Below are 67,724 nucleotides of genomic sequence, written 5' to 3'. Positions count from 1 at the left end.
TCCAGGTGACACTCCAACTCACACGTGCACACTCAATGTGCACAGACACCAACACAGAACCACCTACCACTTACCCACCCTTCACACTACACCACTCAGCCTGGGTGTTTGGGCTCTGGGGGTGCCCAGGCCCAGCCTGTCCTGGACTCTCTGCCCTTTGCTTTGAGTGTCAGCTCCCTGACAAGGTGGGGCCTTGGCCTCCTCCTTCCACAGCAAAAGGTCTGGCTTTCGGCTGAGTTTTAAAATCAGTTAAGCTGATTAAAACCCAGAGGCTGAGACCCAGTCAAAGGGGAAGTGGGGGAGCCCAGAGGTGGGCAGGAGGCATTTCCAAGTGCAGGGGAGCAGGGAGGGCCTGGCATGGCTGCTCCACCATGGGCCTCCTCGGTCAGCCCAGGGGCTTGTTAGGAAAGCTTGTTCTCTGTTTCTTAAAAAGCATGAGTATTCAACAGCTTGGGGTTGGGAGATGCTCTCTGTGAGCCGAGACAGGGCCTGGAGCAGCTACCCCACCACCACCCTTTCCCCAACAATAATGGACCAGACCTTTCCCAAGGTGCCCAAACAGCTGGTAGGCAGGGTGACAGGGCTATGTCATTTTAGAAATCATCACATCTCAGCCTGGTCTCCATGGGGCTTCTGCTTTAGTGAAGCTGATGTGGTTTCAGGGGTGAGCAGGATCCTCTGGCAACCCAGGGATGACCTGTGTCAGGGTAAACTCCTCTGTGCAGTGAAAAGGCCTCTGCTCACTGCTGAGTGGCACAGCATTAAGAAAACATCAAATTCAAAGTCCATGGGTGTTGAAATGCACAGAAGTTGTTTACTGCAGAAACTGGAGTTGGGAGGGAGATGGATTGGTTTTACTTTTTTATTCATATTTTTATTGTAGAATATAACACACATACATAGAAGTGATAACTTTCGAAGTGTAATTTATCAAGTAGTTACAGAGCAAATTTCAAAGCATGTTATGGGTTACAATTCCACAATCGCAGTTTTTTCCCCTATTGTGAAATATAGCATATATGCAAAAAGGTAGTATGTTTCAAAGTATGATTTAACAAGTAGTTATATAGGAAATTTCCAAAATTGTTATGAGTTACAGTACCATGGTGTTCCAGTTTGCTAATGCTGCTGAATTGCAAAATACCAGAAATGGTCTGGCTTTTGTAAAGGTGGTTTATTTGGTTACAAAGTTACGGTCTTAAGGCCATAAAGTGTCCATGGTAATGCATTGATAATCATGCACCTTCACTGCAGGATGGCCAATGGTGTCCAGAAAACCTCTGTTAGCTGGGAAGTCACATGGCTGGCATCCACTTGCTCCCAGGTTGTGGTTCAAAATGGCATTCTCCAAAATGTCTGTATCAGCTTTTAACAGCTGTCTTCAAAATGTGTGTCTCAGCTCCTGTGCACTCTTCAAAGTGTCCCTCTTGGCTGTAGCAAGCTCTCTCCTCTGTCTGAGCTAATATAGTGCTCTAATAAACTAATCAAGGCCCATGCAGGGCCATGCCTCATGGAAAATTATCTAATCAGAGTTATCCCCTACAGTTGGGTGTGTCGCATCTCCATGGAAACACTCAAAGAATTAGAATCTAATCAACACTAATAGGTCTGCCCACAGAAGATTGCATCAAAGATAATGGCATTTTGGGGGACATAATACATCCAAACTGGCATACATGGTTATTTCCTTATTGTGGAATATAACATATATACAGAAGGTGATAACTTTCAAATTATAATTTTACAAGTAGCTATAAAACAAATTTCAAAGGATGCTTTGGTTACCATTGTGCCATTTCAATTCTTACCTTCTAGCTCTTCTAATATCCTAGAAACTATGAAGTAGAAGATTATATAGAGATTCAGTATTCATAATCCTTTGTTAAATTCCATCTGTCTCTTACTAGCCCTTCCTCTAGTTTAATCACTTTCCCAATTTTCTAGATGTCTAGGCAGTAAGCACCCTAATTTTTTCATGTTGGAAAGGGGTTTCATCGTTATGGAAAAGGGGACACATCTGGTTGATGTTCTTGAAGAGGCTATTGCCTCTGGAGTGTGGGACTTAGCTGGCATAGGAGTTCTCTGGAGGATTTAAGTTTCTGAAGAATGAACTTAGTGAGTGAAACTTTTATAGGGTCTCAGATAGGGAACCAGGTATTCTTTAGGGTTTTTGAGACTACTGTTGACTTGGGCTTATCATACTGTGGTCATATGGCATATCTAGCTGAAGCTTGCATAGGAGTAACATCCAGGACAGCCTCTTGGCTCTCTTTGAATTGTGTTAGCCACTGAAACCTTTTTTGTTGCCCTTCTTTTCCTACTTTTGGTCAAAAAAAGCATTGTCAACCCCTAATGTCAGGGTCAGGCTCAGTCCCAGAATCCATGTCCACATTGCCAGGGAAACTCATTCATCTGAGGAATCCTGTCTGTGTTGAGAGGAGGCTGATGAATTTATCTGCAAAGTTAGGATTAGAGAAAGTCCACATTTGAGAGATAAGAGAGGTTCTCTTGAGATGACTCCTAGGCATAAATATAGGTGGGCTTGGCCTCCCCATTACAGCCATAAATTTTACCAGAGGACGGGGGCCCAAGATGGTGGATTAGGAGAGAGCACACAATTTTCCTCTATGAAAAGCACTAGACAAGGACAGCAAGAGCTGCAAAACAGCATTTCCAGAGTTTCACCAGCTAGGCTGAGACTTCTACACCTATAGTTAGTGTGTACTTGGAGAAAGTGAGAGGCTGCTACACCCAAGGACTCAGAGTTGGAAGCTCATGTTCACTATAATCATGTGTTCAAAGACCACCTGAAGAGCTCCACCAGGGGACTTAGTCTCTGGGTATCATTCCAACAAACAAATGGACTTGATTTTCTTCATTTATGTTTTAATTCTCTTAATGACATGCTGTGGAGTCAGTGATGCAGTGTGTAACCGTGGGTTAGTGGGGTGAGTATTTTGGCTTTGTATTTCTGAGTTTGCATTTCTGAAGACATACCCACAGTTCAAATGGCATGGATGGCACCGAAATAATTTATGATGTGTATTTGTTATCCATTTGTTCTAATCTCAGACACTGCAGGCAACTCAACTGTAATACAAAACTATTTCCTACAGCAATATGCTCTAATTTTTTTAACACATTAAATAATTGGAGTGAAAAAAACATGGGCAAATGATGTGAAAAGCTATTTTTCCAAAGAGGAAATACCAGTGGCTAAAAAATACATACAAATGTATTCATCTTCACTAGTTATTAGGGAAAGGGAAATCAAAACCACAGTGAGATACCATCTCACACTAATAATGGCTGCCACTAAACAAACAGGAAACAGTAAATGCTGGAGAGGATGTGGAGAAATTGGAACTCTTATTCATTGCTGGTGGGAATGTATAATGGAACAGCCACTGTGGAAGAAAGTTTGGCAGCTTTTCAGAAAACTAGATATCGAATTACCCTATGATCTGGCAATTCCACTTCTCAGTATATACCCAGAAGATTTGAAAGCAGTGACATGAACAGACATTTGTACACTGATGTTCATAGCAGTATTATTCACAATTGCCAAGAGATGGAAAGAATCCAAGAGTCCTTCAACAGATGAGTGGATAAAGATAATGTTGTATATACATATCATGGAATACTATGCAGCAGTAAGAGGTAACAAAGTCCTGAAACATATGGCAACACGGATGAAACTTGAAGATATAATTCTGAGTAAAATAAGTCAGACACAAAAAGAGATATTGTAAGTTAGTACTTATGTGAACTCTCTGAACAATGTAAATTCAATGTCTTTCTTATAATGTAGAATATTAGGGACCTAGTGATAGAAACTTGTGAGGGGGAATGAAAATATAACATGTTCAGATATGTTAATGATAGAGAATTCAAAGTTATGGGAATGGATAGGGATGATGGTGGTCTGTTACTGGGATTGTAAATATCAGAGCTTTATTGAAGGCAAATCAGATTGAAAGGGGTTATTTAAAGGCATGAATCCTACCGATAAGTACTACAAATGTAGATACATGCTTGCATGATATACTTCTAAGGTATGAGACTGGTACAGAGAGTTGACAACAGAAAGATATATGGGAAAAATCTACCTATTGTATACTATGGATTATAATTCATAGGAATACTATACTAGTACCACACAAATATTAGGGACAAATAATTCAGGGCTGAAAAGAACTATGCAGTGTTTGGGGTTATGAGAATTGTTTAAAATGGAGAGTAATGAGGGTTCTACAACTAAGTGATGATAATGTAAGATATGGATGGATTATCATGGACAGAACATATGCTCTGTTAAGAAATCCCTATTTTATAAGTCATGCCCTTGATGTTGAGGCTTTCTCAGGTGAAACTTATGGTTGTAAAAGGGAGGCTAAGTCCACCTATAATTATGCCCAGGATTCACCTCAAGAGAACATCTTTTGTTGTTCAAATGTGGACTTTCCCTCTCTAATCCTAACTCTGCAAATGAATTCATCACCTCCCCCTCATGATGTAGGACAGGACCCCGAAGATGAATGAGCCTTCCTGGCAATATGGGATATCTGTTCCTGGAATGAGCCTGAACCTGGTGTTGAGGGATTGGAATGTCTTTTTGACCAAAACTGGGAAAAGAAAGGAAAAAAAACAAGGTTTTAGTGGTCAAGATAATTCAAGTAGAGACAAGAGGCTGTCCTGGAGGTTACTCCTATGCAAGCTTCACCTTGATATGCCAATGACCACAGTATAAGCCCAAGTCAACAGTAGTCCCCCAAACCTTAAAGAATACCTGGATCCCTATCTGAGACTCCATTATAAAGTTTCACTCACTATGTTTATTCTTCAGAAACTTAAATCTTTTAGGGAACTCCTATGCCAGCTAAGTCCCAAAACCCAGAGGCAATAACCTCAGTAGGAACATCAACTAGATCTGTCCCATTTTCTCATAAAGTTGACACCCCTTTTCAGCATGAACAAGTTAAGTTGGTCACTGCCTAGATATCCCTGAAGATTGGGAAAGTGATTAAATGAGAGGAACAAATAGCAACAGACAAGACAGAATTTAACAAAGGATTATGAATTCTGAAACTCTATATAATTTTCTTTATATTAGTTTGCTTGGTATTAGAATAGCTAGAAGGAAAGGATGGGAATGGTGGAACTGTCACACATAGCACCCTTTGAAATTTGTCCTATAGCTACCTGTTAAAGTGTAATTTGAAAGCTATACCTTTTTGTGTATATGATATATTTCACATTAAGGAAATAACAGAAACTATGGTGCTATAACTCATAACATCTTTGGAAATTTCCTATATATCTACTTGTTGAATCATACCTTGAAATATATTACCTTTTTGTATATGTGTTATATTTCATAATGAGGAAATAACTGAAACTCTGGAAGTGTATCTCATAATATTCTTTGAAATTTGTCCTCTAACTACTTGTTAAATCACACTTGGAAACTGATCACTTCTAAGTATATATGTTATATTCCGCAATAAATAAACATGATTAAAAAATTCCAACAGCCTACTTTGCAGAAATGGGAAAGATGATTGCCAATTTTATTTAGAAGTTGTGCCAGTTTAAATATATTATGTCCCCAGAAAAACCAGGATCTTTTAACACAATCCTGTTGGGTAGAGAGATTTGATTGAATGTTCGCATGGAGATGTGAACCAGTCAACTGTGGGTGAGAATTCTGAATTATTTCCATGGTGATGTGGACCCTGCCGATTCAGGGTGTGTCTTGATTAGTTCACTGGACTACTTAAGAGAGCTCCAGAGCCAACACAGATGCTGATGCTTGGACATGCTTAGAGATGCAGACAGAAGTATGTTTGGAGATGCTAAGCTAAAGGATGAAGTTCAGAGTTTGCCCCAGAGAAGTTATGAGAGGACCCCCAGATGCTTTGACAGAAACACACTGGGAGAAGGAAGGAAGGATGCACAGGAGCTGAGAGAGATGAGTGAAGACAGAAGCCCAGAGACATTTTGGAGAAAGCTGTTTTGAAACACAACCCAGGAGCAAAGGAACAGAAGACACCAGCCATGTGCCTTCCCAGCTGACAGAGGTATTCTGGACAACATCAGTCATTCTTCAGTGAAGTTATCCTCTTGTTAATACCTTAGTCTGGACACTTATATGGCCTTAGAACTGAAAATTTGTAACCTAATAAATCCCCTTTGTAAAAGCCAATCCATTTCTGGGATTTTGTATAACAGCAGCTCTAGGAAACTGGAACAGAAGGGTAAGGGGCCTGAATAGCCGAAACCATCTTGAAAAAGAAGATTGAAGTGGGTAGACTCATGCTTCCCAACTTTAAAGCATGTTTCAATGTGGACTGAACAGCATGGTTCTGGTTGAAAGATAAACATAGTGATCGATGGAATCAAATAGTTTAGAAATAGATCCTCAGATCTATGGTCAATTGCTTTTTTTAAGGTGGAAAAATTAGCATTATTATGAGTTCTTCCAAAGGTTCTTTTTACAAGATAAAAAAACATATGCAATTCTTTAACACCAGGCATGATGCTTTTGTTGGACTATTCTATGAATTACTTTTTTAAAAAATTGTGTATTATGGGTTACAGTACCTTAGTTTTAGTTATTTCCTTATTGTGAAATATAACACATATAGTAAAACATTATAAGTTTCAAACTAGAATTTCAGAAGTACCTATGTAGCAAATTTCATAGAATGTTTTAGGTTTTGTCAACTGATTTTTGACAAGGCTCCTAAGCCCACTCAACTGGGACAGAGCAGTCTCTTCAATAAATGGTGTTGGGAGAACTGGATATACATAATCAAAAGAATGAGAGGACCCTGTCTCACACCTTATTAATAGCTAACTCAAATGGATCAAAAACCTCAATATAAGAACCAACACCATAAAACTTCTAGAAGAAAATACAGGGAAAGAGCTTCAAGATCTAGTGATAGGGGGTAGTTTCTTAGACTTTACAGCCAAAGCAAACAAGCAATGAAAGAAAAAATAGATAAATGGGAACAGCTCAAAATTGAATACTTCTGTGGTATTAAGGACTTTGTTAAAAGAGTGAAAAAATTGACTCAGTGGGAGAAAATATTTGGAAAACACATATCTCATAAGAGTTTGATATCTTCTATATACAAAGAAACCCTACAACTGAACAATGAAAGGACAAATAACCAAATTTAAAAATGGGCAAAATACATGAATAAGCATTTGTCCAAAGAGGAAATACAGTAGCCTAAAAAGCACATGAAAAGATTATTAGTTTCATTAACTATTGGGAAATGCGAATTGAAACCACAATGAGATATCATCTCACACCTACTAGAATAGCCACTATTAAACAAACAGGAAACTAGGAGTTTTGGAGAGGATGTGGAGAAAGTGGAGCACCTATTCATTGCTGGTGAGAATGTAAAATGGTACAGCCACTGTGAAGGACAGTTTGGTGGTTCTTCAGGAAGCTTTGTTTAGAGTTGCCTTATGACCCAGTAATACCACTGCTCAGGTTATACACAGAAGATCTGAAAGCAGGTACACAAACAGACATTTGCACACTAATGTTCATAGTGGCATTATCCGCAATTGCCAAAGATGGAAACAACCCAAGTTCCCATGAACAGATGATGGAAAAATGAAGTTGGTATATACATACAATGGAATATTATTCAGCAGTAATGACTGAAGCCCTGAGGCATGCGACAACATGGATGAAACTTAAGGACATAAGTGTGTGTCTTCCACACTTGGGTCCTTAGGGAGGTCATGATAGTCAGCAGGACCCTGGGCAGCAGGAGACAGAGAATGAGGTCCTCCAGGTGACCCTCCAACTCGCATGTGCACACTCAATGTGCACAGATACCAACACACAAAAGCACCCACCACTCACCCACCCCTCATACTACACCACTCAGCCTGGGTGCGTGCACTCTGGGGGAGGCCCAGGCCCCACCTTTCCTGGCCTCTCTGCCCTTTGCTTTGAGCGTCACCTCCCTGACAAGGTGGGGCCTTGGCCTCCTCCTTCCATAGCAAAAGGGCCGGGCTTTGGGCTGAGTTTTAAAATCAGTCAAGCTGACTAAAATCCAGAGGTTGACATCCAGTCAAAGGGGAAGGTGGGGGAGCCCAGAGGTGGGGCAGAGGCATTTCCAAGTGCAGAGGAGCAGGGAGTGCCTGGCATGGCTGCTCCACCATGGGCCCCCTCGGCCAGCCCAGGGGCTTGTGAGGAAAGCTTGTTCTCTGTTTCAGAAACAGCAGGAGTATTCAAAAGCTTGGGGTTGGGAGATGCTCTCTGTGAGCCGAGGCAGGGCCTGGAGCAGCTACCCCCACCACACATTCCCCAATAATAATGGACCAGACCTTTCCCAAGGTGCCCAAACAGCTGGTAGGCAGGTGACAGGGCTATGTCATTTTAGAAAATCATCACATCTCAGCCTGGTCTCCATGGGGCTTCTGCTTTAGTGAAGCTGATGTGGTTTCAGGGGTGAGCAGGATCCTCTGGCAACCCAGGGATGACCTGTGTCAGGGTAAACTCTTCTGTGTAGTGAAAGGGCCTCTGCTCACTGCTGAGTGGGCACAGCATTTAAAAAAACATCAAATTCAGAGGCCATAGGTGTTGAAATGCACAGAAGTTTACTGCAGAAGCTGGAGTTGGGAGGGAGATGGATTGGTTTTACTTTTTTATTCATATTTTTTATTGTAGAATATAACATGCATACATAGAAGTGATAACTTTCCAAGTGTAATTTATCAAGTAGTTACAGAGCAAATTTCAAAGCATACTATGGGTTACAGTTCCAGAATTGCAGTTTTTTCCTTATTGTGACATACAACATATATGCAAAAAGATAATATGTTTCAAAGTATGATTTAACAAGTAGTTATATAGGAAATTTCCAAAATTGTTATGAGTTACAGTACCATGGTGTTCCAGTTTGCTACTGCTGCTGGAATGCAAAATACCAGAAATGGAATGGCTTTTATAAAGGGGGTTTATTTGGTTACAAAGTTACAGTCTTAAGGCCATAAAGTATCCAAGGTAATACATCAACAATTGGATACCTTCACTGCAAGATGGCCAGTGGTGTCCGGAAAATCTCTGTTAGCTGGGAAGGCATGTGGCTGATGTCTGCTCCAAGTTCTGGTTTCAAAATGGCTTTCTCCTAAGATGTTTCTTTCTAGATGGCAGCTCCTCCTCAAAATGTCATTCTCAGTTGCTCTGTGAAGGTGTTGAAAACACTGTCACCCAGAGCCTTGCTTCGTAGAAGAGTATGATATGGGTTTGCCTTCCCTGCATGACATGCTTCTGCCAAAACTACCATATGTGGACCAACAGAATGCCTCATCCACTGTCATGGAATTCCACAAAACATTGCTTCTGACCAAGGTACCCCCTTCACAGCAATTGAAGTGAGGGAATGGGCACATGCTCATGGAATTCTGTGGTCTTACCATGTTTCCCAGCATCCAGAGGCAGCTGGGTTGATAGAACAGTGGAATGGCCTGTGTAAGACTCAATTATGGTGCCAACTATGTGGCAATACCTTGTGGGGCTGGGGCAGTGTTCTCCAGGAGGCTGTGTATGCTCAGAATCAGCATTCACTCTATGGTGCTATTTCTCCCATAGCCAGGATTCATGGGTCCAGGAATCAAGGGTGGAAGCAGGAGTGGCACCACTCACTATTATTCTTAGTGATCTACTATTAAAACTTTTGCTTCCTGTCTCTGCAGGCTTAAGCTCTGCTGGTCTACAAGTCTTTGTTCCAAAAGGTGGAGCGATTTCACCAGGAAACACAACAATAATTCAATTGAACTGGAAGTTAAGACTGGCACCTGGCTACTTTGGGCTTCTCATGTCTCTGAATCAACAGGCAAGGAAGGGGATTACTGTACTGGCTGGGGTGATTGATTCTGACTATCAAGGGGAAATAGTACTGTGACTACTCAATGGAGGTAAAGAAGAGTTTTCCTGGCATATAGGAGATCTCCTAGGGTGTCTATTAGTACTACCATGCCCTGTGATTAAAGTCAATGGAAAACTGCAACAACCCAATCCATGCAGGATTACCAATGGCCAAGAAACTGCAGGAATGAAGGTTTGGGTCACCCCACCAGGTGAATGACCATGGCCAACTGAACTGCTTGCTGAGGTTAAAGAGAACATGGAATGGGTAGTGGAAGAAGGTAGTGATAAATATGAACTATGGCTGTGTGACCAGCTACAGAAATGAGGACTATGGTGCCATGAATATTTCCTTCTTGTTTTGTTAAGATTATGTATTTGTCTGTAAAGCAAATATTTTTGCCTTCTTTTTTGTCTTATTCCCTTATCATATGACATAAGCTGTATTGTTCACTTTGCAGTATTTAAGTTAAAGGAAATCATTTTTAAGGGTTAATGTCACCCAAGGACTTGCTCCCTATTCTGGAGAGATTTAGTGTGTTTCTGGTTGTAAGTAGGACAGTGGAATATTGTTAGGTGAAATATATGTCTGTTACTGTTCTCCACCTTGAGATAATGTATGGTTTAAGGTGATGTGTATAACTGCCAAGTTGGCAAGGGGTGGACTGTGATGGTTAGGTTCATGTGTCAACTTGGCCAGGTGATAGTACCCAGCTGTCTGATCAAGTAAGCACTGGCCTAAATTGCTGCAAGGACATTTGTGGCTGGTTAATAAACCAACAGTCTGTTTTATTAAATTATCAGTCAGTTGGCTGCAGCTGTGACTGATGACTCATCAAAGAGTGTGTCTTCCACAATGAGAGAATGCAGTTGGCTGGATTTAATCCAATTAATCAGTTGAAGACTTATAAGTGAGACAGATAGAGGACCTTCACTTCTTCTTTGGCTGACCAGTGAAGTGTTTCCTCATGAGTTCATCAAAGTTGCCAGTTCATTGTCTGAGGAGTTCATCAAACATCTTCATTGGTGTTGCCAGTCTGCTGCCTGCCTTACAGAATTTGGACTCATGCATACCACAGTTGCATGAGACACTTTCGTAAATCTTATATTTATAGATATCTCTTATTGATTCTGTTTCCCTAGAGAACCCTAATAGAGGCCTCTACAGAGAAAATTACATAACTTTACTAAAAGAAATATAAGGGAATGTAAAGAGATAGAAAAATATTCCATGTTTATGGATAGGAAGAATAAGTGTTGTGCAGATGTCAATCATACCCAAATTGATCTAAAGATTCAATGCAATTCCAATCAAAATTCCAACAACCTACTTTGCAGACTTGGAAAAGCTAGTTATCAAATTTATTTGGGAGGGAAAGATGCCTTGAATTGTTAAAAGCATTCTAAAAAAGAAAAATGAAGTTGGAGGACTAACACTTCCTGACTTTGAGGCTTATTATAAAGCCACAGTAGTCAAAACAGCATGGTACTGGCACAAAGATAGACATATTGATCAATGGAATTGTATTGAAAATCCAGATATAGACCTCCATATCTACAGTTGACTGATTTTTTAAAAAAAATTATTTTGAAATAAATTCAAACTTACAGGAACAGTTGCAAAAACAGTACAAACCCCATACACAGAACTCCAGCATACCCTGATACCCTGATCCACCAACTTTAACATCCACTCACACTACCATTTCTTTCTTTCCCTCCCTCCCTCCCTATCATCCATCATCTATTGCTCTGTCTTCTAAACAGATGGGAGCAAGCTGCACACATCCTTGAACAAACAATATAATTCTCATATACATTTCCTATGAACAAGAACATTCTTCTATGCAATCACATTAAGCACAGCTAAGAAGTTCAAGAAATTCAACATTGATACAAAGCTTACATTCTATATTTCCTTTTTTTTTTCTTATGTCCCAACGGTGTCCCTTTGAGACTCCTGTCCTCTATCCTCAGATCCCATCCAGGATCATCCTTGACTTTTAATAGTCATTATCTATTTAGACTGTCTTTTATTTTTTTTCACTTGTGGAAACATATATACAGCCTAAATCTTCCCATTCTAACCTCTCCCTAGCATTCCATTAGTGAGATTAATCACATTCAGAATGTTGCAATGCCATCACCTTCCCACCATCCATTACTAGAAATTTCCCTTCAACCCAAACAGAAATCCTACCCTCATTTCTTAACTCCCCATTGCCCCTTCCCCCACTTCTCATAACCCATACTCTACTTTTCATCTTTATGATCATATTCTTTGATACTTTCTTTGTGTTTACCATGGCACAGGAATTTAACATCTTAAATCTATAACAGTCTTGTTTTTCTTTGATACCAACTTAACTTCAATAGGACACATAAACTATGTTCCTATACTCCTACATTCTCCCACCTTTATGTAGTTCTTGTTAAAAATTACATATTTTACAGAGTCAAAAAACACTGATTTATCATTACAGTTTATGTATTTTAGATCCTATAGGATGTGAATAGTAGAGTTACAAATGAAAAATACAGTAGTATTGGTATTTATATTTACAATGTGATCTTTACTGGAAACCTTTGTTTCTTTATGTGGTTGCAGTCAATTGTTTAGTGTCTCTTTCAGCCTGCACAATTCCCTTTAGCATTTCTTATAGGACTGATCTACTGGTGATGAAGTCCCTCAGCTTTTGATTATCTTGGATTGGTTTCATCACTACCTCATTTTTAACCTCCAGGTATTTGTGAATTTTCTAAGTCTCTGATGGTTATTGACTTCTATTTGTATTCCATTGTGGTCAGAGAATGTGCTTTGAATAAATTCACTTTTTTAAAATTTATTGCAGCTTGTTTTATGTCCCAGCATATGGTCTATTCTGGAGAAAGATCCATGATCACTAGAGAAGAATGTGTGTCCTGGTAATTTGGGATGTAATGTTATATATATGTCTGTTAAATTTCTCTATCTCTCTCTCTCCTTTCTTTGTTTTTCTATCAGTAGGGCTCCCTTTAGTATCTGAAGTAGGGCAGGTCTTTTATTAGCAAAATCTCTCTGCATTTTTTTGTGAAAAAGTTAAGCTCTCCCACAAATTTGAAGGAGAGTTTTGCTGGATAAAGTATTCTTGGTTGGAAATTTTTCTCTCTCACAATTTTAAATATGTCATGCCACTGCTTTCTCACCTCCATGGCGGCCACTGAGTAGTCATTACTTAGTCTTATGTTGTTTCCTTTGTATGTGGTGAATTGCTTTTCTGTTGCTGCTTTCAGAACTTGCTCCTTCTCTTCATTATTTGACAGTATGATCAGAATATGTCTTGGAGTGTGTTTATTTGGATTTATTCTATTTGGAGTTCACTGGGCATTTATGCTTTGTATATTTATATTGTATAGAAGGTTTGGGAAGCTTTCCCCAACAATTTCTTTGAATACTCTTTCTAGATCTTTACCCTTCTCTTCCCTTCTGGGACACCAATGAGTCTTAAATTTGGATGTTTTATTTTATCTATAATATCCCTGAGATCCATTTTGATTTTTCCAATTTTTCCCCCATTCTTTGTTTTGTTCTTTCATTTTCCATTCTGTGGTTCTTTAGGATGCTGAGTCATTGTTCAGCTTCCTCTAGTCTTGTACTATGAGTATCAAGAATCTTTTTAATTTGGTCAACAGTTTCTTTTATTTCCATAAGATTGTCTATTTTTATTTTTACTCTTGCAGTGTCTTCTTTATGCCCTTCTAGGGTCTTCTTCATGTCTTTTATATCCTGTGCCATGCTCTCATTGTTTGACTTTAGTTGTTTGATTAATTGCTCCAAGTACTGTGTCTCCTCTGATCTTTTGATTTAGGTGTTTGGGTTTGGGTTCTCCATATCATCTGGTTTTATCATATGCTTTAAAATTTTCTGTTGTTTTTGGCCTCTTGGCATTTGCTTTACTTGATAGGGTTCTTTCAGGATGTGAAAAACACCAATCTCTAATTTGTCAGATCTACAGCTTGGTGGTGTACATTTTCTCTAACCAGCAGACGGTGTCCACAAGTCACCTATTCCACTCAAGTCAGTTCTCCCCAACTTTGTCTTTGTGGTGTGTGGGGGTCTGAATCTTGTGGGGTTCAATTGGTGCACAAAGTTTGAGTGTGTTCTTGGTGCTGTCTGCCCTGAATGTGGGGCTTGTGTCTGAGTGGTTAGGGAGGCAGGGCAGCTTTAATAATCAAACCTCCCAGGTGTCCCTGGAGATTTACAGCTGTTGCAAGAGTCTAAACCTTCATTTCAGTCTTGCCACAGATTGTCTCTGCCACTGATCCACAAGTCCTTGGTATTGACATAGGGTCCCTGGGATTTCTGAGTGGGTCCCCCTTCCCAGCCATGCTCTTCCAGGACCTCTGCTGAGGGAAGGCTGTGCCATGTCAGAAGTGCACACCAGCCCTCCAGAGAAGCCCTGGGCTGCTGGGCCATGCAGGGGCATTCCCAGCCTTCTGTAAAGATGGCTGAATGGGGCATGTTAATTTCCCCCTTTTCACATAGCTCCACCTTTCCAGCTCTGGGACAATTAGCTGTGAGTGCACTAAGGGCCACTGTCCATGGCCAATATTGTGGCATGTGCATGTGTTGTGGGAAACACTCCCCATCACACTGGGACCCTTGGCACAGCTCTGGGCTGTGGCTCTGGCCCTGGGCTGGAGTGTCCCCAGCCCACCAGGAAGATGGCTGCAAGGGGCAAAATTTCTTTCTCCTTTTAGATCCCCTCTGCCCTCCTGGCTCTGAGACAATTAGGAGTGGGTGTGGGAAGGGCTATCTTCCACATGAGATTTTGAGGTGTTCACAAGGCCCACTCCTGCCATGCTTCACTGCGTGGTTCTCACTGCCATATCTGCAGCCTCTCCTGGGTTTTTTTTTTTTTAAAGAACTAGTCAATCTCCAAATGCCAACCCATGGTTTCCCTACACTGCAGTGTGGTCACCAGACTTTCAGCTGGCTCACTCACTTGTTTCAGAATGCAGACTCCTGGTTTCACCAAATGCACAGTCCCTGTGGATTTAGCAGACCTTGTCCAACTGGTGCTTCACTGGAACTGGTGTTCTGGTCACGTTCTGGCTTTTATCTAGTATTTTTCATGGAGGTGTTTTTTTGCCCTGTCTCATCTAGCTGCCATCTTAGGTTCTCCTCTGACTTATTTTTGATAAGGTACCCAAATCCATTGAACTGGGACATAACAATCTCTTCAACAAATGGGGCTGGGATAGCTGGATATCCATATCCAAAAGAATGGAAGAGGACCCCTACCTCATACGCTACATAAAAATTAACCCAAAGTGGATTAAAGACCTCAATATAAGAAACAGCACAATAAAACTCCTTGAAGATAATGTAGAGAAACAACTTCAAGACCAATATTAGGAGGCAGATTCTTAGACCTTGCACCCAAAGCATAAGCAATGAAAGAAAAAATAAATGGGAACTCCTCAAACTTAAAACCTTCTGTACCTCAAAGGAATTTGTCAAAATGGTAAAGAGGCAGCCAACTCAATGGGAAAAGATATTTGGAACCCATGTATCTGATAAGAGACTGATATCTTGTATATATAAATAAATCCTGCAACTCAATGACAATAGTACAACCAGCCCAATTATAAAATGGGCAACAGATATGAAAAGACATTTCTCCAAAGAGGAAATAGAAATGGCTAAAAAACACATGAAAAAATGTTCATCTTCAGTAGCTATTAGGGAGATGTAAATCAAGACCACAGTGAGATATTATCTCACACCAATTAGAATGGTTTCCTTTTATCTTGGGATAGAATACATATTAAGTCAAGTTAGGAACCCACTGCTTAATAAATCAAGCCCTTGACTTGAGACTTGCTCTTGTGAAATTTAAGATTGTAAGTAGGAGGCTGAGCCCTCCTATAATTATGCTTAAGAGGCACCTCCAGGCAACTCATTTGTTGCTCAGATGTGGCCTTTATTTTTCCAAGCCCAACTCAGCAAATAAATTCATTAACCTCCCCTCCCATGAGGAACATGACTCCCAGGGGAATGAGTATCCCTGGCAATGTGGGAAATGATTCCTAGGCATGAGCCTTGCCCTGGCAGTGAGAGACTGAAAATCCCTACTTGACCAAAAGGAGGAAAAAGAAAGGTAACAAGCTGAGGTCATAGTGGCTGAGAGATCCCAAATAGAGTTGAGGGGCTATCCTGGAAATTTCTCTCATGCAAGCTCCAGCTAGGCATTCTAAATGGCCACAGTATACCATGCCCTTACCAAAAGTGGTCCCCAAATACCTAGGTCCCTACTTGAGATTTTATAAAATATATGCTCACTACATTTTATCTTTCAGAAACTTAAATCCACCAGAGTGTTCCTATACCAGACAAGTCCTAAAACCCGGAGGCAATAGCCTCTTTAAGATCAATTATCAGATGTCACCCCCTCCTCATACTATCAACACCCCCTTTCAATATGAACAAGTTAGGGGTGCCTAGACACCCCTGAAGATGGAGAAAGAGATTAAATTAGAGGAAGGGATAGCAACAAACAAGACAAGATTTAATAAAGATCTATGAATACTGAAACTTTATATAATTATATCATGTTATAATAAATGTTTAAAGTTGGGAGTGATGATGATTTTACAATTAAGTGAAGATAATGTAAGAAACTTGCCTTTTATCTTGGGATAGAATATATATTAAGCCAGATTAGAAACCCACTGCTTAATAAATCCAGCCCTTGAATTGAGACCTGCTCTTGTGAAATTTAGGGTTGTAAATAGGAGGCTGAGCCCTCCTATAATTATACTTAAGAGGCATCTCCAGGCAAGCCTTTTGTTGCTCAGATGTGGCCAAATTTATATATTTGGATGCTAGGGTTTTGGAAGGGCTGAAAGGAGGTAAGTAACAATAGTGGAACTGCATGCAGCCTATAGCATCCTTTGGTATTTGCTGTATAGATGGTTATTGAATTGAGCCATGAAGGACTTCACCTTTCTATAAATACCTTGCATTGCATAATAAGGAAAGAACTGAAACTGTGGAACTATAACCCATAACACTGTTTGAAATTACCTATATGGCTACTTGTTGAGTTGTACGTCAAGAGATGATACCTATATGCATGTATGTTATTTTTTACAATAATGGAAATGGTTGAAGTGGTGGAACTGTGACCCTGACATTCTTTAAAATTTGTTCTCCAACTGCTTGTGAAATCATACTTAGAAAGTTATCACTGTAATGTATATATGTGAGAGTTAACAATAAGAAAAAATTAAAAAAATTTTCAACAGAGCAAGCCTCAAGATTGCTTGACTTATAAAATAGGGGGTTCCTAAATTCACATAGCATATGCTATGTCCACAATAATTCATCCATATCTCACAATATCATCACTAAGTTTTAGAAACCTCATTACTCTCCATTTTAAACAATTCTCACAACCCCAAACACCTCATAGCTCTTTTCAGCCCTGAATTATTTGTCCCTAGAATTTGTGTGGTACTATATGGCATTCCTATTAATTATAGTCCCTAGTATGCAATAGGTAGATTTTTCTCATATACTTTTCTGTTGTCAACTCTCTGTACCAGTGTCATACCTTAGAATTATATCATGCAAGCATGTTTCTATATTTGTAGTGCTGATCTGTAGGATACATGCTTTTAAATAACCCCTTTCAATCTGATTTGCCTTCAATTCAGCTCTGATACTTACAATCCCATTAACAGACCACCATCATACCTATCCATTCCCATACCTTTGAGTTCACTATCATTAACATATCTGAACATGTTAGATTTTTAACTCCCCCTCACTAGCTTCTGTCTATCACTAGGTCTCCAATATTCTACACTATAAGACATTCATTTTACATTGTTCGGGGATTTCATAGAAGTGGTAACATACAGTATCTCTCCTTTTGTGTCTGACTTGTTTCACTCAGAATTTTATCTTCAAGATTCATCCATGTTGCCATATGTTTCAGGACATAGTTCCTTCTTACTGCTGCATAATATTCCATCATATGCATATACCACATTTTGTTTATCCACTCAGCTTTTGAAGGACACTTCAATTGTTTCCATCTCTTGGCAATTGTGAACAGTGCTGGTATGAACATCGATGTACAAATGTCTGTTTATGACACTGCTTTCAAATCTTCTGGGTATTTACTGAGAAGTGGAACTGCCAGAGTGTAGGGTAATTCAATATGTAGTTTTCTGAGAAACTGCCAAACTGTCTTCCACAGCAGCAGTATCATTGTACATTCCCAACAGCAATGAATAAGTGTTCCAATTTCTCCATATCCTCTCCAGCATTTATTGTTTCCTGTTTGTTTAATGGCAGCCATTCTTATTGGTGTGAGATGGATGCTTTTGACATTTTGAGGCCCCTTTCCCTTCCAAATAAACTTGATAACTAACTTTTCCAAGTCTACAAAGTAGGTTGTTGGAATTTTGATTGAAATCGTGTTGAATCTCTAGATCAGTTTGGGTGGAATTAACATCTTAGACATGTTTAGTCTTCCTATTCACATGCATGGAATATTTTTCCACCTATTTAAGTCCTTTTTTATTTCCTTTAGTAAGGCTTTGTAATTTTCTGTGTAGAGGTCTTTTATGTCCTTGGTTAAGTTTATTCCTAGGTACTTGATTATTTTAGTTGCTATTGTGAGTGGAATTTTTTTCTTGCTTCTTCAGTTAGGTCATTACTAGTATATAGGAACATTACCTACTTATTATGTGCATTAATCATATATCCTGCTACTCTGCTGAAATTTTTTATTAGCTCAAGTAGCTTTGTGGTCCAATTCTAAGGGTTTTCTAAATATAAGATCATATAATCTGCAGATAATGACAGTTTTATTTCTTCCTTTCCAATATGGATGCCTTTTATTTCTTTGTCTTGGCAAATTACTCTGTCCAGAACTTCTAGCACAATGTTGAATAATAGAGGTGAGAATGGGCATGCTTATCTAATTCCTGATCTTAGGGAGAAGGCTTTCAACCTCTCACCACTGAGAGCTATGGTGGCTATGTGTTTTTCATATATGCCTTTATCATATTGAAGAAAGGTCCCTCAATTCCTACCTTTGGAAGTGTTTTTATCAAAAAGGGATCTTGAATTTTGTTAAATGCTTCTTCTGCATCCATCAAGATGATGATTTGATTTTTCCCTTTTTATTTTGTCATGTGTTGTATTACATTGATTTTCTTACATTGAACCACCCTTGCATGCCAGGAATGAACCCCATTGGTTATGGTGTATAATTCTTTTACTGTGCCTTTGGATTTGATTTGCAAGTATTTTGTTTAGGATTTTTTCATTTATATTTATTAGGGAGATTGGCCTATAGTTTTTCTTTTTTGTAGTATCTATCTGGTTTTTGTATCAGAGTGATATTAACTTCATAAAATGAGTTAGGTAGTGTTCTTTTTTCTTCAATTTTCTGAAAGAGTTTGAGCAGGAATGGTATCAATTCCTTTGGAAAGTTTGTTAAAATTCCCCTGTGAAGCTATCTGGTCCAGGGCTTTTATTTGTAGGTAGATTTTTGATGACTGATTGGATCTCTTTTCTTGTAATTGGTTTGTTGAGGTCTTCTATTTCTTCTTCAGTCAGTCTAGGTTGTTTGTGTATTTCCAGGAAATTGTCCATTTCTTCTAAATTGTCTAGTTTGTTGGCATATGGTTGTTCATAGTATCCCCTTGTGATTTTTTTTTATTTATCTGGAATCCATAGTAATTATCCCCTTCTCATTTCTAATTCTGTTTATTTGGGTCATCTCTCTTGTAGACTTTGTCAGTCTAGCTATGGTTCTGTCAATCTTGTTGACCTCAAAGAACTAACTTTTGGTTTAATTTATTCTCTCCATTGTTGTTTTTTTGCTGTTGATGTTCTCCAGCTCATTTATTTCTTCTTTAATTCTTGTTATTTATTTTCTTCTACTTGCTGTGGGGTTAGTTTGCTGATCATTCTCGAACCTATTCAGTTGTTCAGTTAAGTCTTTAATTTTGGCTCTTCCTTGCTCTTTGATATATGTATTTAGAGCTATAAATTTCACCTAGCACTGCCTTCACTGCATCCCACAGGTTTTGATATGTTATGTTCTCATTTTCATTCATTTCTAGATAGTCACCAATTTCTCTTGCAATTCCTTTTTTGACCCACTTGTTATTTAGGAGTGTGTTGTTTAACCTCCATATATTTGAGAAAAATCTCATTCTTTGGTGGTTATTGATTTCTAGTTGCATTCCATTATGGTAAGAGAATGTGCTTTGAATAATTTCAATCTTTTTAAATTTATTAAGACTTGTTTTGTGTCCCAGCATATGATCTATCCCAGAGAATGTTACATGGGCACTAGAGAAGAATATATATCCTGTTACTTTGCAATGTAGCAATCTACATATGTCTAAGTCTAATTTATCATATTGTTAGGTCCTCAATTTCCTTATTGGTGCTCTGTCCAGTTGCTCTATGTATGGAGGAGAAAACTGTATTGAAGCTTCCTACTCTTATTGTAGATGTGTCTATTGCTCCCTTCAGTTTAGCCAATGTTTGTCTCATGTATTTTGGACCTCCTTGGTTGGTGCATAAACATTTAAGATTGTTATTTCTTCATGGTGAATTGTCCTTTTTATTAATACATAGTGTCCTTGTCTTTTATGGCATCTTTGCATTTAAAGTCTATTTTTTCTGACATTAGTATAGCTACCCCAGCTTTCTTTTGGTTGCAGCTTGCATAGAACAGTTTTTTTCCATCCTTTCACTTTTAGTCTCTTTGTGTTGCAGGGTCTAAGATGAGTCTCTTCTTAAGAGCTTACCAATGAGTCATACTTTTTTTCTTTTTTTTACCTTTTTTGTTGAAATATATTCACATACCATACACTCATCCAAAGTTTAAAACAATTGTTCACAGTATCATCATATAGTTGCGCATTAATCACCACAGTTTTTGGAAATTTTTATTACTCCAAAAAATAAAAATAAGAATAAAAATGAAAGTAAAAAGACCACTCAAAACCTCCCATACCTCTCCTCCCCCATATTAGTCATTTACTTTTTATTCCCATTTTTCCACTCATTTGTGCATCAGTGGGTACAGGGTGTGTGAGCCATAGGTTTTCACAATCACACAGTCACACCATATGAGCCGTATGGTTATACACTTGCTTTCAAGAATCAAAGATACTGGATTGCATTTCAACAGTTTCAGATATTTCCTTCTAACTATTTTGATAAACTACAAAGTAAAGAGGGATATATATATAATGCATAAGAGTTACTTCCTGAATGACCTCTCAACTCCATTTGAAATCTTTCAGCCACTGAAACTTAATTTTGTTTCATTTCTCTTCCCCCTTTTGGTCCAGAAGTCTTTATCAATCACATGATGCAGGGTCCAGGCTCACCCCTGCGAGTCACAACCCATGTTGCCAGAGAGATTTATATCCCTTGGAGTCATGTCCCACATAGTGGGGAGGGCACTGAATTTACCTGCCAAGTTAACCTAGAGAGAGAGGCCACATCTGAGCAACAAAAGTGGGATGAGTCATACTTTTTAATCCATTTTACTAGTCTGTGTCTTTTAATTGAAGAGTTTAATCCATTCACACTCAAAGTTATTACTGTGAAGGGAGTTCCTGAACCAGCCATCTTATCCATTGGTTTTTAGTTGTCAGATCTATTCCTCCCCTGTTTATTTCCTTTAAGTTACCCTTATTTAAAGGGTATGAAACAAAATAAAGTTTCAGTGGCTGAAACTTTAAGTTACCTTTCAGTTCTGTGCCCTTCTCCATATCTCATTCTCAATTTTGAAGGAGAGCTTTGCTGGATAAAGAATTCTTGGCTGGCAATTTTTCTCTTTCAGAATCTTAAGTATGTCATACCACTGCCTTCTCATCTCCATAGTGCCCACTGAGTAGTTATCACTTAGCCTTATTTTATTTCCCTTGTAGGTGGTGAATTGCTTCTCTCTTGCTGCTTTCAGAACTTTCTCCTTCTCTTCAGCATTTGACAACCTAATCAGTGTATGTCTTGGAGTAGGTTTATTTTGATTTATTCTATTTGGAGTTCATTGGGCATTTTTGATTTGCATACTTATGTCATTTACAAGGGTTGGGAAGTTTTCCCCAACTATGTCTTGAAACACTCTTCAAAGCCCTTTACAATTCTCCTTCTGGGACACCAATGATTCTTATATTTGTTCACTTCATGTTGTCCATCATTTCTCTGAGATTCATTTCATAGTTTTCAATTTTTTTCACTATTTGTTCTTTCGTGCATTCACATTCAATTGCTCTGTCTTCTAGTTCACCTATTTTTCTTCTGTCTCTTCAAATCTGCTGTTGTGTGTCTGAAGTAAGCTTTTAATTTGATCCACAGTGCCTTTTATTTCCTTAAGATCTGCTCTTTTTTCACTTACACTTTCAAGTTCTTCTTTATGCTCTTCTAGAGTCTTCTTGATTTCCTTTATGTCTTTAGCCATCTTTTTGAAGCTGTTTTGGAGATTTGTTTGTACTTCTTTAATTAATTGCCCTAAATTTTGTGTCTCTTCCAGCTTTTTATTTGTGCATTTGGCTTGTCCATATCTTCTGGGTTCTTTGATTGCTTTCTGATTTTCTGTTGATTTTGGGGCATTTGCTTGCTTTGACATGGTTATTTTGGAAAATGCAGGATTATTTGAGCATTTATATATACTTTGGGAGAGCTACAGCCAGCTAGAGTGTATTTTCCCAATCCTACCAGCAGCTGGGACTCTTGAGCTACAGCTTGCTAAAGTGCAGTTTCCCTTTTCTACCAGCAGGTGGTGATATCAAGCCTGTCTTCCTTGAACTTCTCCTATGGGGTGGGCAGGGTCCAAACTGGGTGTGGAACTAATCAGCACACCAGTTCTCTGTGTGCACTGGGGCTGTCTGCCCTTGGGCTGTTATGTGGGTGCTATGGAGCTACTGAGGTGCACCCTGAAGAACAAACATGCATGTTCCTTGCCTGCCATGCACCTGCAAGTCTTTGGGGTGTGGGAGGGGTTCCTGATGTGCTGGTATGGCTCCTTCTCCTATCCCCACCTCATTCAGGTGCACCCCCTGGACTTCCATGGGTGGAGCAAATGCTCCCTCCCAGGTTTCCTCATGGGAGCTGCTGGCCATTTGGCTGTGGAGGATCACCTCCCCATAGTCCCAGCCAAGAAACTCATCCCATCCCTCCAGTCACTGTCTCTCATAATTTTGTCCATGTTCCCTCCATGTACTGTGGGGGACCCTATATGGCTGGTCACAACCCAAAACCATGGTCTTTTGCATCCTCCAGCCCCTTTCTAGTTTCTTTCATGGAGGAGAAGCCCATTCCACCTCACCTAGTCTGCCATCTTCCTGGATTGGCCTTTATAAAGAGGATTTATTAGGTTACAAGTTTACACTTCTAAGGCCATACAAGTGTCCAAACTAAGGTATTTACAAGAGGAACCTTCACTGAGGAAAGGCCAATCACATCTGGAACAGCTCTGTCAGCTGGGAAGGCACATAGCTGGCATCTGCTGGTCCTTTGCTCTTGGGTTGTGTTTCAAAATGGCTTTCTCCAAAATGTCTCTGGGGTTCTGTCTCTCAGCTCTTGTGCACCTTGCTTCCTTCTCCCAGGCATTTCTCTGTAAGCATCTGAGGGTCCTCTCTTTACTTTTCCAGGGCAAACTCTGGACTTCACCTCTTAGCTTAGCATCTCCAAACATCCTTTTGTCTTCATCTCCAAGCATCTCCAAGTGTCAGCCTCTGTGTCAGCTCTTGAGCTTTCTTAAATAATCAGTGAACTAATCAAGACCCACACTGAATGGGCAGGGTCCACACCCCATAGAAATAATTCAGTCAGCATTATCAGCCACAGTTGAGTAGCTCACATCTCCATGGAAACAATCAAAAGATTCCATCCAAAGATTGGGCTAAAAGATCACAGCTCTACTGGGTCCCACAACAGTTTCAAACTGGCACAGAGCTCATCTCCAAAATGCATGCTCAAATCTGCTGCTGTGTTTGGACATAAAATCCCCAAACAGCCAGAAGTCAAGTTACTACAAGTTATTGGGAATTAACATTTTAGAAAATGTTTAGAAATTAACAGAAAATCACTACCTCTCAGTCTGCCCTCCACAGCCTCTGTTGAAGAGGCTGGGGTTTCAGGGGTGAGTGGATCCTCTGGCAGCCCAGGACAACCCATGTCACGGTAAAACTGCTCTTTGCAGTGAAAGGGCCACCACTGGGTGAGCACAGCACTTACAAGCACATCAAACGCAAAGGCCACTGGTGCTGAAATGCACAGAAGTTGCTTATGGCAAAAGCTGGAGTCAGGAGGGAGATGTGGGATGCAAGCCACTGCATTTGTTAAAGGTCACTTCAGAAGCCAGTTAAGGAAGGACCTAGAATGATCATGAGTACCCAGCTCAAGTGCTCACAAGTTGAAAGGGGACAAAAGAAAATACAAAATGGCAAAGAAGCATTTGCTGTCAGGAAAATATTTTACACAAAACACATTTTTCAAGTTGTGTGACTTAGCCCTTAAGACCCAAAATCTACTCACTTCATTTTAACTATGTTAAGGCCAGGATGGGAACAGGAACCCAAGCAGATCAAATAGCTATCATATCTGTGCATGCCCTACTTGGCTGCTACACATGATCTCACAGCTGACACCACACAGCCACACATCCCTCCTGGCTGAGCAAGATGAGAAATGGACCTCACTACTGATGGAGCCATTAAAATGAAGTTAATCTGCCATTTGTGCAGCCAAATTGATGTGCACACAACTCATTTAGAATTACTGTTCTCTACTTCCCAGTATTTCTGTTCCCTAAAAAAAGACCATTAATATTGCATGTTTTTTTTATAACCTTTAAAAAATTAATGTTGATTGAAAACATGTCCTCATTTCAGCTGAAGTCAATCCCCATGCATGGACTCCCACCCACCTCTCCTGGAGGCTGAGCAGTGGCTTGGAGCTGTTGGCTTGTTTCAGTCCAGGCTTGGCTCTAATTGCTGCTTGGCCTGTGGGTAGCTGGAATGGGGAGAAGAAGACACATGTTCACTTTAGATGAAAGAGAAAAGGAAGCAAGGTTAAAGTGAAGTTTATTATTATTTTCATTTTTTTAAATACAACTTTTGTGAAACAGCTATTTTATCCCCATGGCAGAGTGACCCCAGAAAGATGCACTAACCCCTTATTATGGCCTTCAGACTTTTTTTGTACTATTTTCTTTGTGTAAAACTCAGATATTAAAAATTATACAATTTGGAAAACAAAACTAAACACCACAAAGAATCAGGTAGAATGCGGCTGCTCGACTGACAGGCCCCCTTTTCCTTTATAAAAGTGAAAGCAAAGAGAAAAAAAGGATTAACAGGGTGTTCCTGGCCCGCTGAGCCCACACTGATCACACATGGATGAGGCCCCTGCTGTGAGTCAGCGCCTGTCCCCTCACCCCCCTGTCCCGCCCCAGAGGTGGGGCCTTCTCCCAGCCCAGGTCTGGCCCAGCTGCCTGGAGGGTGCTCAGGAGGCAGGTCATCCCTCAGCCCCCCTGCCAGCCACACAGCCACTGTGACCCACAACACAGCTCTGACCTCTCAGGCACCTGCAAACCTCACCCAAGAAAAGAGAAAAATTTTGAAAATAATAAATAAGTAGTGTTTCTGGAAACAAAATAAAATTACTTTTTGCATTTAAACATCATTCCTCTACTCTTGAAAACATGGACCTTCCCCATTTCCCTCCCCCTAAAAACCTTCCCACATTGAGACAAATTAATGACAAAAGGATGATTTTGGTGTGGTTTTCCTGTTCTTTCAATCCTGGGTCTAGTGTTCTTTGAACCAGCATGAAACAAGCTAAAGATCAAAGCCACACAAACTCTGTTCTTTATGAGAAGAGAGTTTGTGCAGCTCAATTTCATATTTAAATTTCACTGTCATTGGAACAAACTTGGAATCAACTTGTAATTTGAAAATAGAATCAAAGTGATAGTGTACTTTCATTTAAATAAGTCTTTCCAGACTAAAAATAGATTTATATATATATATTTATTTTTAATGAAATTTTATTGAGATATAGTCACATACCACACAAATCATCCAAAATATACAATCACTGGCTCACAGTATCATCACATAGTTGTGCATACATCACCATGGTCAAATTTAGAACATTTTCATTACTCCAGAAGAAAAATAAAAAGGAAAACCCTTATCCTCCCATACTCCTTCCCCCCCATTGTTGACCCACTGTATTGATGTGGTACATTTTCTACAATTGATGAAGGAGTTTTAAAATATTACTGTTAACTACAGTCCATAGTTTGCAATAGGTACATTTTTTCCAAATACCCCTTGTTCCAGTTTGCTAAAGCTGCCATTAGGCAAAATGCCAGGTATGGATTGGCTTTTACAAAGTGACTTTATTAGGTTATAAATTTAAAGTTCTAATGCAATACAAGTGTCCAAACTAAGGTGTCAACTGCGGTCGCAGTTGATCCGTCTGTGTGGGGGGGTGGCGGCCGGTTGCTAAATCCTAGGCTCTCAGGACTGCTTGGAGGGCACTGGCGGCGGGGGCTCTTTCCTGGAGGCGAGGGCGAGGCGGGGGACTTGGCCAGGTCCCCGGCGGGGGCGTGCAAAGTATGGAGGGCGGCGAGAAAGGAACAGGCGGGACACGGTTCTTTTAGGGTGAAGAAACCAAGAGAGAGAGCTTTATTAGGGGAGAGTACAAGCTTATATCGGGCGGTTTAGAGGGCGGGGTAGCTGTAGGGGTTAAAGGCTTGGATTGGTTCTGAGAGGGCGTGGAGGTTGATTGAAAAGGGGCGAGAGTTGCTCCAGTAACGGTATGCGCACTGGTGGTGATGGGAGTTGCACTGGCAACGGGGAGTGTCCGGGCAAGATAAGGGGGTGGGGAAAAGGCGGTTCCCTCCGGCAAGCCTCCCCTAACGGTGGTATTTTGGGTGAGGAAATGGGGCCTGCCTCCGGCCTCACTTTCCCAGGCCCGGGGGGCTGTAGAGGGCGCTGTCGCCCGTGCCCACTACCCTCCCCAGGGGTGGATCCGGTCCCCCAGCCCAGGCCCGCCAAGTTGAAGCACGTAATCAGTGTCCCGCATTTCCCCCTTCTTTTCTAATTAAAGGAAGAAGCTTACCAGAGAGGCCCGCTAAGGGATGAAGGAAGGGGGAGGCCGGGGAAGGGAAAAAGGGGTTGACGGTGGCTCAGCGAGGCTGGAGCTTGGCGTTGGTGTGGCGCCCGGGCGCTCGACAGGGGCCTCGCTGCTTGCGGGATGGACGAGGGTGGGGGGTTTAAAGTTGGAGGTTCAGAGAAGCTGGAGCTCGAGGTTGGTGCGATGTTCAGGCGATCGAGAAGGGCCTCGCGGTTGGCGGGTTGACCGGTGGCGGTGAGGTCGCGGAGGGTTGGTTGTCATCTCGGAGTAGGGAGCGTCAGAGGTGGCGAGTCGCTGATACTGGACTTGCATGAACGAGGAAAAAATAGCATCCGTTTGTTTCCTTACAAGCTGGACAATTCTGCGGATAATGCAGGGTCCTAAGGTGAGAGCTAGAACAATCATTAGTAGGGGGGCCGAGGAGAGGGAGGAGGTAAGGGAGGAGGGGGGTAAAGATGTGGGACCAATAGCTGGTGGCTTCACGGTCTCTTTTGCGTTGTTCCAGTCCCTCTCGGACCTTCTTTAGGCTGTCCTCGGCGAGACCTGTGGAATTGGCATATACACAGCACTCTTCTCCTAGGGCGGCGCAAAGGCCTCCTTCTTTGAGGAGGAGAAGGTCGAGACCTCGGCGGTTTTGGAGCACTACCTCAGAGAGGGAATTGACAGAATTTTTAAGATGGGAAATAGCGTCTTGTAGGTGACGAATGTCCTCGTCAACAGCCGCCCGGAGGTGAGTTAGGGCGGAGCCTTGACTGGCTAATGCAGCGATTCCGGTGCCAGCGCCTGCAAGACCTAGGAGGGAGGCAATCGTGAGGACGGTGATGGGCTCTCGCTTTTGCAGTGGAGCAGAAGCTGCAGTTGTTTCCAGGCGGAGGAAGAAGTCTTCCTCGCTGTGGTATAGGACCCTAGGGATGAGGACAATCAAGAGGCAAGTTTCATGAGTTGTATTGAGGGTCAGTATGTTAAGGCAGGGGGTAAGTCCTGTAGAGGAGCAGAGCCATTGGGAGGAGTTATGAGGAATGAGAAATTTGGCAGAGCTGCTGGGAGATGAGTAGTTGGCACAAGCTGTGAGGTTGGGAGAGTTACTTGAGCGAGGGCAGATGCACTTTCCTGTAAAGGAGACTGAATGAAAGGTTAGGGGGATGGCAGAGGTATTCCAATTGCATTCCGAGGGGCTGTCCTCTGTGTTTTCTGAAAAGGAGAGGTTGGAGGCTACTGGCTCATACAGGGGGGAGGAAGTGGAGAGGCAAAGCCAACAAGAGGAGGTAAGATTGGGGTAGGAGACATTTAATGAGGTGAAGGTTGCTTGGATAAGGCTGAAGAGGGGAGAGGAGTAATGAGAGGGGGGTAGAAAAGGTTGGGGTGGTGGGGTTGGCGATGCGTTGTTTGCAGCTGAGGTGCGGCTGGTTGGAGCTGAGGTGCGGCTGGAGAGCTGTGGAAAAAGGGGGTTAATGACTTGGTTGGGACCTATGCCAGAGGTTGTTTTTAATGCAGTATTTTGGCATGGTTGGCTTACAGCCTCCTTTTTTATGAGAATAAGTGATTCTCGGTCGGCTCCTTTCTCATAGATTCTGAAGCCCCAAGTTCGACCGAGTAACCAGGAGGGATCAGTGGGTAGCTGCACTGTAAGATTAAGATGTGTGCAGGATCCCTCACTTTCTTGGCCGAGCCAGTTAACTGTAGGGAGTTTGCACCCTGGAGGGGCCCACCTTAAGGTAAGGTATTGATTAGGAACAGGAGGCTTCCAATTAGTGGCTAATGTTTTACACCCCCAGTATGCACAGTAGTACTCGTTGGGGGAATTGCAGTACGATTTTCTAGGATTTGAGGATGGGCACATGTAATATTGGGCCTGGGGATCACTTACCTTTCGAGCGCAGGTTTCTTCGACTCTGGAGACAAAGGTGGCGAAAGGTTTACTCGGCTCCTGGAAGAGCTTGGTGAATTTATTAGGCCGACAGGCAGAGCAGTTGGCAAACGCTCGTAAGGCGATTCCCCGAAGGATAGGCCAAAAGGTGGCGGGTGCATTAATATAGGCGGATGCATTTATAAATGCTCCCGTGCCCAAGTAAGCTTCGGGGTGATGATAGACTCCAGTGGCTGCGTCTTGCTCGCTTTGCCTAGCTGCTTCTGCCTGGAAGTGGGCACGCCAATCAACGAACTGGCCGGGGTTAAGGATGGTATGGGCAAGCGAGGCCCAGTCTTGGGGGAGGCAAAAGTTCATGGCGATATCCTGTAGTAATTGGGAAGCGTATGGGCTACCTAACCCGTCTTCCTTGACGGCCCTGCGAAGCTGCTTGATAGTATTTGAGTCAATGGGATACCAGTAGTACGGTTTCTGTGGTGTGGGGGTAAGGTTAAGAGGAAAGCAGCGAAAAGCATGAGAGAAAGGAGGACGCGCCTGCAGAGGGCCTGGTACGGGAGTGGGGGTAGGGGGAGCGTTGCCCCAAGGGTTGCCTTGAGGTGTAGAAGGCAGCCAGGGGTTGTTAGTCGGCAGGGTGGGAGGAGCGGCGGCAGCTGCCGGTAGCGGCTCCGAGGGGGAGGTCACCGAAGGGGGAGGCGGAAGTGGGAGGCCCCAAGCGTCGCAAGACGGCGGCGCGGTGGGAGTGGCTAAGGCATAAGATGGTGGACTAGCTCCGCCCTGTGAAAGGGCGGGGTAAAGCGCTTGCGGTTTCCGGCCCAGCTTAGGGCTGACGTCATCGCCGGAGCACTTCCTCCCCTCGATGGAAGAAGAAGGAGGAGGAGGAAGTTCGCCATCTTGGCGAGGCTCAGTGTTATTTTGTTTTTTGGGAGTCACTTCGAGCGCGTTGTTAATCTGCTCGACTAAGGACTCTGTGTCCGAATCGTGGTTTACATTAGTATCGCTGTCTGAATCTGTTGACTGGGTTGATAGGGCCTCCTTGGATTTAATGAGGCCTTGATCAGGGGGGAGGGAGCCTTGAAGGCAGGAGCGGATGGTTATTAAGGTGGGGAGCAAGCCGGGAGGGAAGCGCTTGCTCTCATGTTCCATGGCGTTGGTGACCCGATCAATAAGGCGATCATAAGTAACAGGGTCCCAAAGATGGCAAGTGGTGAGCCATGGGTTAAAGGGCAGCAGGAGGTCCCAGTATACTTGCAGCTGCCGGACAGACACCTTACAGCGATGTGTGTCTAGGAGACCAGCCAGAGCACGAACTTGGGGTGCTTGGCGTGCAGATAGACGATTACCCATAGCGGAGTGAGAAAAGAAAAAAGGGGGGTTGATTATTGAGTAAAGAAAATGAGGTAAACCGTGGTCGCGAGGCCGAAGGAGACGGCGAGAATAGAAGGCAGGAGCCTCTAGTAGCGAGAGCAGTTTGGGGGGGGCGGTCGCAAAGAGGCACACCGCGCGAAACAAAGAAACAAAGACACAAAGGACCACAGCAAAGTAATGGAGGGGAAGAGGGAAAGCTACTGGAGGAAGAGTGTTAGGAGGAATGGGGGGACATAGGAAGAGGAGACGAAAGGTAGTCGGGGGTAAGAGTTAGGTTAATGCGGGAAAGGAAGAGCGGCCCGGGCGCGGAGCGGCGTGGGAGAGGCGGCTCCGGACGTGGAGCGGCGAGGGAGAGGCGGCTCCGCGGGGCGGCGAGGGAGAGGCGGCCCTTACTTTGCAGGCGAGGAGAAGGGGAGCTGGAGAGGCGTCCGGGCGAGCGGGTGGTTTTACTGGACCGCTGCGTGGAGAGGACTTTTAATCCCAGTGCCCCACGTTGGGCGCCAGTTGCGGTCGCAGTTGATCCGTCTGTGTGGGGGGGTGGTGGCCGGTTGCTAAATCCTAGGCTCTCAGGACTGCTTGGAGGGCACCGGCGGCGGGGGCTCTTTCCCGGAGGCGAGGGCGAGGCGGGGGACTTGGCCAGGTCCCCGGCGGGGGCGTGCAAAGTATGGAGGGCGGCGAGAAAGGAACAGGCGGGACACGGTTCTTTTAGGGTGAAGAAGCCAAGAGAGAGAGCTTTATTAGGGGAGAGTACAAGCTTATATCGGGCGGTTTAGAGGGCGGGGTAGCTGTAGGGGTTAAAGGCTTGGATTGGTTCTGAGAGGGCGTGGAGGTTGATTGAAAAGGGGCGAGAGTTGCTCCGGTAACGGTATGCGCACTGGTGGTGATGGGAGTTGCACTGGCAACGGGGAGTGTCCGGGCAAGATAAGGGGGTGGGGAAAAGGCGGTTCCCTCCGGCAAGCCTCCCCTAACAGTGGTATTTTGGGTGAGGAAATGGGGCCTGCCTCCGGCCTCACTTTCCCAGGACCGGGGGGCTGTAGAGGGCGCTGTCGCCCGTGCCCACCACCCTCCCCAGGGGCTGATCAGGTCCCCCAGCCCAGGCCCGCCAAGTTGAAGCACGTAATCAGTGTCCCGCAGTCAACAAGAGGATACGTTCACTGAAGAAAGGCCGATGGCATCCAGAACACCTATGTCAGCTGGGAAGGCACATACCTGGCGTCTGCTTGTCCTTCACTCCTGGGTTCTCATTTCAAAATGGCTTTCTCCAAAATATCTCTGGGCTGCTGTCCCTTAGCTTCTTTCTCTCAGCTCCTGTGTGTCCTTGCTTGTTTCTCTGAGGGTGTTTCTCTCTAAGCATCTGGAGTCCTCTCTTAGCTTCTCCAGGGCAAACTCTGGGCTTCATCACTTACCTAAGTATCTCCAAAGATCTTTTGCTCTGCATCTGCAAGCATCTGTGTCTATGTCTGCCCCTGAGCTCTCTTAAGGACTCCAGTAAGCTAATCAAGACCCACCTGAATGGTGGGGTCACACCTCCATGGAAATAATCTAATCAGAAGGTTTCACCCATAGTTGGGTGGGTCAATCTCCATGGAAACAACCTAACCCAAAGTTTCCATCTACAGTAAGTCTGCACCCACCAGAATGGATCAAAAGAACATGGCTTTTACAGTGGGCATAATAGATTCAAACCAGCACATCCCTCTATTATTAGCTCCTTGTAATAGTGTCATACATCTGCTCTAGTTCATGAAAGAACTTTTAAATATTTTTACAGTTAATAACAGACATTGTCAACAAGATTCACTGTGTCATACATTCACATATTTTAACCTCCAACTTTCCTTCTGGTGATATACATGACTTTAAACTTCCCCTTATCATCACAGTCACATGCCATTTAGTACTGTTAATTCTTCTCACAATAACATGCTGTCATCACTTCTGTCCATTTACAAATATTTAAGTTCAACCTAGTTAAACATTCTGCCCTGCTAAGCAACTGCTCCCCAATCTTTAGCCTCATTCTACATTCTGGTACCTATATTCTACATTTCATTTCTGAGTTTATGTATTACAATTAGTTCATATCAATTAGGTCATACAATATTTGTCCTTTTGTGTCTGACTTATTTCACCTAACATAATGTCCTCAAGGTTCATCTAAGTTGTCATGTTCTTCAGGACTTCATTCATTCTTACTGCTGAGTAATATTCCACCATTTGTATATACCACAATTTGTTTATGCATTCACCTGTTGATGAACACTTGAGTTGTTTCCTTCTTTTTGCAATTGTGAATAATGCCACTATGAATATCAATGTGCAAATGTGTACCTGTTTTCAGATAGCAGAATTCCAGATCATAAGGCAACTCTATACTTAGCTTTCTGAGGAACCACCAAAACATCCTGCACAGCAGCTATATCATTTTATATTCCTACCAGCAGTGAATAAGTGTTCCAATTTCTCCATACCCTCTCCAGTACTTGTAGCTTCCGGTTTAATAGTAGTCATTCTAGTAGCTGTGAGATGATATCTCACTGTGGTTTGATTTGAATTTCCCTAATAGCTAGTGAAGCCAAGCATCTTTTCAGGTACTTTTTTTGATATTCAAGATCTTTATTGATTTAACTAACAGAAACCATTGGTGAGAGTTTAATTTTTTTCTTAATATCTAAACTCCTGCTTGTTTTGAAGGACAGTAAAAAAAAAAAAAAACTTATCATGGGATCACACAGAACTGCCTCAAAGACTGCACAGTGTCCTCTGCTCTCCATTCAAAACAGTGAAATGGATGGGAGAGGTAAGGGGACAACCACACCAGGAAGAAGAAGGGAAGAGCAAGGAAAGTGCTGGCAGTCTCCACTTTTCCAATTAGAATGGATGGAAGTGGGCCACTGGTGGCACTAAGGCAGGGAAGGGAATTTTCTTTGTAAAATATTTTACAGATGCCTAAAATGGACAACTGTATACGTAAGTGTCCTCTGGGCTCTCCCAGACACCTTCTTTAGGGTTTACCCCCTGGGGTAGCAGAGGGCTTCCTCATTCAGGTGGAGAGTTGGGCTCCAACTTCAGATGAAGGAAAGGAACTAGTTCACGGTACTCAGTGACTCAGATACAGACATCAGGAGCAGGAAGGCTCACCCACACAAGTCACCCATCTTCTCTACTCTACATAGTGTTTCTTTCCACTCCAATGGCTTCAAGTAGAAATTACCCTCGGTGTGTGCCTGGATTTTTGTTTTTTGAAGACTACAATGGAGGGGGAAGTGATACACTGAGGGGCTGGAATGGATGCTAGATTCATAGAATCCTCTTAGCTTGAAATGTTCAGGAATTCCAGTTTTAAGCAGTGACAAGAGCTCCTTTTGGAGGTTTCAATGTGGTCAAAGGATTATCAAGCATTGCAGCATCTTTTTGCCAGTCTCCCTCATTTAGAAAGGTAACAGAGGGAGAGTTTAAATACCCTGGAGAATCTGTTTCATTTCAGTAATATTTTCCACTTGGCACCCGTGACATATAGTTTGATCTGCCAGGTTTGCAGGCAGAGGTTAAGCAAAGAGAAAATCACAGACCATCTGAACAGGGACTCAAAGACTTCTCCTAAATCTAAGCTTTGACAAAAGGTATCAACTTCCAGGACCAGCCCAGAGAAAGAAATTTAAATTCCAGAGGATGGGAAAGATGAAGGGAATGATTAATTGGAAAAATTAGCATGAGTCAACCATCTTTATATAGCCTTTAGCAAGAAATTTCTGTAAACTGGTCTCAAGGAAATGCCAATGCTAAACTGAAAACCCATTAATTCCTATTACAGAAATGCTCCTGCATATAAGGATTCTAAAAAGTGTGACCCAACTGGATCAAGATTGGATTTCATCTTTTCTTACAAGCTGAGAGGTAACTAACTGTGGGAGTAACTACTTCCCCTTCAGAATCTAGACATAAATCACCCTCCCAAAGAAACAATCCTTCTTTAAAACATATACAACCCCCTCCCAGATGTCATGGATGAGTAAGTGATTAATAAATAGCTGCCCATATGCAGGTAGTCCAGATGACATGCCAAGAAGGGAAAGCTCTGAACCAGGTAGAGAAGAGCAGTAGGGCCTCCTCTCTAAAGAGCAATGCAAAAGGGGAAGGGCCCTGGGCTTCAAGCAGCTAGTAATCAGGAGAGGGAAAAAGATTGTCTCCCTGATGTTGCTGCCAACAGGCTGAGCCCCTTACCAAGTGTCTTGATTCAAAGCAGGCATTAACATATACTAGCTGAAGGATGGACTCCCAGAGTATGAAGAATGAAAAGTTTCATTCTCAAAGAACCAAGCTCCCCAGGTGCCAAAGAGGTCCTGAGCAAGCTTCTTATGCAAATTACAGTTGCAACTTAAAATTTTTCAAGAGTATGTAAAGTGCAATTTGGATTTTAATTAAAATCAGAACAGGGATATATTAAGCAAACAAACAAAAATACTTTTCTGGTCATCAAATTTTGGGACTCAAAGCATCCCCAAAGCACTGGAGATCCAACTTATTCCTGAGAGACATCAACCATCACAAAAGGTTTTCACTCTTTGAACTACTCACATTTTATAGCAGAAACACAAAAAGTTCCTCAGATATCTTTCTCCCTTCTGTCTAAAATGTATTCACAAATAGTCTTTTCATAGTTAAAAAGAAAAACAGTTTTCTTGCTTAACCTGTTGGCCTGTTGCTCTCACCCTAGGATCTGATTGCTTACTAAGAGGGTTCAGGGCACCAAATTCAACACGAAATCCCCAAGACACCAGTGGCTATTTCACTGGTCTTTCTTATGAGGTGATGGATGTGTCTTTCCGTGAGGGAAGTCACTCTTCTGAGATTATTGTGATAGTCATGGGAGATTGGAGTAGGGAAGATGGAGATGAAAAAGCAAAGGGGTGAGAAAAGAATGAGGCTTTCATGATCAACTGACAGCCAGGAAGAATAGTCCAGTTTTACAAACCACCCACTACTAACTCCAAATATGCACACCCAAAACTAGAGGGGAAGGAGGGAGCTCCTGAGGGCTGGGAGACAAAGGCTGATGGCCCAGAACAGCAGACCCTTCCACAGACATTTCCCACCTCTCTAACACTGGAAGACGTTTAATTAAAAAGTTGCTGTTCAGAACAGTACTGAAAACATACCTAAAAATAGATCTGTAGTCATTTTAAAAATAAATGGTCACTCCTCAGATAAGGGGAGGGACAGATATCAGATACCAACACTTGAGGTACCTTTGACGTGAATTTGAAAAATGGGCTGGCTGAGAAAAAGAAAGGAAAGGAAGTGGGGGCAGGGGGGAAGAAGGGGAAATTCACAGTACAACAGGAAGCTAAGAAAATTGGGAAGAACATGTTTATAAGCCCATGCTTATCTATCCCAGAAGCCAAAGAAAGCAGGTCTACAAAGGAAAAAAAAATTCTGAATGTCAACTTCAAATTGAAAATATAAGAAATTGTAATCCAAGGCAATAAATATCCCAATGCCCATTGGATTGTAAATCAGTGACTGCTGAGACTGGGTACTCAAATGGCTCAATGCTCTTCAGAGGTCAATCTTAAGTATTACCCATTATCTCAGGCCTTATCCAACATGTGGAGGCCAAAGTGCCTCTATTACTTGGTATACACCTGCTTGGGGGGAGAGAAAATCACCTGGATAAATCCGAGTACAAGAGGACCCTGGAGCAATCAGATGCAAGCAGCGAGGAATGGGAGAAGAGGAAAGAAAAGTTGGTTACTAAGGACTTCCCTCTGATGTAAAGTTTTAAATATTTTACACAAACATGCTAAGCAAAGAAATGGGAAGATGAACTATAATACTAAAGACACAAGACATTCCTCCCAGAGGAAGGAGGGGAATCAGACCTTGAAACAGTGTCAGAGTAATGCTTCCAGAGCTGCACAAACTGTGCTCTGTCCTTAAGGAAAAATACCCCAAGGTCAGAAGGAAAGCTCTCCTTTTGTTCATCATTTCCTTCAATAGTTTTAAAGACTCCCAACCCAGGCTCCTGCAGGACTGTAGCACACGTGGGATACAAGGAGGCGAGACAGAAGGTTAGGAACATGAACAATGCTGAACCCATCAAACTTCTGTATCCCTTCCCAAATTCCCCAGTCAGGGAGTCATTGGTAGGTTGTAAATATGATTTGAGACAAAAGGAGAAAAAAATTGGGTGGGTGGGGGTGTTGCAATAGAAAAATAACCAGGGAAGCCAGCATTTAACTGTTTTCCTCTGTGGGCTGCTTAGTTGTACAGAAATATGCTAAGGGCCATCAATCTAATCTAACTGGGAAGGGGAACAGGAAACAGGGAGAGGATATGATCAGATGAAGCTCATCTCATCATTTGGCACCAGAGGAAGTGGAGGCGGTGGAGACTGCAAGGGGGACATCTGACACTGCCTCTTCTGTCTTTTCAATGTTGATCCTATTGGCCAAATCAGGTGCACACGTTTCAATGTTGTTGCATTTCCTCTGATCTTGCCGGGAGTCAGATGTCCATCTCAAACTGAGCATCATCCCCATCTGCATGCTTCCTGTCGTGATTGTTCAAGTTATTTAAATTGTTTACTTCTACTTTGGAGTCTTCAATTAAGGTGCCAGGGCTAGTCACTCCTGGGATATTAGGCGGGGTTTGAGCCATGCGAGAATTGCGACGATCCAACAGAAACTTTCTATCATAAATGACTGGGGTACCTCCCAGCGTGGTGGAGAAGAGCGTCCCCCGGGCGTGGTGCAATAGTCTTGAGGTAGCTGCGCGGCGTCGCTGATGCGCACGGTGCGGGTGGGGACGGCGCGGCTCTGGCTGGGCTGGTGGCCGCCGCCGGCGGATGAGGACACGGCTCTGCACGCAAGCTCTCAGACTTTGTCTGGAGGGCAGGCGGGCGGCAGTGGCTGCCGGGCCGGGCTGCTCTGGCTCCCCAGGCGGGCAGAACTACAGGCGCGGAAGGATGCGCCACACTCGTTCCTCGCTCGCTGCCTCTGGCTCCCTGGTCCTGCTCTGCTCCGCCTCCGCCAGCAACTTCAGCAGCAGCAGTGGCGGCGAAGACGGCAACCAGAAGGGCTCCTGTAGTTTTTAGCCATCTGTATTTCCTCTTTGGAAAGATGCCTATTCATGTCTTTTTTCCATTTTTAAATTGGGTTGTCTTTTTATTCTTGAGTTGTAAGAGTTCTTTATATTTGCAGGATATCAAACCCTTATCAGATATGTGGTTTTCAAGTATGTTCTCCCATTGAGTCAGTTGCCTTTTCACCCTTTTTACAGTGTCTTTTGAAGCACTGAAATATTCGATTTTGAGGAGTTCCCATTTATCTATTTTTGCTTTCATTGCTTGTGCTTTGGGTGTAAAGTCTAAGAAATTACCACCTATTACTAGATCTTGAAGATATTTCCCTACATTTTCTTCTAGGAGTATTATGGTGTTGGTTCTTATATTTAGGTATTGATCCATTTTGAGTTAATTTTTTAATAATGTATGAGATAGCAGATCGTTTTCATTCTTTGGATTATAGCAGTTCACCCAATACCATTTATTTGAGAGACTGTGATGTCCTATTTGAGTGGATTTGCGAACCCTGACAAAAATCAATTGACCGTAGATCTGAGGATCGATTTCTGAACTCTCAATTTGATTCCATTGATCAATATATCTCTCTATATTGCAGTACCATGCTGTTTTGACCACTGTGGCTTTATGACATGCTTTAAAGTGAGGAAGTGTGATACCTCCCACTTCATTCTTCTTTTTCAAGGTGTTTTGGGCTATCTGAGGTCCTTACCTTACAAATAAAATAGATTATTACCTCTTACATTTCTATAAAGTAGGCTGTTGGAATTTTGATTTCTATTGCATTGAATCTGTCAATCAATTTAGGTAGAACTGACATGTTAATGACATTTAATCTTGCAATCCATGAGCACAGAATGTCTTTCCATTTATTTAGGTCTTCTTTGATTTCTTTTATTAATTGTTCCAGTTTGCTAAAGCTGCCCGGATGCAAAATACCAGAAATGGATTGGCTTTTGTAAAGGGGGTTTAATTGGTTACACAGTTACAGTCTTAAGGCCATAAAGTGTCCAAGGTAACACATCAACAATTTGGTACCTTCACTGGAGGATGGCCAATGGCATCTGGAAAACCTCTGTTAGCTGAGAAGGCACGTGGCTGATGTCTGCTCCAAGTTCTGGTTTCAAAATGGCTTTCTCCCAGGACGTTTCTCTCTAGACCACAGCTCCTCTCAGTCAATCTCAGTTGCTCTTGGGGTGTTTTTCCTCTCTTAGCTTCTCCAGAGCAAGAGTCTGCTTTCAAAGGCCATCTTCAAAATGTCTCTGTAAACTGTAGTTCCTCTTTCAGCTCCTATGCATTCTTCAAAGTGTCCCTCTTGGCTGTAGCAAGCTCAACCCTTCTGTCTGAGCTTATATAGTGCTCTAGTAAACTAATCAAGGCCCATGCCAAATGGGCAGTGCCACACCTCCAAGGAAATTATCCAATCAGAGCTATCACCTACAATTGGTTGGGTCAAATCTCCATGGAAACATTCAAAGAATTACAATCTAATCAACACTAATATGCCCACCCACACAAGATTGCATCAAAGATAATGGCATTTTGGGGGACATAATAGATTCAAACCAGCACAATAATATTTTGCAGTTTTCTGTGTACAGGTCCATTACGTCAGTTCAAGTTTGCTATAGTGCTGTCATACAAAATACCAGAAATGGATTGGCTTTTTAAAGGGGATTATTAGGTTACAAATTTACAGTTCTAAGGCCATAAATGTGACCAAACTAAGGCATCAACAGGAGGATTCCTTCACTGAGGAAAGGCTGATGCCTCTGGAACACCTCTGTCAGCTGTGAAGGCACATGTTTGGCATCTGCTGGTCCTTTGCTCTTGGGTTGCATTTCAAAATGGCTTTCTCCAAATGTCTCTGGGCTTGTCTCTTTTAGCTTCTCTCAGCTCCCTGCTTGGTTCTCCTGGGACATTCCTCTCTAAGCGTCTGGGGGTCCTCTCTTAGCTTCCCTATGGCAAACTCGGGGCTTCATCTCTCAGCTTACTATCTCTAAACATCTTTCTGTCTGTATCTCCAAGTTTCTGGGTCTGAATTGGTTCTTCACTTCTCCTGGGTGCAAATTCTGGATTACATATCTTAGCTTCCCTCCAAAGTGTCTCTCTCAGCTTCTCTGAGCTCCTTCTCTCCATGAGCTCTTTTAAAGTACTCCAGTGAACTAATCACTGGATGGGTGGGGTCACACTTCCATGGAAATGTTCTAATCAAATTTCTCACCTACAGTTGGTTTGTCACATCTTCATAGAAACAACCTAATCAAAAGGTCCCACCCTAATCAAAAGACTAATAAGTCTGCTCCCACAAGATTACATTAAGGTACATGGCTTTTGTGGAGGACATAATACATTCAAAGCAACACAAAATCCTTGGTTAAGTTTATTTCTAGATATTTTATTCTTTCAGGTGTTATTGTAAATGTAATCTTTTTCTTGAGTGTTTCCTCACATAGGTCATTACTACTGTATAGAAACACTTGATTTTTGTGTATTGATCTTGTATCCTGCCACTTTGCTGGACTCGTTTATTAGCTCAAGTAGATTTACTGTCATTTTTTTTTCTGGGTTTTCTAAATATACAATCATGTCATCTGCAAATAGTGGCAGTTTTTATTCCTTCCTTTCCAATTTGGATGCTGTTCTGGTTTGCTAAAGCTGCCAGAATGCAAAATACTAGAAATGGATCAGCTTTTATAATGGGCATTTATTTGTTCACAAATTTACAGTTGTAAGGCCATGAAAATATCCCAGTTAAGACCTCAATAGGATGCTACCTTTTCTGAAGAAAGGCCTATGGCATCTGGGGTTCCTCTGTCACGTGGGAAGGCACATGGCTGGAGTCTGCTGGGCATCTCCTGGGGTTAACTTCTGGTTTCCATTGCTTTCTCAAAAATGTCTCTGGGATTCCGTCTTAACTTCTCTCTCTCAGCTCCTGTGCATCCTTGCTTGTTTCTCCCAGGGCATTTTTCTCTAAGTGTCTGGGGGTCATCTCTTATCTTCTCCAGGGAAAGCCCTGGATTTCATCTGTTTCTCTCCTGGTTCTGGTTTCAACAGTGTCTCCAAAATATCTCTGGGCATTTTCTCTCTAAGTGTCTGAGCTCTCTTCAAAATATCTATGTCTTTTATCCTCTCATAAAGGAGGCCAGTAAATGAAATAAGACCGATCTTTAATGGGCAGGGTCACATCTCCATGGAAATAATCTAATCAAAAGTTCCCACCCACAATAGATTTGTCTTCACAAGATTGGATTAAAGTACACAGTATTTTAGTAACATAACAGATTCAAACCAGCACAGACGCATTTTATTTCTTTTTCTTGTGTAATTGCTCTAGCTAGAGCTTCTAGTACAATGTTGAATAACAGTGGTGAGATTGGGCATCCTTTTCTTGTTCCCAATCTTAGAGGGAAAGCTTTCAGTCTCTCACCATTGAATATGATGTTAGCTGTAGGTTTTTCATACGTGCCCTTTATCATGTTGAGGAAGACTCCTTTGATTCCTACCTTTTGAAGTGTTTTTAGCATGAAAGGATGCTGAATTTTGTCAAATGTCTTTTCTGCCTCAATGGAGAAGATCATGTGGTTTGTCCCTTTTCATTGTTAATGCAGTGTAATACATTAATTGATTTTCTTGTGTTGAACTACCCTTGCATACCTGGAATGAAGACTACTTGATCATGATGTACGATTCTTTTAATATGCTGTTGAATTTGATTTGCAAGTATTTTGTTGAGGATTTTTGCATCTATATTCATTAGAGAGATTGGTCTGCAGTTTTATTTTCTTGTGGTATCTTTATCAGACTTTGGTATTAGGGTGATTTTGGCTTCATAGAATGGTTGGATAGTGTTCTTTCTTATTCAATTTTCTGGAAGAGTTTGAGCAGGAATGATATTAATTCTTCTTGGAATGCTTGTTAGAATCCACCTGTGAAGTCATCCTAACATGGGCTTTTCTTTGTCGGTAGGTTTTTGATGACTGATTCAATCTCTTTTCTTGTAATTGGTCTGTTGAGGTCTTCTATTTCTTCTCAAGTCAGTGTAGTTTGTTCATGTGTTTCTAGGAAGTTGTTCATTTCATCTAAGTTGTCTAGTTTGTTGGTGTACCGTTGTTCATAGTATACTTTTGTATTGATTTTTATTTCTGTGGGTTAAGAGTAATGTCCCCCCTCTCATTTCTGATTTTATTTATTTGCATCTTCTCTCTTTTGGCTTTGTCAGTCTAGCTAAGGGTTTGTTAATTTTATTGATCTTAAAGAACCAACTTTTGGTTTTATTGATTCTATTTTTTTTTTATTCTCCATTTCATTAGTTTCTGCTCTAATCTTTCTTAGTTCTTTCCTTCTGTTTGCTTTGGGATGAGTTTGCAGTTCTTTTTCCAGTTTCTCCAGTTGGTTGATTAGGTCATTGAATTTAGCGTTCTTCCTTTTTAATGTAAGCTTTTAGGGTTATACATTTCCCTCTCAGCACTGCCTTCACTGCATCCCATAAGTTTTGATACATTGTTTTCTTGTTTTTGTTCATCTCAAGATATTTACTGATTTCTCTTGCAATTTCTTCTTTGACTCACTGATTGTTTAATAGCATATTGTTTAAGCTCCATGTATTTGTGTATTTTCCAGTTCTCTGTTTCTTATTGATTTCCACCTTAATTCCATTATGATCAGAGAAAGTGCTTTCTACAATTTTGATGTTTTAAAATTTATTAAGACCTTTTTTGCATCCCAGCATATGGTCTATCTTAGAGAATGTTCCATTAGCACTGAGAAGAATGTATATCCTTCTGTTTTGGGGTGCAATGTTCCACATATATCTGTTAGGTCCAGTTCATTTTTCAAATTATTTAAGTTTTCTGTTTCCTTATTGATCCTCTGTTTAGATTTTCTATCTATTGTAGAGAGTGGTATGTTGAAGTCTTCCACTATATGGTGGAAATGTCTATTACTCCCTTCAGTTTTGCCAGTGTTTGCCTCATTTTCTTGAGAGCAACTTGATTAGGAGCTGTTCTGGTTTGCTAATGCTGCCATTATGCAAAACACCAAAATGGATTGGCTTTTATAAAGGGGGTTTATTTGGTTACAAAGTTACAGTCTTAATGCCATTAAGTGTCCAAGGTAAGGCATCAACAGGGTACCTTCACTGAAGGATGGCCAATGGCATCCAGAAACCTCTGTTAGCTGGGAAGGCACATGCCTGGCATCTGCTGATCCCAGGTTTGTTCCAGCTCCTCTCAGTTCCTGTGTGCTCTTCAAAATGTTGCTCTTGGGATGTTTTGTCCTCTCTTAGCTCCTCCGGAGCAAACTCTGGGCTAGCATAAGTCTTTCAATGGCCATCTCCAAAATGTCTATCTTGGATGCAGCTCTCTCCAAAATGCCACCCTCAGTTGCTCTGAGGTCCTTCTGTCTGTGAACTCCTTTACACTACTCCAGTGATCAATTAACACCCACCCTAAATGGGGTAACAACTCCATGGAAATTATCCAATCAAATGTTTCACTCACAGTTGGTTGAGTCACATTTCCATGGAAACACTCAGTCAAAGGATTCCAATCTAATCAACACTAATACATCTGCCCCCACAAGACTGCATCAAAGAACATGACATTTTGGGAGGCATAATACATCCAAACCAGCACAGAAGCATAGATATTTATGATTGTTATTTCTTATTGGAGAACTGCCACATCTATTAATATAGTCCTTCTTTATCTCATAACATTTTTGCATTTAAAGTCTATTTTGTCTGGTATTAATATAGCTACCCCAGCTTTTTCTCAGTTACTGCATGTGTAGAACATTTTTCCATCCTTTCACTTTCAACCTACGTGTATCTTTGCATCTAAAATGAGTTTCTTGTGATCAGCATATAGATGGATCATATTTTTTATCCATTCTGCCAATGTGTGTTTTTTGATTGGAGAGTTTCATCCATTAACACTCAAAGTCATTACTGTAAAGGCAGGTTGTAATTTAACCATGGTGTTATTTGGTTTTTGTTTGTCATACCTATTTTTTCCCTCTTTTTATCCTTTAATTACCATTGCCACTACTCTTCAATTCTGTACCCCCCTCCAAACCACTTTCTCCTGTCTTTTCTTTTCAGCTGGCAGAACTCCCTTTAGTTATTTCTCATAGAGCCAGTCTCTTATAAAAGAACCCTTAGGTTCTGTTTATCTGTGAACGTTTTAAGCTCTCAATCAATTTTTGTCTCCCCTATTTTTGAATGATAGCTTTGCTGGATAGAGAAGTCTTGGCTAGCAATTTTTCTCTTTCAATATCTTAAATATATCATACTGTTCTAGTTTGCTAATGCTGCCAGAATGCAAAACACCAGAAATGGATTGGCTTCTATAAAGGGGGTTTATTTGGTTACACAGTTACAGTCTTAAGGCCATAAAGTGTCCAAACACATCAGCAATTGGGTACCTTCACTGGAGGATGGCCAATGGTGTCTGGAAAACCTGTTAGCTGGGAAGGCATGTTGCTGGTGTCTGCTCCAAGTTCTGGTTTCAAAATTGCTTTCTCACAGGACATTCCTCTCTAGGCCACAGCTCCTCTTCAAAATGTCACTCTCAGTTGCTCCTGGGGCATTTGTCCTCTATTAGCTTCTCCAGAGCAAGAGTCTGCTTTCAATGGCCGTCTTCAAACTGTCTCTCATCTGCAGCTCCTGTGCTTTCTTTAAAATGTCCTTCTTGGCTGTAGCAGCTTGTTCCTTCTGTCTGATCTTATATAGTGCTCCAGTAATTTAATTCAGACCCACCCTGAATGGGTGGGCCAATACCTCCATGGAAATTATCCAATCAGAGTCATCACCCACAGTTGGGTGGGGCACAAAGAATTACAATCTAATTAACACTGATAGGTCTGCCCACACAAGATTACATCAAAGATAATGGCATTTGGGGGGACATAATACATTCAAACTGGCACACATACCATTGCCCAATCACCACCATGGTGTCTGATGAGAAATCAGCGCTTAGACTTATTTTACTTCCCCTGTGTGTGGTAAATCACTTTTCTCTTGCTGCTTTCAGAAATTTCTCCCTCCTTTCAGCATTTGATAGTCTGATTAGTTTGTGTCTTGAAGTGGGCCTATTTAGATTTATTCTGTTTGGCGAATGTTGGGCTTCTTGGATTTGCATATTTATTTATTTGATAAGAGTTAAGAAATTTTCAGCTATTATTTCTTCAAATATTCTTCTTGGCCTTTTCCCCTTCTCTTCTCCTTCTGGGATACTCATGATATGTGTGTTTGTGTGCTTTGTGTTGTCAACCATTTCCCTGAGACCCTGCTCACATTTTTCCATTTTTTTTCTCCTTTTGTTCTTTTGTCCATTCTACTTTGATTGATCTGTCTTCTATCTCACTGATTCTTTCTTCTGTCTCTTCAAATCAGCTGTTTGGTGTCTCTGTATATTGCCAATTTCATTAAGGTTGTGGTTTATTTCCATAATACTTGTAATTTTTCTATATATTCTTTCTAATTCTTCTTTATGCTCTTCTAGTCTTTTCTTTAAAAGGAAAGGCAGACTGCCACATGCAGCACCTCATTTGCTTGTGTCTGGAGTCTTGGGAGGTTGACTACCTTATGTTCTCCTACAAATGGATGCTGAGAGTTTGTTTGGAGGTTCTAGCAGGGGAGTGCTGCTACCTGTACACCCTTGACTGGAGAATGGTCCTCCTCTTGTGCGGAGGATTTCCTTTTCTACTGAGCATGTAGCTTTGGGAGGGAAACATGTGGAGTGGTGATGGAGGAAGAGGGCATCTGCCTAGCCAGCCAAATCAGTTGAATTAACCCTGGCAATCAATGGGGTGACAGATGTTGCAGCCAGATCACCCTCACATCCTAGTGTCTTCTTAATATACTTTATCTCTTTATACACATTTTCCTGCATTTCTTTGAATTGATTCAGGAGATTTGTTTGCACATCTTTGATTAGTTTTACCAGATTCTGTGTTTCCTCTCACTTTTTGATCTGTTTCCTTGACTGGGCCATTTCTTCTTGAGTTTTAGTATGTCTTGTGATTGTTTGCTGATATGTGGTCATATTATCTTTTTTATCAGGCAGGCAGAAAATTTTTAAAGTATGCATGCAAAGAAACATCACAGGATAATATGTTTACTGAGGAATCTGATAATGAGAATGCTGATTCCTTCTCTTTATGCTGCTCTCATATACCATCTGATGTTTTCTGTTCTCATAGTGAAGAACCAGTTATTCCTCCTGATATAAAAGCATATGTAATGGAAATTTTACCTAAAAACACTCAAGTACAATTTCCAATTGATAAAAAGTGGAAAGGCCTTACTACAATAACTGGGAGAGATGATTCATATCCTTTAAGTCCCAGAAGATTATACTTAAGGAGAACCTAAAGAGCTTAAAAAGCTGTGAGTCTTTTCAAGAAAGCAGAAAAGACCTCTCCACCTTCTTAGATATAGATTACATGTAATCATGTGGCACTCTGTGAAAACTGGATGGGGCTGCAGCTGTTACTTTAGTCACAGAGAAGTCATAAATAATGTAGCAAGGTTGAATACAGTCCTAATCAAATGTATATTTATCAGCCTGATGTAATGGCTAAGCTAATCATAGAATAAAATGAGGAAACTATTAACTAGTTAGAGACAAGTAATAGTAATGTCTTTTCTAATTTTTAGACTTTATGCAAGTAAAAGTATGTTATATTGCTGTTACAAAAATCATAACTTAACTAGTAAAAATATTATCAGTAGAGTTTTACAGCATTCAAGGCTAAGTCTCTGATAACATGGATACCCTCCTTTGATCTTGAACCACTCATAGATCAAGAAACTTTGCTCTGTGAGTTATTTGTGTTCATGAAGCATCATTTAATGTAAAAATAGAATATGACTTAAAGGTAGTTTAAATCAAGAGGCTATAAATTTTCTGAAATGCAAACAAGGGGGAGATCTCTGATCTCATGTCCAGCTGCATCTGGAGGAGTGGTGGCTCCAAGGCTTGTTAATGTATCAGTTAATTTATACATTGTAAACTTGTTCCTTTTACCTTAAGTGCTCCTTTAGTAAAAATGTGTTAAAGGTGAATTCTTGTCTTGAGTGCTCTTTACTTTAAACTATTTTTGTCCCTATAATCTTAATTGAGTGAGAGGTTACTTAATGAAGCCCAAACCCATCGAATCATAACCTGGTTAGGATCAGGCCTTTTCTAATGGAGATCATAGTTTTGAGGTGCAAAGGAATGAACTGTTACAGAAGAAACATGTGGGCACTCTTTCAAAGAGAAGTGAGAGGCAAGATGCACTGGCAATGTGGAGCAATCTTCTTTTATAGAATTTTGTTCCTTTTGGCATTTTTATTAACTATTTCACTGCACTCCCCTTCTTCCTCCTTTGTGGATACTTAATTGTACATGACTTAGGTGAGGTCATTTGGTCCCATCCTTCTCCCTTCTTTGCTGATGCTGGAAATTCAGATGGGGTTGTTTGACCCCAGGTGCTGCTTATTGCTCTTCTTCTCAGGGATATCTTTTTCCTTGCAGCCTGACTGCTTCTTGGAATTTGCCCTTTGTTTATCAGCCAGCCACCACCATAATTCTAAACCTGCCTCAATTTCCCCCTCAGAGACTTCTAGCTCACTAAATCTCTTTTGAAAAACCTTTGGTTTCATTGAGATATATTCACATACCATACAATCATCCACAGTGTATAATCAAATGTTCACAATACCATCATGTGGTTGTGCATTCATCACCACAATGAATTTTTGAACATTTTCATTACTTCAAAAAATAATAACCAAAAAAAAAGTAAAAAAGAACACCCAAGGCATTCCATCCCCCATCCCACCTTATTTCTCATTTAATTTTTGTCCATTTTTCTACTCATCTTCCATACACTGTATAAAGGGAGTGTGAGCCACAAGGTTTTCACAATCACACAGTCACACCATGTAAGCTACATGATTATACAATCATCTTCAAGAATCAAGGCTACTGGGTTGCAGTTCAACAGTTTTAGGTATTTCCTTCTAGCTACTCCAATACACTAAAAACCAAAATGGGGTATCTATAGAGCACATAAGTATGCCCTCCAGAGTGACCTCTCAACTCCATTTGAAATCTCTCAGCCACTGAAATGTTATTTTTTTCATTTTGCTTCCCCCTTTTGGTCAAGAAAATTTTCTCAATCCCATGAGGCCAGGTCCAGGCTCATCCCTGGGAGTCAAGTCCCACATTGCCATGGAGATTTACATCCCTGAGAGTCATGTCCCATGTAGGGGGGACAGCAGTGAGCCTACCTGCTCAGTGGCCTTAGAGAGAGAGGCCACATCTGTAGCCCCCTTAATCTTAAGGGCATTTGGGCCAATGTTCCATCTTCTGTAGCTGATTTAAGCTGCCAGTGGGTCACAGTACCTGCTTTGGGGAGCCTAGAACTCCCTGGCTATGCTGTTAAGGGTGGATGGTTGAGTGTGGGGAACAGGAGCATAGCGTCTTGGAAGGAGGATTTTGTTGTGAAAGATTTCTAATTTGAAAGAAACAAACTGGGTGAGAATTTTAGTATACACAGTCTGAAGAGAAGCAGGAGGAAGATGGAGCTCAGGGTATTCTTTAAAGTTTTTAGGAAGACGGTTGGGGCTTGGCATACTTTGGCAGTTTGCAATATCTTGATGAAATTTGCATGAGGATAACTTCTGGAATGAATTCTTGGATCTATTTGAGCACTGAAATTTTATTTCTCTTTTTGGCCAACTAATCCTATGCTGCAAGGGTGAGGCTCATCATTGGGAGTCATGTTTCACATTACTTGGATACACACACCCCTGGAAGTCATGTCCCAGATAGTGGGGAGGGTAGTGAATTTATTTGTAGAGTTTGGCTTACAGAGAGACCACAACTGAGCTACAAAAGAGATTCTCTGGGGGTGACTCAGAGGCAGTAATTATAAGTGGGCTTATCTTTGCCATTAGAGAGAAAAATTTGATAAGGGCAAGCCTCAAGACTGAGGGCTTGGCCTATTAAATTGGGAGCCCCTATTGCTTAAGAGAATAGCAAGAATTCCCAAGGTGGGGAAGTTTAATAGTTTCATGTTTTTTTCTAATCTTTTAAGGGACTTTTCAAGCACTTTTTATTTTCTGATTAAGATTTTATTTTTTGTTCTAGTTCCATGTCAAATAAAGCTAAACTAGGTTGTTTAAATAAACTGCCACAGAAAATTTAAATTTTGGAAGCATCAGAGAAAGTAGTATAACTGACAAATAAATTTGGTTGTTTATATGATCTGTAAATTTTTCTAAGAATAACCAATACCATGGCTAACAACAGCATACTGTTGTCTAATATACAGATCAGTATGAGGATATAACATGGACAGTTGGAAACAATGTCAAGTCCTTAGGAATTTTATACACTCTCTAAATATATGAATAACATTTCAGTTATACAAATTTAGGTTAACAGAAGGATAGAAAATCTTTTTAAAATTATTGTAATATTTAATATGTGAAACTATTTTAGCACATTAATTTACAAGGTGAAAGAACAAATCCTTTGTATATAAGCTTATCAAATTTTAGTCAGCATTGATTACAATAAACAAAATTCACTTTTAAAAACTTTTGTCACTTCCTACATCCATTTAGGGCTTGTGGTTAGCAATGCCTACAAGAAACAAAATTTACTTTCATACCGGAAATGTTAGTTCACAAAATTAAGATATTGCAAGACTGTTTTCTGAGGTAGTTGGAGGTCAGTAAGGTCTGGTGCTAAGGCATCCTCAAAGACATGGGGAGTATCTCAAACCTTAGGGGCAGCACTGTCTAAGTGAGCTTGGTGAGAATCTTATCCTTAAGTCTCTGTCATTTAAAAGCAAATCGGTAATGAGAGTCAGGGTGAGGAGGGATTTTAAAAAATGCATCTTTAAAATCCAGGGCTGAGAACCTGAATGGAGACAGGAACTACCAGGCAGGCTGTCACTGGGATGCCTTCATCCCATACAGACAGGTCTATTTGTTCAAGGATCTCCTTTGGATTGCTGAGGCCTTGATCCAGTAGGGACCTTGGGGCAAACAAGGGTGAAAACATCATCCAGGTCTACTACTCTTAAGGAGTCCTCCAGGGAGTAAAGAAGATCCCTCCCTAGAAGGGGGGTGGGGCATTCAGGGACAATGAGAAACTGATGAGACACCAGAGTGTCTCCAAGGCTACAAAGGAGAGAGGTAATGAAGGTCCTAGTTTTGGCTTTTACCATTAACTCCCACGATTAGGCAAAATCTGAGTGGAGTTAGGCCCATAGTGGCAGTTTAGGACAAAGGGGCTCCAGTGTTAATTAAATTAATCTTACCTGCCCTGTCCAGTGTCCCTGAGGATCCTTTAGGTTGCTGGTGAGCTGTCAAGTCTGTGGAGCCATACATGGCCTCAGGAACTTTCTGTCTTCTTAACTTGCCATGAGCTGGGCTTGAGGGTTTGTCCTGCCCCCCATGGGAGACAGCAAAGTTCCTAACCAAATACCCATGTTGGTGGCACTTGGGGCAAGATCCTGGTGGGTCTCAAAGTTGAGGGGTGTCTCAAGGATTCTGGCATTCTCTCTGCCAGTGGCCCACTGATCCACAGTTGAAGCAAGGCCCTTAAGTCTTGGAGCCACAATTTGGGTGGCTTCAAGGGGACAGGACACTTTTAAAAGTGGCTGCAATAGGCTGAGCCTATTCTCTGCTTTTCTACTTCTCATTGCCTTCTCCTCAATTTTTAAAGACAGAAAAGACAGTTTTTGCAGGCCATTAGTGGGAGTTTGTGGGCCATGAAGACCTTTTCCAGCTTTCTCCAAGTGTCAGCAGCAGACTGGCTGATGATATGAGTGCCCAGCACAATCTGACCTTCCCAGGAATCTGGGTTCATATTAGTCTATTTCTTTAGGGCTTCCTCTTACTTCTCCTGGGGGTTTCCCTCTTTCTCCTGGGTGATCTCCCTTGGCTTATTACTATTTAATGGCTTGGTGTTACATTTTCTCATGGCTTTTAGCAAACAAGTTCTAAAGGGGGAGCATGAAGATCTTTTCCTCTAATGGAAATTGAAACATGGGTACAACACAAGTGTCAAGTCCTTACCAGGTTCTTGTCTTGATAGCTATAAACACCTGGGCATAGTGAATCTCTGACCACTTTCCCTGTCTTTTACAGACTGGAGGATCAAATTGTAATTGAGAGTCCAATTGGAGGCTATGCTTCCCCGCCTTTTAGCTTATGTTGGCTGTTGGCATTTCCCATTTTTTCTGGTAAAGGAAATAGAGGATACTCTATTATATAACAGTGTGACTGCTTTGTGCCCCAGCATGCATCAGAGCCAGGAATTTCCCTGTCCACCAGCTGAATCTCTTGGGAACATGTAAAAGTCACCAGGCATCCTCAGGACACCTTTCCTGAGAGATGTCTAGACCTATGCTTCTGGGGTGTTTCCTGGGCCTTGCCTGGAAGGATTCCAGGACAATGCCCTTGATGAGTCCTTCCTCTCCACCAGCCTAATGTCTTGGGAACATGGGGAGTAACATCACTGGGCATCCCTGGGACATGTCACTGCATGTCCCTGGGATATTACTCCATGGGAGATGTATAGACTTATGTTCCTGAGGTGGAGTCTGCCCCATCTGAAAGAAATCCAGGGCAATGCTACCAGGAATATCTTTGTCCTCTAGTTTCCTGTTTCCTGAGAGCTTAAATATGAGCATGCTCTTGAAGAAGGGGAGCTTTATATTTGGTCAAGATGGGTCTCAATAGAGACTAAGTGATCAAGGCCTGGAGGGAAGACACTCTCCTGTAGAGTACCCAATTCCCATGAACCTAAACCAGAGGTGACTTCCTAGAATGTAAAACACAACACCTTGTTTGGTTCAAGAATCCTTAGCCCAGAATCCTGTGTTAAAAAAGGTGGAATGTCTTTGTTGCTCAGATGTGGCCCTCTCTCTCTGGCTAAGCCAACTTGAAAGGTGAAATCACTGCCCTCCCCCCTACGTGGGATCAGACACCCAGGGGAGTGAATCTCCCTGGCAACGTGGAATATGACTCCCGGGGAGGAATGTAGACCCGGCATCGTGGGACGGAGAACATCTTCTTGACCAAAAGGGGGATGTGAAAGGAAATGAAATAAGCTTCAGTAGCAGAGAGATTCCAAAAGGAGCTGAGAGGTCACTCTGGTGGGCACTCTTACGCACAATTTAGACAACCCTTTTTAGGTTCTAAAGAATTGGGGTAGCTGGTGGTGGATACCTGAAACTATCAAACTACAACCCAGAACCCATGAATCTCGAAGACAGTTGTATAAAAATGTAGCTTATGAGGGGTGACAATGGGATTGGGAAAGCCATAAGGACCACACTCCACTTTGTCTAGTTTATGGATGGATGAGTAGAAAAATAGGGGAAGGAAACAAACAGACAAAGGTACCCAGTGTTCTTTTTTACTTCAATTGCTCTTTTTCACTCTAATTATTATTCTTGTTATTTTTGTGTGTGTGCTAATGAAGGTGTCAGGGATTGATTTAGGTGATGAATGTACAACTATGTAATGGTACTGTGAACAATCGAAAGTACGATTTGTTTTGTATGACTACGTGGTATGTGAATATATCTCAATAAAATGAAGATTAAAAAAAAAAAAGGTGGAATGTCTCAGAATGCATTGAATGCCAGACAAAGGAGAAGAAAGGAGACACTCATGGAGGCAGGGGAGAGGACCTCTGCAGGGAGGGAAGGGTCTGAATGGCCAGGAAGTGCTATTACTTGAATGAGTATCATTAGGTGGTCCTCAGAGGGGAGGAAAGGATAGAGTGTGGGGAAGTCTTGGACAGCCAAGGAGAGATAGCTAGCTAGCTAGCTAGCTAGAGATATTGGGGTACTTCATTTGGCTTCCATTGGACTCCTGCATAATGCAAGGAAAAGTCCACAGTCAGGTTTCAAGGGCAGTACTGCCTGCAACTCTGAGTCTTCATTGATCTGACAGCATGGAGATGGTCTCCTGCCACCTCCAAGGAGGGAGCCAGAGAACTCAGAGTATACTGAGATTATGTCCTGGGGGAGCTAGATCAGAGTCCTGAGAATCTTAGAGACAGAGTTTCATGAGGACACAGGAGAGGATAACAATGAGCCAAGTGGGAACAAAAAGTGAAATAACATAGCCAAGCCTCCCTGTCAATAGGCATGACTTCCCAGTCCAGATGGTCAGAGAGGAGAAGTGCCTCCTGGCTGGCCTGCCAAAATAATGTTGCCAGATTCAGATTTCTAGGTTCTTGGCCATGCCATGAGAAGGAATCCAAGGGCACAGCACAGAGTAAGAAGGCAGAAAATTTATTATGTACAGATTCAGAGAAGGAATATGTGGGCACTTTTGGAATAAAATAAAGCTGAGAGGCAAGAGGCCTGATTATCCTGATGGGTCTATTCTGAAGGTTGTTTTCTCTCTCTCCTGACTAGGATTTAGTTGTTGTCTGCATTTGTATTAAGGCCCTGATTTGACAGTTGGATCATCCATATTTCTCAGACAAAACAGGGCCAGGTTCCCATGCAGGGAGTGTAGACCAGCTCCAATGTGTCTGGAACAGGGTCTGGAGAGGCTCTGAAAAGCCCTATAGATACACTGCACTTTCCAGCCTGCACAGAAGATGGTGCTCTTTGGGATTTAATAGTCCTCAGCAGCTGTCTACCTCTGAGTCCTGGCAGCTTCTGAGCTGGTGGGGCTGAATTACCTCCTGGAGCCAAGGCAGCATCTGACTGGGAGGGGCTGAAACTGTGGGGTTTCCATGCCATCACTACACCAGCCAAAATCTGACTCAATGTGGGACTGTGCCCCCACTGGACTTGTGACAGAGTATTTCCCCAGCTGCCCTAGTCTGCAGCCATCCCTCAGGCAAGGATTCAACCTCCTTGCTGCTGTTTTCCTCAAGGGTGGTGTGCTAGTTGAATGTATTATGCCCCCAATGCACCATGTTATTTGTTGCAAACTTGTTGGGGCAGATGTATTAGTGTTGATTAGGTTAGAACCTAATGATTGAGTGTTTCCATGGAGATGTGACTCAATCAATTGTGGGCAACAAATTTGATTGGATAGTTTCCATGGAGGTGTTACCCCACCCATTCAGGGTGGGTCTTAATTAAATCACTGGAGCCATATAGAAGAGCTGACAAACAGAAGGAACTCAGAGCAGCTTAGAGAGACATTTTGAAGACAGCCACTGAAAGCTGACACTGACATTTTGGAGAATGCCATTTTGAAATGCAACCTGGGAGCAAGCAGATGCCAGCCATGTGCCTTCCCAGCTAACAGAGGTTTTCTGGATGCTAATGGCCTTTCTCCAGTGAAAGTACCTTGTTGTTGATGCCTTATTCTTGGGCACTTTATGGCCTTAAGACTGTAACTTTGTAACCAAATAAAACCCCTTTTTAAAAGCCAATCCATTTCTGGTGTTTTGGTAAATGGCAGCATTAGTCAACTGGAACAGGTGGGATGGGCACCAGGACCCAGGGCTGGAAACAGTCTCTGCCCATGTTTTCTCAGACTCTTTGCTTCTCACTGACCTGGGCATTGAAATGTCTTCCACTGTCCCCCACATCCCCAAATAGTTGATTTGAGTAGTTTCTAACTGGCTATCTGCTCCTTGGGGAAAGATTTTGTGGTTCCCTCCCTGATCCTCCATTTTGGAAGCTCTTCCTTGACATCCTTTTTTATTCTATACTCCCACAGTGGCTTGAGTCCCGCCATGGGTCTCTGTGGGCTTGGAGCACTGTGTGTGGATATAGTTGGGGATCTGTCTCACTGCTGTGAGAGATTTTATATTCCTTGTCCCCAGTTGGAGGTGGGAAGGGATCTTGGCCTCTGTGTCTGAGCAATTCATGGGTTGTGTGGGAATGAATGAGGGGGAGGAGAGAGGACTGGTGGGTCAGGGATGGAAGTTTCCTATCTGATATTTTTCTCTGTCTTCAATTTAGTATTTGTGGGATCTTTCTCCAGTCTGTACCTTCCTCCAGAACTCTAAAATAGGTGAGAATTGTCCTTTTTTTGACTGAATCTCTGGGGAGAAGTTTTCAGTAACTTCCTTGCATCACCATATTGATGACATCCCCTCCTACATATATATTTTTATCTCTCCCTTTAATTTCCCCTATCCTTTCTCCATCAATCTACCCTCCTCCACATTGTCACTATGGAGATTATGTCCATGGAAATAGCCATTCCAACTTCTTAGGTCTTTCCTTCCTGTGATGTCACCAGAGTGTGATGTAAGAATTTAGGAAGGAAGTGCTGACATGGGTAGGCATGTTGGGGTGGGGTGGGGTGGGGTTGGTGGCTGCACAGTAGGACAGTTTCCATGACATCACAAGTGTTCACCACTTTCTCATATCCACAGTCTCACTTAGAAGACAAGAGAACAGAGCCAAGTGCAGAGATCTTCCACAGGCTCTGCAGCCACAGTCCCTCCTCCATGGTAGGGCAGGGACAGCATTATCTGCAGGGTCCCTGCTCAGTATGGCAGTCCCAGATCTCTTTAAAAGTGTTGCTGAGCTGGAGACATCCACATTAATGTTGGTACCACTGCTGGGTGGCTGTGGTCTGGAATGTGCCTAGATGCAGCAGTGGCCCAGCCAGCTGTGCAGGGCCTGACTCCAAGTGCCCTGCCATGGCAAGTCCTCCCCCCAACACACACAGGCAAACAGAACAGGGACTAGGAGAGAATTCCCTGACCACCAGTGCTGGGGACTGCTCTGGACTGGGGAAGCTCTGGAGCTTTTCCAGAATGTGGCTGTGCTCAGTACTTTGGTAGAAGAACATGGTACCCAAAAGTGGATAAGGAGATAAGACTCAGGCCCCCACTCTGCTGGAGCCCTGAGAGGGCACACAGAGTGTGGATGTCAACCAGGGTAGGGCAGCTGTGCCTGAAACCATGAACACTGAGCCAATCTGTGGAGAAGCCTCCAGCTGGTATGGTCACTGATACTTAACAAAGGAGTCCTTGGCTCCACCAAGGGAAGTGGCAGTTCTCAGCCCCATCTCTGTTGATAAGAGAGGCTCTCACAGAGCTGGATCATGATCCTCCTGCCTCGTAAGGAGCTCAGGCTCTTGGAACCCACAGGCTTATGTGACCTCTGGGCTTCTTTCCTCTTCAAGCTTGGGCTGAGGGGGGCCAGTCTGAGAAACCTGTTGGGTAGGTGGAGTTGTACCAAGGGCCTCCTTGGAAGGCTTCTTGGGTCATTAAATGTGCAAATGTCTCAGAGGAGACACAGCATTTCAGTAGTTTCCAAAGAATCCAGTTGGGAAAATCAAACTAGAAACCAGAAGCAGTGGCAGCCTAACCTCTTGCCTGAAGTTGGGTGTGGGGTTGGAGATGGGGGGCAGACTTACTGTTTCTTCCTCAAACCTCTTTGTGGTCCTCCACCCCCTGCAAAAAACCCTCAGTAAAACCAAAACATCTCTCTTCCCTTTCCGCTTACAGAAAGCCTACCAACAAGCAAAAGAGTTAGGAAGGCTGATGATTGTGCATGGAGTGTGTGCAGCTACAATTGTGTTATTTAAAAGCACATCTATAGAGGATGATGACACCAAAATGGCAACATAAGACAGCTACTGAAAACCTCTCCCCAGAGATCCAGCCAAAAAAGGACAGTTCTTACTTGTTCATAACTCTGAAAGAAGGTAAAGCCTGGGGAAGGATCCCAAAAAATGCTGACTTGAAGAAAGAGAAAAATATCAGGTAGGAAACTTCCATCCCCAAATTTCCAGTCCTCATCCCTCCCCCTCATTCATTCCCAAGCAGCTCAGGAAGTCTCAGGCACAGAGGGTGGGATCCCTCTCACCTCCCACCAGGGACACGGGCTATAAAATCTTTCACAGCAGAGACAGATCCCCACCTATATCCTAACACAGAGACCCATGCCCAAGGGACCCAAGGCAGGACTCAAGTCACTGGGAAGTGTGGACTACAATAGGACAGCAAGGAAACACTTCTAAAATGGAAGACCATGGAGAGAACCACAAAATCTTCCCTAAAAGCAGGAGGTAGCCAGGCAGAAACTACCCAAATCAACTGTCTGGGGATGTGGGGGACAGGGGAGGACATTTCAAGGCTCAGGTTGAGAGATGAGATTCTGAGAAAAGGTGTACAGAGACTATTTCCAGCCTTGGGTCCAATTGTCCAACCCCCACCCTTGAGGAAAACAGCAGCTGGAGGTCCAATCCTTGCTTGGAAGGCAGCTACAGGCTTGGGCAGATGAGGGAGTCCTCCACAAGTATGGAGGGGGACATGACTCCATATTGAGCAAGAATTTTGGCTGGCAAAGAGAGGGCAAAAATCCCCACATTTCAGCTCCACCTGGTCACATGCTGCCAGGGCTCCAGGAGGTAATTCAGCCCTACCAGCTCAGATGCTTCTGGTGCTTGAGGGAAACAGCTTCTGAGGATGATTAAGTCACCAAAGGGTGCCATCTGTAGGGCTGGCTGGAAAGTGCAGGGGAACTATAAGACTTTTCAGAGCCTCTCTAGACCCCGTCTCTGGCGCATTGGAGCTGGTCTACAGCGCTTTCATGGGAATCCAGCCCTTTTTGAGCTGAGAAACACAGAAGATCCAGTGGCCAAAGCAGTGCCATAATACAAACCCTGGTAACTAAGTCCTAGACAAGAGAGGGATATTGACTTTCAGAATAGACCTATCAAGATAATCCCATGACCATATGTCAGCAAAACTCAAGATATGGCCCAAAGGAACAAATAAAAATGTTGGAGGTGATACATAATCTGGAACAACTAACCAAACATAGTCAAACAAATCTCCTGAATCAACTCAAAGAAATGACAAAAGGTGTATAAAGAGATAAAGGATATTAAGAAGATACTAGAAGATCATAAAGAATTTGGAAGAATACATAGAAACATAACTGGATATTATCAAAATAAAAACACTGTAGATGAAATTAAAAATATTTTAATCACACAAGAGCAGATATAAAGAGGCAGATAAAACATTCAGTGAGATAGAAGATGGAGCAACTGAATTTAAAGAGACATAAGAACAAATGGAGAAAAACTGGAAAAATTTGTGTAGGGTCTCAGGGAGCTGATTGACAACACAATGTGTACATATACATCACAGGTGTCTCAGAAGGAGAAGAGAAACAAAAAGGGCCAGGAAGAATATTTGAATAATTATTAGCTGATAATTTCCCTACCCTTATCAAAGACATAAACATACAAATCCAAGAAGCCTGATGTACTCCAAACAAAATAAATGCAAATAGACCCACTCCAAGACACATACTAATCAGATTGTCAAATGCTAAAGAAGAGAAAATTCAGAGAGCAGCAAGAGAAAACCAGTTCACCACATACAAGGGAGGCAAATAGATGAAGAGCTGATTTCTTATCAGACACCATGGAGGAAAGAAGGCAGTAGTGTGATATATTTAAGATACTGAAAGAAAAATTGCCACCCAAGAATTCTCTATCCAGCAAAGTTGTCTTTCAAAAATGAGGGAGAAGTCTTGCTCTTGTGAAATGTAGGGCTGTAAATGGAAGGCTAAGCCTTCCTATAATGATGCTTAAGAGGCACCTATAGAAAACCTCTTTTGTTGATCAGATGTAGCTCTTCTCTAAGCCCAAATCAGCAAATAAATTCATTAATCCCCCCCACACACTTTTTGAGACATGATTCCCAGGGATGTGAATCTCACTGGCAATGTGGATACAACTCCCAGGAATGAGACTGGCCTTGGCATTGAGGGATAGAAAATGCCTTCTTGACCAAAAGGGGGAGAAGAAAGGTCACAAAATAAGATCTAAGAGATTTCAGAGTCAAGAAGCTATCCTAGAGGTTACTGTTATGCAAGCTCCAGCTAGATATCCCAAATAGCCATAGCATGTCAAGCCCTAACCAACAGTGATCCCCAAATACCTAGGTCACTGAGATTCCTTAAAAGTTTCCCTCACTAAGTTTATCTCTCAGAAACTTAAATCCACCAGAGTGTTCCTATGTCAGACATGTCCTAAAACACAGAGGCAGCCACCTCTTTAAGAACAACAAGATGCAGCTCCCTTCCCCATAATGTGTACACCTCCTTACAATATGAACAAGTTAGGGAGGTCAATGCCTAAATACCCCTGAAGAAAATGATTAAATGAGAGGAAGGGGTAACAAAAGACAAGATAGAATTTAACAAAGAATTACAAATACTGAATACATAAGTATTTTTTAGATGCTAGGGTATTAGAATAGCTAGAAGGAAATAACTGAAATGGTGGAACTGTAACCCATATTTTCTTTGAAATTTGTCTACAGCTACTCATTAAATTGTACTTTGAAAGTTATCACCTTTCTGTATAGTATCTTGTATTTCACAATAAGGAAATAACTGAAACTATGGAACGGTAATCCATAACATTCTTTGAAATTATTTATATAACTACTTGTTAAATTGTACTTTCAAAGGTATCACCTTTCTGTATATATGTTATATTTCACAATAAGGGCATGACTGAAATTCTGGAACTGTAAGCCATAGCATTCTTTGAAATTTTCTCCCCATCTACTTGTTAAATTGTACTTTGAAAGTTATCACTGTTATGTATATATGTTAAATTTCACAATAAATGTGTATTAAAAATGAGGGAGAGGTTTTTTCTTTTTTCTTTTTTTAAACTTTATTTATTGAAAAATTAAAAAACAAACAAAAAACATTTCAAACAAAACAAAACAAAATAAGAAAACAGATAACCTAAAATAACTACATTGCTTCCAACATGTTCCTACCATATCCCCCACAAATTAACAAACCATAGTCAAACATAGAAATAAGAAAAACAAATAATCTAAAATAACTGAGGGAGAGTTTTAAATATTCACAGATAAACACAAACTGAGAGAGTTCACTAACAAGAGACAGACCCTACAAGAACTAATAAAAGGAGTTCTGTTGGCTGAAAAGAAAAGACAGAAGAAAGAGGATTGGAACAGGGTACAGAAATGAAGTATATTAGTAAGAGTAACTAAAGGGATAAAAGAGAGAAAAAATAGATGTGAGAAATAAAAGCCAAAGGATCAAATGGTTGAAGTAAGTATAGCCCTTACAGTAATAAAATTGACTGTTAATGATTTAAACTTCTCAATCAAAGGCCATAGATTGGCAGAGTGGATTTAAAAAATGATCCATATATATGCTTTTTATAAGAGACTTATTTTAGACCCAAAGATACAAAAAGGTTGAAAGTGAAAGGGTGGAAAAAGATATTCCACACATGCATAACAGGAAAAAAAAAAAAAAAAGCTGGGGTAGCTAAACTAATTATCAGACAAAATAGACTTTAAATGCAAAAAAAGTTATGAGACAAAGAACACTCTATATTAATTAAAGGGGCAATTCACCAAGAAGAAATAATAATCATAAACATTTATGAACCTAATCAAGGTACCTCAAAATACATGAGGCAAACACTGGTAAAAGTGAAGGGATTAATAGACATGTCTAACATAATAGTGGGAGATTTCAACACACCACTTTCTAAACAGAGGATCAGTAAGGAAACAGAGAACCTAAATAATGTGATAAATGAACTAGACCTAACAGACATATTTGGAACATTACACCCTGTGCCAGTTTGGATGTACTTTGTCCCCCAAAATGCCATATTCTTTAATGCAATCTTGTGGGGGCAGATGTATTAGTGTTGATTAGGTTGGAATCTTTGGATTGGGTTGTTTCCATAGAGATGTGGCCCACCCAACTGGGATAATACCTTTTTTTCCCCATAACTGTTACATTTATTAGGTTTTTGCATTATGACTTATCTTAATACTTAAGCATTAATCATGGTGATGGGTTTTTCCATATTTATTCCAGTGAGAAGTTTTTTCAGGTATGAGTTCTTTGATGGCGTGTAAGGTTTGTACTCCGACTGAAAGCTTTTCCACATTCATTACATTGATAGGGTTTCTCTCCTGTATGAGTTCTTTGATGTATTATAAGGGATGAATTTTTAATGCAGGCTTTTCCACACTGATCACATTCATAGGGTTTATCACCAGTGTGAATTCTTTGATGCTCAATAAGGTATGCACTCTGGCTAAAGGATTTTCCACATTCACTGCATTCATAAGGTTTTTCTTCAGTATGAATAATCTGATGTACAGTAAGGGATGATAGGCCAGTGAAATGTTTTCCACATACCATAGACTCATAGGGTTTCTCTCCAGTATGAATTCTCTGTTGTTGAGTAAGGGATGAATTCTTACTGAAAGCTTTTCCACACTGATTACGTTCAAAGGGTTTAACTCCAGAATGAAGTCTCTGATGTTCTATGAGGTATGCACTTTGGCTGAAGGATTTCCCACATTTGTTACATTTGTAGGTTTTTCTCCAGTGTGGTTTTGCTGATGTAGGGTAAGTGTTGAACTCTTACTAAAGGCTTTTCCACATTGACTACACTCATAGGGTTTCTCTCCGGTATGACTTCTCTGATGTAGAATAAGATGCATGCTCTGACTGAAGGCTTTTTCACATTCATTACATTCATAGGGTTTTTCTCCTGTATGAGTTCTCTGAGGGACTGTAAGATTCATGGTTTGGGTAAAAGCTTTCCCACATTCATTACATTTGTAGGGCTTTTCTCCAGTATGAATTCATTCATGCTGAATAAGGGAAAAATTCTTACAGAAAGCTTTTCCACATTCTTTACATTGAAAGGGTTTCTTTCCAGTATGAGTTCATTGATGAACAGTAAGGTTCATGCTCTGACTGAAGGCCTTCCCACATTCATTACATTTGTAGGGCTTCTCTCCAGTATGAATTATTTGATGAACAGTAAGAGAGGAACGTTCAATGAAGTGCTTTCCACACATGTTACACTTGTAGGGTTTCTCCCCAGTATGAATCCTCTGGTGCTTAAGTAGTGATGAGCTCTGGCTGAAGGCTTTCCCACACTCATTACATTCATAGAGTTTCTTCACTACAAACATTCTCTGAGTTTTAAATAATTCAGAATTTTGTTTGGCATCTTTCCCAATGTAAATTCAATTATGTGGCCTCTTTCCTACAGGAATATTTGGTTGTATATCAAGGGTTGAACCCTGACTGGAACATCTTTCAAATTCATTACTTCCACAGACCCTCTTCTCAGGGAGAGTTTCATTACAGGAAACTGCCACTTGGCCCAGATGTCTATCCTGGTTTCTCTGTTGCCCCTCTAACCAGTTACCAGCTTCCCAGGTTTCCTCTAAAGTAAAATGCCAGAGACCTTCCCTTTCCATTATTACCCCATGGGATAAATCTTCAGTAATGTTGGACTTTGGAGTTGACTCTTCAGTTTCAAGTCTTGTTTCCCAGTCCCATAGGTTTGTTATGATGAGTGAATTAGATGATGACTGGGAAAGAGCTGAGCACAGAAATCAATCGATGTTTTTCTTCTTGCTTCTGGACAGGATAATAAGAGGACTAAATAGTAGATTACTCTGGCAGTAACATCCAAGAAAATCTGGAGAGAGGTACCCTGGAAGTTCTTTTTCTACTGGGCTCACTTCTTCTTGTTCCAGCTGGGAAATCATATTTGGTTTGGAAAGCTGATGCCCAAGTGAGATCAGGTTCCTGTAGTTAACTTTCCCAGACAAGTTCTTCTGAGCAGAATCTAGGTGAATCCACTCCTCCCAAGTGAAGTCCACTGATACATCCATGAATGTCACTGACTCCTGAGCTTCCAGGGGCAGAGGCCTAGTGGCCATTGCCATCTTCCTGTGGGATCCTTCCCAGAGCACAGACAGAAGTCAGAGATGGCAGAGCCTCTTCCAGTGGGGCTGAGAGCGGCCAAGGGTGGCTGCAGCCCCACGGGTGCCTCCACCACAGGATAATACCTTTTGATTGGATTGTTTGCATGGAGTGTGGCCCCACCCATTCAGGGTGGGTCCTGATGTCATCACAGGAGTCCTATAAAAGAGCTCACAAACAGAAGACCATAGAGTAGCTCAGAGAGACATTTTGGAGGCAGCCACTGAAAGCAGTCTTTTGTTGACACTTTGGGGATGCTAGCCCAGTGTTTGCTCCAGAGATGCTAAAAGAAATAACACCCAAGAGCAACATTTTGAAGAACATACAGGAGCTGAGAGAGGATCTGGAACACAACCCAGGATAAGAAGATGCCAGTCATGTGTCTTCCCAGCTAACAGAGGTTTTCTGGATGCCACTGGCCTTTCTCCAGTGAAGGTATACCTGTGTTGATGCCTTAAATTGGACATTTTCATGGCCTTTGGACTGTAAATTTGTAACCAAATATACCACCTTTATAAAAGCCAATCCATTTCTGATATTTTGCCTAATGGCAGCATTAACAAACCAGAACACACATCCAAACAGCAGGATATACATACTTCTCAAGTGCTCATGGAACATTCTCCAGGATAGACCATATCTGGGGCATAAAACAAGTCATAAAAATTTTAAAAAGATTGAAGTTATAAAAGCACTTTCACTGATAATAACGGAATGAAGCTGGAAATCAATTACAAAAAGAGAACTGGAAAATGCACAAATATATGGAGGTTGAACAACATGCTCTTAAACAATCACAAGCCAAAGAAGAAATGGCAAGAGAAATCAGTAAATTTCTTGAGATGAATGGAAACAAGAACACAATATATCAAACTTATGGGATGTAGCAAGGCTAACAGCTAACATCATACTCAATGGTGAGAGACTGAAAGCTTTCCCACTAAGATTGGGAACAAGACAAGGATGACCCCTGTCACCACTGTTATTCAACACTGTGCTAGAAGTTCTAGCTAGAACAATTAGGCAAGAAAAAGAAATAAAAAGCATCCAAACTAGAAGGGAAGAAATAAAACTGTCACTATTTGCAGATGACATGATCCTATATTTAGAAAATGCTGAAGAAACATGACAAAGCTACTTGATCTAATAAACAAGTTCAGTAAAGTGGCAAGATACAAGATCAACATGCAAAATCAATGGTGTTTCTATACACTAGTAATGAGCTTTCTGCAGAGGCAATTGTGTTGGTGTGTATATATTATGTCCCTCAGAAAAAGCCATGTTCTTTGATGTGATCTTGTGGGGGCAGATGTATTAGTGGTGATCAGGTTGGGACCTTCAGATTAGGCTGTTTCCATGGAGATGTGATTCACCCAACTGTAGGTGATAACTCTGATTAGATAATTTCCATGGATGTGTGGCCCTGCCCATTCAGCATGGGCCTTGATTAGTTAATTGGAGCCCTATAAAAGCTCTGACAGAAAGAGCTTACTGCTGCAGCTGAGACAGACATCTTGAAGACAGCCATTGAAAGTAGACTTTTGCTAGCCCAGAGAGGGTTGGGAGAAAGTAAGAGACCACCACCAGATGCCTAGGGAGAAACATCCTGGAAAAAAGCCATTTTGAAACCAGAACTCCAGAGCAGATGCCAGCCACATGCCTTCCACTTAAGAAAGGTTTTCTGGATGCCATTGGCCATCATTCAGTGAAGGTACCCTATTGTTACCTTCTCTTGGACACTTTATGGACTTAAGACTGTAACTTTGTAATCAAATAAACCCCTTTATAAAAGCCAATCCATTTCTGGTATTTTGCATAATGGCAGCATTAGCAAACTGGGACAGTAATCAAGAAAAAAATCCATTTACAATAACATCTAAAAGAATCAAATATATAGGATAAACAAAGATGTAAAGGACTTATACACAGAACTACCAAAGATTGCCATAAGAAATCAAAGACCTTGATAAAAAATGGAAAGACATACCATATTCGTGAATTGGAAAGCTAAATGTCATTAAGATGACAATCCTACCCAAATTGATCAACAGATTCAATGCAATACCAATCAAAATTCCAACACCCTACTTTTCAGAAATGGAAAAGCTAATTATCAATTTTATTTGGAAGGGTAAGGGGCTATGAATAACCAAAGACAACTTGAAAAAGAAGATTGAAGTGGGTGGGCTCATGCTTCCTGACTTTAAAGCATATTTTGACAGAGGTCAAAAGAGCATGGTATGCCGTAAAGATAGACATGCTGATCAATGGAATAAAATAGACAGTTCAGAAATAAATCCTCAGATCCATGGTCAATTGATTCTTTTAAAATTCATTTTTATTGAGATATATTCACATACCATACACTCATCCAAAGTTACAATCGTCACAGTGCCATCATATAGTTGTGCATTTATCACCCCAATCTATTTTTTGAACATTTTTCTTGTACCAGAAAAAGTGAAAAAAAGAATTAAAAAAAGGAAAAAGAATACCCAAATCATACCCCTCCCACCCTATTTTTCATTTAGTTTGTTGTTGCCATTTTTCTACTCATCCATCCATACACTGGATAACAGGACTGCGATCCCCAAGGCTTTCACAATCACACTGTCACCCCTTGTAAGGTGCATTGGTATACAATCATCTTTAAGAGTCAAGGCTACTGGGTTGTAGCTTGATAGTTTCAGGTATTTATTTCTAGCTATTTCATTGCACTAAAATCTAAAAAGGGTTATCTATATCATGCATAAGAGTGCCCATCAGAGTGATCTCTCAACTCCATTTGGAAACTCTCAGCCACTGAAACTTTGTTTCATTTCATTTTCCATCCCCGTTTTGGTCAAGATATTTTCAATCCCATGGTGTCAGGTGCAGATTCATCCCCAGGAGCCATGTCACACACTGCCAGGGAGATTTACACCCCTGGGAGTCAGATCCCATGTAGGGGGCATGGCAGTGACTTCACCTGCCAAGCTGGCTTAGCTAGAGAAGCCACATCTGAGCAAAAAAGAGGTACTCAGGAGGAGACTCTTAGTCACAATTTTAAGTAGGTTTAGCCTCTCCTTTGTAATAACAAGCCTTATAAGGGCAAGTCCCATGATAGAGGACCTGGCACATCAAACTGTCAGTCAATACTTGTGAGAACATCAGCAACAATCCAGGCAAGGAAGCCCAACACCTCTGCATTTTCTCCCAGCTCCTCAGGGGATCCCTGCATATATATTTTTATTCTCTGCCCAAATTACTTTGGGATGTGTCACTATTTCACTCTAACCTATTCAAACCAACCTGGTCTCACTTCCTATTAAAAGTTTCCTGTAATTATGGTATTTGAACAAACTGTATGAGTAAAATTGTTTAGGAAATATAGCTCTTGCACCAACTAACCATCTCTTCCCTTGGTCTCACATGTAATTTGAGGTTTTAAAATGCAGTCAGTATTATCCTTTACCCTTTGGCCTGATTTGCCCTAGTCCTAACCACATCTGCTTTTCACATCTCTAGTTGAGGTTTGGACTTTTTTTCAGCTTTTTTTAAAACAGTTGCTATATGTTCTAATACTGACATTCATATCTGCTGAGTTCTAGCTCTGAGTTTCAGGTGTCACCCAGAGACATAATGTTCTAGAGACCAATCAGGTTATACACAAAGGGATCAGCATCTCAGAGTTTAGAGATAGTCATTGCAATTCAGGAATAGATTTGACTGCTGTAAGAACTTAAAATTTAGGGACCATTACAATAATCATTCTCCTGTTAGGCTGTGCTCTAAGATTCAATTCTGAGTTTACACATTGCAGTTAGTCCATATTGGTGAGGTTTGCCTTTGTTTCTGGTGTTGTTCACTCAAAATGCTGTCTACAGGTTCCATTCAACTCATTGCATGTCTCACAGCTTCACTCCTTGCAGTTGCTCAATATTCTATTGTATGCACACACAACAGTTCACCATTCTGTTCCTCAGTCAGTGCACTCTTAGACCACCTCCACCCATTGCAAATCATGCCTACACTCTCCATAAATACCAGTGTGCAAATGTCCACTCATGTCCCTGCTCTCAGATCCTCCAAGTAAATGCCCCCTAATGAGGTTGCAAGACATTATGGCACCCACATACTTAGCTTTGTGTGGAACCACCCAACTGTCCTCCAGAAAGACTATACCATTCTACCTCCTAAATGACAGTAAATACATACATTCTTCTCTCCATGTTTTCTCCTGCACTTTTATCCCCTATCTTTATATTTTTCTATACAATTTTATGGAGCTATATTCACAAACCATAAAATTATCCAAAATGTACCATCAGCTGTTCATGGTATCATCATATAGTTGTGCATTCATCACCACAGTCAGCATTTGAACATATTGATTACTAAAAAAAGTGTTTTTTTTTAAACAAATAATAAAAAGATAATAAAAAGAAAATAAAATACACAATACAGTATAATAGTAGGGTCAGACACCACCACTAGCAAGAATTTCATATCCCTCCCTTATATCCCCCTTTATACACATTTAACTTTGGTATATTGCCTTTGTTACAATAAATAGAAGCATATTACAGTGTTACTGCTGGCCATAGACTCCAGTTTGCTTTGATTATATTTTTCCCAAATACCATCCCCTTTCCAACACTCTGCATGATTGACATTCATTTATTCTCCCACATGCAAGAACAGTTTTATATTTGTACATTTAGTCACAATCCTTGACCACTCCAGTTTTTGCTAAGTTAAACAGTCCCAGTCTTTATCTTCTATCTTTACCTCAGGTATCATTCATGCCCTTAGCCCACCTCTTTCAGCTTTATTCATGGACATCTTTGTTCAGTGTAGTTACAATATTGTCCTACCATCACACAGTATTATGCTATCTATTTCTGGATCTATACAACCAATCCTGCTGAACATTCTGTAGTCCTTCAGAATCACATGTCTGATCTCTACCCTCTATCTCCTGGTAGTCTGTGTTATCAGCTTTTAACTCTCAAAGTTTGCTTATTAATGTTAGCATATTAGTGAGACCATACAGTATTTGTCTTTTTGTTTCTGGCTAACTTACCTCAACATGATGTCCCCGAGGTCCATCCAAATTATTATATCTTCTGTGTCTTTGTTCTGTCTTATACCTGCATAATATTCCATCACGTGCATGTACCACAGTTTGTTTATCCACTAATCCATTGATGGACATTTGGGGTGTTTTCATCACTTGACTAATGTGAATAATGCTGCCATAAACATCAGTTTACAAATGTCCATTCATGTCTTAACTTTTAGTTCCTCTGAATATATACCTAGTAATGGAATCACTGAGTCATATGGCAAAACTATACTTAGCTTCCTGAGGAACGGCGACACTGTCTTCCAGAGTGGTTGCAACATTCTACATTCCCACCAACAGTGAATAAGTGTGCCTCTTTCTCTACATCCTCTCCAGTGCTTGTAATTTTCTGTTTTTTGGGTAATGGCCATTCTGGTAGGTGTGAGATGATATCTCATTGTGGTTTTGATTTGCATTTCCCTAATAGTCAGTGAAGTTGAGCATTTTTTTCATATG

At 41.5% G+C, this 67,724-nt stretch overlaps 1 pseudogene; it reads right to left on the bottom strand.

Annotated features, from left to right (window-relative positions):
* Positions 1-36,816: 36,816 nt before the first annotated feature.
* LOC119542535 lies at positions 36,817-67,234 on the bottom strand (annotated as a pseudogene).
* Positions 67,235-67,724: the final 490 nt, after the last annotated feature.

The sequence above is a fragment of the Choloepus didactylus genome, chromosome 8, assembly GCF_015220235.1.
Source record: "Choloepus didactylus isolate mChoDid1 chromosome 8, mChoDid1.pri, whole genome shotgun sequence".
Taxonomy (NCBI): domain Eukaryota; kingdom Metazoa; phylum Chordata; class Mammalia; order Pilosa; family Megalonychidae; genus Choloepus; species Choloepus didactylus.
This window is presented reverse-complemented; position numbering and strand designations above follow the sequence as displayed.